Source organism: Ursus maritimus, unplaced genomic scaffold (assembly GCF_017311325.1).
Source record: "Ursus maritimus isolate PB19 unplaced genomic scaffold, ASM1731132v1 scaffold_11, whole genome shotgun sequence".
Classification (NCBI taxonomy): domain Eukaryota; kingdom Metazoa; phylum Chordata; class Mammalia; order Carnivora; family Ursidae; genus Ursus; species Ursus maritimus.
Window position 1 is genome coordinate 66,793,437 of NW_024423453.1, and position 72,089 is coordinate 66,865,525.

A 72,089-nucleotide genomic window follows, 5' to 3' on the forward strand; every position below is an offset into this window, starting at 1 on the left:
CAAGAAGTAACCCTTTTCACCTTGGGGTGGCATGCCCCATCATTCACCACAACCTGTTGATTTTACTTCCTGGATATCTCTCAAATCTATTTTTTGCCCCATTTCCACAACCACAAATTTAGTTTTAAGCCACTATAATCTCTTCATCCTCACCAGTCATTCCACATCCATTCTTGTTTTTCTCAAGTTCCTTCTCTAAACTTAAAAGAATGGTTTTGTTCTGTTTTGTTTTTTTAAGATTTTATTTATCTGAGAGAAAGAGCTAGAGAGAGCACGAGCTGGGAAAGAGGCAGATGGAGAGGGAGAGGCAGACTCCTCGCTGAGCAGGGAGCCGAAGTGGAACTCGATCCCAGGACCCTGGGATCATGACCTGAGCTGACGACGGCAGAAAGGCAGACACTTAACAGTTGAGCCACCCAGACGCCCCAAAAGAGTGGTCTATTAATAATGCAAATCTATGCCGTTGTTCCACTGCTTGAAATCCTTCAATGACTTCCTCGAGCTTTTGGAACGACATCTGTCATCGTGAGCTTGGCCTCCGAGGCCTGCCTATTTTGTTTGTTGTCTGTCTCTCTGACTGCTTGGTCAGTCTCATCACGGACCTTCTCCTGGTTCCTCGCACATGTTCTTCTTCCCTTAACAGCACATGCTGCTCCCTCTGCCTACGATGTTCCTTGCCTTTTCCCCCAGCGGTTGCAGCTCAGTGTCCAGGGCGTGGTCTGGGGCGACCTCCTCTCCTCCCTTATATTTTTTCAAGTCCCCATGTCACAGGCTCTCAAAGTGTTCTTCACGTCTTCCTAACACTTATAATTTATGTAGTTTTTTGTCCGTTTACTTTTCCTGCTAGACGGAAAGTTCCATTATCTGTTCCGTTCAGTTGTAGATGACATTTGTCTTTCCTCATGGTGACTCTGCACCTGCACTTCTTTCTATGCCGGAACAATCAACCACTTTATGAGTCTTGGTGGAAGAGGGAAGGAGCACAAAAGACCATCCCCAGCTCTGCTTACTTTCCCAGCCCCTCCTGTAGGTAGGACACAGACAATCCACACACACCCCTCCCCCGCCCCTTGACACATCCTTAAAGGATTTGGGCTCAGGAACTGGTAACATAGAAGGAAAGGGGAAATTCACTCGTCTCGTTTAGGCGGAAGCAGTGGTGTGGTGGCTTCTGGGACAGAAGCTGCTTTGGTGGTGGTGGCAGTAGTGGCTGCCAATGAGGTCCTGGGAACAGAACGAAAAAACACTGCCCTTTGTGTTCAGCAGTTGCCCTCAGTTCTGTGGGCTGGCTCGCCAGTCCTCTCAATGATTCTGTCACTTGTAATCAACTTTTTAATAGACACTACAGCACCAGAGTGAGACTATACCAGAATCTACTAGTCCGAGTTGACTAATCCAACGGCTGTAAATCTGGTGTCCCAGCGGAGTCCTGGCACAGAGCACGTACACAGTGAACGCCGGCTGCCTTAAAGAATGCATGAAACAAAGGGTCTTATGTGCCCTTGTGGACTGAGGATTCCTTATTCTTTCACAGAATCATTTTTAAAACTCCTGTCCTCCTTACATTTAAATGGCAAAAATCACAAATATTAAACCAGTTTGGAAAATACGGCATTGGTTGATATTGAAAAGTCCTTAAAGACTGCACCCACAGCATTACTGTATGATTTCTCCCCCCACTAGAAAAAGGTCACATCCACCAAAGACTAGAGTTGGCCCAGCAACCAGGGAGCGTGTACTGTGTGAAGGACAGTTCACTTGGAGGTAAGTGTCACCTAGCTATAGACTAAAACCCAAAGGGATTCGGGAGCTGTTCTATGACAAAGAATGCAGGGCAGAGACCTCACTCATTTACTGGACCTAGATTTTCTCTTCTGTAAAACACAGAAAACAACCTCACATAGATTTTTACGAGTTTTAAATTAAAGAATGTTAAGATCTCCAAAGTCCATGTCTAGTGCGTGCTTAGCGCTCCCTCGATGTTTCCCTAGTTCCCCCTCCCTTGCCCCTCTCTCCTCACCCAAAACAGCGATCTGTTTATTAAATCACATGGCAAGTGTGGCAATGTGGAAAAAGCCAGCGATACCGACAGTTTGTCATGCTATTCTCACCCTGAATTCCATCCCCCCAAACATGGATTGTTTGGCAGGAACATGGTAGCATTTCTAAGAGCACAGATGATATGAAGATTAACTTTCAGAAATGGTTAAATGTGTATGAATTTCCTTTTTCAGATTTATTCATGATGCTGAATCTAGTGATGCCCAAATGGATAGCTTGAAGCTCAAAAATCTGCCTCCACCTAAGGCTCATTAGCGTTGCCAAACGGAACGAAACGCGCCACGCTGCCAACACTGCCCAGCGCTTGATCCCTTCTGTTTATTTCCCACATCTACTGGCAACACCGTTGACAAGCATTTTCAAGAATATTAATGATTGCATAACGTTTGGTGAGAAGCTGTGATTTCTCAGGATATAAATTGATATTGCAGAATTATTTTGAGAAAACCAAGACACCCCAGATGCTTGATTTAAAAAGAGACTGGGGCCCTGGAAAGTGCTTTTGCTTCGAATTGGCATCCTGACTCTGTCATTTATTAATGGTGGGAGGCGGGCTAATTATTGAACACCTCTGAGCCTTGGTTCCTTCGGCAATAAAATTACGTATTGGACTCTATTAACTGACAGCCACCACAATGCTCGGCAAAAAAAATCCCCAACAGATGCAGTTTTTCTCAACAGGCAGCAGAGATTAAGTTGTAGGAAACTCGCCCCACCTCTCTCTGTAGGCTGAATTTTAGTCCAGACACCTCCCACGTGCAGTCATCTCATTGCAAGACCTCTAATTCAATCTCACTCCATAAACAAGGTTACATGGCAAAAATGAATCAGTCCCATGTTTAATGTCATGCTAGCTAACCCTGCAGTACCCCCTAATCCCATTATTAAAACAAATGGCCATGCAGAGCTGCTTTTGCATGTGACAATTCTAATACAAAACTCACAGGGCACCCACTCAGCTTGGGCAAAGAGAAGATTCTGGGTTTAGCCAGAATCTCAAGTAATCAATCAATTTGACTTTTGTCACTTTGGGAGATTTCGGGTGTCCGTGAGCTCTATTTTTTTTTTTTTTAAGATTTTATTTATATATTTGTGAGAGTGAGAGCATGAGAAGGGGGAGGGTCACAGGAAGCAGACTCCCTGCTGAGCAGGGAGCCCCGACGTGGGTCTCGATTCTGGGACTCGAAGATCATGACTTGAGTCCAAGGCAGACGCTTAACCAACTGAGCCACCCAGGCGCCCCCCGTGAGCTCTATTCTTTTCCTTAGTGTTTCTTAACATTTTCTTCTTCTGTCTCAAAAATAAAACTTCAGAAATCTGGTGCCATTGTATGCAACTTTTCTCAAGAGTTTAATCCTTCCTGATTCCCGGGTTATTTCAAAATACTCTGTATCTTGCTGTTCCACTTCAGGTAAATTAAATAAAACTAGCCCAAAACTAGGCTGGTTTTTCTTTCTTTTTTTGGTGTCAAAAATAAAATTCAGTCATTTTCAATATTTTTAGCACGCACCATATGACAAGCATTGTGTCAGTTCTGGGGTGGTGGGAAACAAGATATGGCGCTTGCCTAGAGGACCTCATGGCCTATCAAGGAAAACAGACAAGTGGAAAAGAATCATAATTCAGGGCAAATGGGGGTAAATGCCAGATGTTCTGGGGGATTACTGGAGAGGCAGGTAACCCAGCTGGCTGTGGGGGTGTGTGTGATGGTTGTCAAGGTTTCCCAGAGGAAGTGAACTGTGAGCAGCTGCTGTGAAAAATGGAGGATGAGGGGTGGGGGAAGGGAGATCCCCCGCAGAGGAAAGAGCACTTACAAAAGCGACCGGGGCTGGCAGAGCATGAAGGTATGGTCACCGGTGGGGGAGGGGTGGCGGGCAAACACGGGGAGGTAAGGCTGGAGATGAGCAGGGCCGGGCAGTAACTTTAGAACTTTATCTTTAGGACAATGAGAAAGCATTTAATGGTTCCAAGTGACAGTAGTATGATCAGATTTTATTTTACTTGAGGGGCAAGGAGTGGGAGAGAGAATCCCAAGCAGACTCCCCACTGAGCGCAGACCCTGGACCTGGGAGTTCGATCCCACGACCCCGAGATCATGACCTGAGCCAAAACCAAGAGTCAGATGCTCAACCATCTGTGCCACCCAGGTGCCCCTTGATTTGAATTTTGGAACAGTTCCTGTGGCTGCTTGAAAGTACAGAGCCATAGAGACCAGCTGGGAAGCTCTTGCAGTGACCCAAGAAGGCTCGGGGCAGTGGCCTGGATTAAGGCAGCGGAAGGTGGGGAGCAGCAGCTGGAGCGGAGATATTTTAAAGGTGGAATTCAATGGTGACTAGATGCATGGGTGGAGGATTGGCACTTTCTGCTTTGGGCCATTGAGGGGATACTTACGCTCTTTACAAGCGACAAGAAGAGGGGTATGTGGAAGGAAAGAGGAAGAGAGATGGGGAGGACTAGTTCAGGACATGCTAAGTGTGAAATGGCCATGTCTAACGGGTAGACAGAAAGGTCTGGAGCCCAGCGCACACCTGGCTGGATTACGGCTGTGGGCATCACTCGAATTTACCTGTGGGTCAGTGAGACACATCCCTGGTTGTGCAGCACAATCACTTTGGAAGCACTTAAAAAAAAAAAAGTCCGTTGTTTATTAAATATATCCAGTTTTTCTGTACTCATGCTGGGAGTGGGAGTGGAGGACAGGACATTGTTGAGGTAGAGCACAGGTAAAATTCACTGAGGTTGGGGAAATAAAGCTTTGAGTTTTTGTTCCGTGAGCATTTCAAAACATACACGAACTGCAGCGGAGGGAGGTGAATCTTTTACTAAGTGGTAACCAAATAATTTTAATATGATTTGTACTCCTTCCCTCACCCCAAGTTTCCAACCCCATTCCACTTAAGCAAACTTCAAATTTGCATCTCAAAGTCTAAGAATTGATCAGCAGCTTTACCACCCATTAGCATTTACTCAAAACCCCTTGAAACACACCAAATGCTCTTTTCAGTTATTTATAAAACTTGCTATAGTCTATTAACTTCTGATAAGCTGTCTAATCAGCTGCAGAAATAAAACTTTTGTCAAAACTTTTCCCCTTCATTTTGAATTCATACACTAATTTCGTGACCTTTATATTTTTAGTTCTACCATTCCAAAGTAAGAATAGCAATAAATGAAGCAGAGGACATGGTCTTCTTTACACACTGTTCTCCACATTCTAAACAAAGCTTTCACTCAACTTTATAATTAGTCTACAAAAGTGCTTAATACTTTGAACCTCTACCCCTCATGGAGCAGAAGAGGTACAATAAATCAGCCCAGGGCTAAAACACATAAAAGTTAAAATGTCACGAATGGGGCCTACTAGTTTATCGAAGATTAATCATTTGTGATTTGGAATGTTAGCTCACCTAAACCTAGAATTTATAGCTTTTTCCCTAAATTCTGGTTATCTTGGTCTGTTTACCAAGAGGCATAAAGGAGACATTTAGAATAAACACATACATTCTTGTACCACTACCAAATATAAAGTGTTATTTCTAGGACTCCATAATGTCTATACCTAAAATTCAGCCATTCTCAATCCTGCTTTTTAGATTGAACTGTAATTTACTAATAGCAATGAGAGAATTAAAGGCCTCAAGAGATCATTTAGTCCAATCTCAGGCAGCTGAAGCTCAAAAGCAACAAGTCGACTAGGCTGAAAAGTGGAAGCCTAGTCTGGGTCTACTGGACTGATGCTTTTAGCTACACTGGAGAATAATGGCAGGAGCAATTATAAGGCTTCAGGAATCTTTAGCTTTCATTCCAGTCCTCCTCTCAGATCAGGAGTCACGGATGGAGAACAACCCTATCTTCCTTCAGCACCTACCCCATCTTTGTCTTCGAAGACCTAGTCTTTATGGAGAGAACAGTCGATCAGACTTGGATTTCCTCAACTTCTCCCTCCTTCGCTCCTAACAGACCTCTCTTGACCCTTGCTCGCCTACCTCTCCACTTCCTATCACGAATGCTTAGGTTTGTGTAATGGCTCCGAAAGTCCTTCTCCCCCTTTCCAAAGTCTATCTCCCTTCTGAGTCCTTAATATATTCCTCCTACTCCTTTCAGGGTCCTACTCCATTATTTTTCTGCTCCCTTGTGTTGTATTTCCTTTTGTGCTCTTTTGTTAGACTACTCCTACCTCTATATCCGACTTAAGTAAACAATTCCACCACCCTGTCTCCCATGAGAAATCTTCCCTTCCTTTTCATCTCCAGATTAACTGAGAAAAGCCAGCACTTTCTTGCTAGTCTTTCACTGACCCAACACAATCTTACCTGGGTCCCTCTTTTGCTCCTACAGAAAATGTTCTTGCAAGAATCCGTGGTGATTCAACCACCAAAATCAAAAGGTTCTCTTCAATTCACCTCCTTAACCACTAAGTCTGACAGGGTTGGCCACCTCCTCCCCTTTTACGGGGGTTGGCTCTCCTACCATACTATTTACATCACTCACCTTTTTGAGTTTCTCTTCTGCTCAATCTTCAAATGTTGGACTTCACTGCTTTCTCCTTTCCTCCTGTTCAAATCTTCAAGTAGTATATAACACACATGCATGTCTGTCTCCATGTATCTCCATTCCAGACCTTTCTCCTGAGTTCTAGTGCTCTTTAAGAAGTGTCTACTTGTTAGGTTCCAACCAGGTTCAGTGTATTCAAAATTGAAGTCATCTTTCTTTCCCCCCGCCACTTCATTTCTCCTCCTGTCCTTTCTTGGTAACGGCATCAATAGAAACTCAAAGCAAAAAAAAGGGGGGGCAGGACAGACACACATGCCTCTTCCTCTCTAAGTCATCTTCTCACCACTGACTTCAGTTTTCCCTCAGATCTTCGTATCTACCCTGGCCCACCTGGCCCAGCCCTGGGGTTATTCCTTGGGCAAGCCCTGTTCCTTACCCACCGAATCAGCTGATCGCCTTATCTCTGGTATTCTTTCTCCTCACTCTTTCAGGACCATCCACAACTGCAGTCTTCAGTCATTTCCCTGCATTTAACCCCTCAAATGCATCCCACTAACTGGAGAAGTGAGTTCAACTCCCAGAAGAGCATATAAATCTTAACTTGGTTCAACACTAAACTATACTTTCAATTTCCTCTCTACCCATCCTGTTTTCCAGCCACAATGACCTTCCTGTTCTTTCTAGAATATATTTTTCACATGTCAGTTTCTGCCATTCCGTTACAGGCACGCTCTCGATTTCCTTTGTTTACACTTAGTCATCTTTCAATATATCACCTCTTCTGTAAAAAATACCCTGATGGCACCTGGCTGAACAAAAGTTCTGAATGCTCTGGCCCCATCACACTTCATACACACTTCTCCGAAAAATAATTAACATCTTGTGGTAATGGTCTCCCTGAAAGTTGGGAACTCAGGAGGACACACATAGCATTTGTTCCCATGCACCTGGCACACTGTTAGGCCCTCGAGTATTTGAGGAACTTAGTGATGGAAAACTTCGAGATAGATAAGTGAGGCCTCATCTCTAAACTCCCACACAACACACATGACATAAAATGATATGCTGACAGAGGAGGTTTTGTGAGAGCTTTAATGGCACAAAATGTTTATAGCTACAAGTTATACATGTCTTGTAAACTGTATATAATGATACAAAGTGCTAACTAAATAGATGAAGAACGCATAATCACTTTGGCTCAGTTAATTCCAATAATTTCAACAACTGGTTCACTTAAAAATTCATCCGACTGGCTAAGTCTTCAATTTTCACTTTTTAGAATAGTAAATATTTTTACTGCAAAGTAACTTGTTGCACTTTTCAATGTGCAAGTTTGTGCAGTTATGCTCATGATTCTATTTACAAGTATTTTTAGCCAGTTTTCATCAATCAAGAAAAATGAAACCTGCCTTTTCGTCCCCAAATTGTAAACAGGTATAAAGCTTTTTAAACATTAATCTTAAAATGTCAACTGTTAATTGTCCAAGTCTCCTTTCCGATCATGCAATCTGTTTCTGTTCAACACAGATCTGGGTAGGAGCATAAGCAAGTATTCTATATGTTAGGGCTATCAATAAATACTGCATGATTTCATCTTAGGAGAAGTTTTACTGTGACCATGTATTCATGTTTTAAGTAATAGTCCAATATTTCACAGATATTTTAAGAAAAAGGGCAGAATTAAATTTATTTCCAATGTTGAAAAAAAATCATAAATATACCCAAGTTCAACCACACTACTGATAGAATTGCTACTGAGTTTCAAAAGAGGGCAATGTGTTACCTGTAAAAAAGTGGCTCTTATTTTAAGGTTGGATTTTACTTTTCCCTCCCAGGATACCAACTGTAATACGAGTTGCATATTGTAGCAGTTCAACGGTTTAGTTCTTTCAACTTTATTAGCCTTTCCAATTTTACTCAGGCTTTTCAAAATCAGCGGGCCGTCAGATTCACTCTCTTTCCAAAGAAATCCAAATATGAACACTTGAAATAAATAGGTTACAGAAGGCAAATCAAGTGTCACCAGTTATGAGAGTAAGAGAGAAACAAGGTATAATAAAAAGATAATCCAAAATTATTTAGGTATCAAGTGCTAGAAAGAAAACATAAAATGATTCAGAAAACTATTTTGGATATATCGTCTTTCTTAGAGATAACCAGCTATATTCTTGAAAAAAGACAATCAGAAATTAACTTTTTTTGCTTAATCTGTAGGTTTTTCACTATAACACGTCCATTTTCAAAACTTGATGTGAAAGACAAGAGAGTTAGTTTCTGCAAACTGGCAAATCCGGTTGCCAGCGTTCTTATCCAAGGCAAACCTGAAGCACTTTATTTAATGAATAGATGGCCAGTTTTAAAATTAACAATGGTTCTCTAAATAGTCAATAGTAATGTCCATATCATAAACAGTAATTATTTATATATAAAACATATAATAGTATCCCCTTCAGAGTCATGCTAGGTGTTCCGAAATCCAATAAATCTACTTGGAATAACTGGTAATCCCGCTGCTTTCTAACAGTTTGGTCCTAAAGCTTCACATTTTAGAAACGAACAAACTAAACAGAAACAGTCTATCACTGAAGGAAGCTGCCGAGTGCTCTGGAACTGCAGGAGTCGAGCATGACTGAAGAGATGGCCCCGGGAGAACATGACCGGTGCCTGCACAGTCTCAGGCACCACTGTGGGAAGCTTGTGCAGGTAAACATTAAAAAAGGGAGAGATCCAAAGAAAACAAATGGGCTCTTTTCAGAACTTTGTCAACTGTTCCCACAACCCAAGTCTGGTTTTCAAAGTTGCACGAGTGCTTGGAATCACTCTGAAACAATTATCTTCAGAGTTTAAAGGCTTCAGAGTATAAGTGGTGCTTCCTAAAACAAGAAGCCTGTATTTATACCACAAATTGGAACTTATTCCAAAGCCCCTTCTTAGAAAAAAATTAAAAAAACAAAAAACAAAAACAAAACTTAAAGTCATGAAAAATTCACACGCAGCTAAAGCTAATAAACGTAAAAATACACCGAACACACACAAATCCCCAAAGCAATTTCATATATTTCTCGGCCTGAGACGTTCCTTAGGAGAAAGAAAGATTCCACACCATAGAAAAGACAGCACTACGACATACTGGTATTAAAATCTGCTGATGTAGTTTAGTTCTTAGTCTACTTCATACCCGTCACTTACGTAGCCGGCCTCCTATAAATTAAAAGGCGCCATTAGGAGGCTGTTTAGACAAAACGTGGCTCCAAAGCTTGTTTAAAATAATTTTTTATTGCCCAGGATATTTTTTTCTTGTGTCTTATTTTTTTTGTTTGTTTTCTTTTTTAATAACTATAAATTCAAGCTTAGGGAAGCTTGCTTTGTCTTGAAAAAACAAAACAAAACAAAACAAAACAAAACAAAGCTGTTCTATCATTTGCTAACCTGATCTCATTTGAAGAGAGAGATGGTAATTATCTTGCAAGAGTAAAATTTATACCATGAATGATACAGGTCTAAGTCTGGTGGCACTAAAAGGAGACGATAGCGTTGTTGACAAAATTATAATCTGCTGGTGGCATTTGCGGAAAAAGAAGCCCTTGCAAATTTCTAAATAACAGTAAACTCTGTTAGGAAATTCTAAAGTGTCTTACAGGCCAAAAAGGGAATGAGGTTAGTAAAATGCCTCAACAGAGTTTGAATAAAATACTGGATTTGAGTGTTACTGGAACTTGGATATGTAAAAATAGGGCGGTAGGTTGGGTCATGCTTACAATGGTCTCAAGTTCAAATAAACTACTGTGACAATACACCACTTCACAGGTCACACGCTTTTCCGGGGCTGTTCTTTCCTTCAGTAGGTGCTGGCGGAAGGTGTGCTCAGTCGCTTTCCAATATAGATGCTGAAAGGAAACAGAGTACATCGTGTCTCATCGGTGTCAACGGCTGCATACCAACCAGCTGCCCACAGGCCGAACTGTACCTAACAACTCCATGCTGTAAAAGACTCTAAAGGTGTATGCGCACAGTCCCCCGACACCCTAAAATCACTGCTGACTTACTTAAAACTAGTCACCAGCCAGCCAAACTGGTTTTCTGTAATTATGTTTACTCATTAGGCAGGACTGGACAGCACAGGGGCAGTGATCAGACAAAGTAAAACCAGAGAGAACAGATCCCTCCAAAGAACAAAGCATAGCCAGCTTCCTTTGACATGTTTCCATAAAGTGGGCAGAAGGTCCTACTGATCGTTCACATACAAAATACAGTAACACGCCAAATTACAAAGCTGCCAGTGCTTCACAGTGGGCTCGTAACTAATCATTTAACTCTTCAGGATTAAGGCCTAATATTACTTTCCTGTGCCAAGTAAGTATTTTACCATTAAATAACATAAGCAGAAGGGAAGTTAAGGAAAATAGGAAGCCAGTCCCACCCCCCAGTGTAATAAAACCAACTTTCTCAAATCCTTTTTTGCTACACTCATCTATAACAACCAGTTACAGTCATACCAGCAAGTGAGACAATCTGAAGACTAAGAAGGGGAAAGCAATCAGAAGGTATAAAAACCTTGAGGGCAAATGAACTACCGTGCAGTCAATACTGGAGGGGAATTTAAACTCCTCCCCCTGCCTGCCCTCACACCAACCCCGTTCAACACTCACACACTCCCTTACTCCACGAACCCCTTCATCTTTTCTGCTTTGTGATCATGGCCTTTGCCATCACAAAAACAGATCAAGCACCCAGGAAGACAAAAGGAGTCTATGGGAAAGTCATCTGTATGTTTCCATGTTTATGATGATAAGTAACCCTCTCCCATATGCCGAGCTCCTTACAGGGGAGGTAAGGGATCACATAGCTTTTGCATATTATATAGAGAAAATGACTCTTTGCACATGCTTAAAGAGAATAACAGATATGTCTTTAAAAAAATAACGACTAGTGTTTAACTCTTATAGTCTTTCAAAAACAGATTTCCTCAACTGTTCCATCAAGACCAAAAAAAAAAAAAAAAAGAATTTAAAAGACATTCCTGAAAAATTCATCAGTTATAGGTAAATGTGGGGTCAACTTTAGAAGAATAAATGAAAATGCTACAAAAAGAAAAAACAGGATCCTGAACCAACCTACCAAGTTTCACTCAAGAACTACTCAATAAAATGGTGTATTTTCCCACCTGGGGAAAAAAAATGTTCAAAACAACCCCAAATTCATACACTTAGAGGTTAGTTTACTTTAAAACTTAGCTGATCTTGATGAATCCCTAAATTCTATCCCTGAAACTAATAAACACTGTATGTTAACTAAATTGAACTTAAATAAAAAATAAAAATAAAACTTAGCTAATCTTGAGTAATTTATAAACAAGAACAAAATGCAAAAGGAAAAATCAAGCACAGAAGAGCCCCCTTAAAGATGACCATGGAGAGGATTAACATGAACAACTTATTTTCAAATAAGAAAAATAAAACCCCACTACTAAAAATGCTTACCAATAGTATCTCAGCTTCAATAATTCTTTTATGCTCTCCCTATTTGCACTGAAACATTAAAAGCAAAACAAATACAAACCATTTCATGCCTATTTCTTATGTCTGGAAATACAAAAAAGGAATGAAGGGAAAACCCATTAGGAGTCCACCAGTACTTACCCTAGGCCCAAAGCCAAAACATGAGAGAGGAAGAGAGACGGAATGAACACCTTAAGGAATTCTGCGGAGAAAATACCCCCTTTCTTCATGGCCCCACTTTTCCTCATGCTTAAAGAGACGGAGCGTTTGGGGTGTCTGAAGTGGAACTCCCTGGGGGACGAAAGGCAGAGGCAGGGGTCAGAAATGTACTTGCTGAGAACTGCCCAGGAGTGGGAGCGGCATCCGCCGTGTCCCCTGAAAAGACATGTGCAGGGACTTACTTAGGTGGAATGTTTTCAGGTCTACTGGACCAGTCGGACACCCAGTCGACGCTTTTCTTCAAAGCATCAACTTCTTTCTCTCCTTCTGCAACTTCTTCTTCTGACTGTGAAGAAGAATTACAACTTTAAAAAAGAAAAAAGGAAGCCCAATTGTTCCTACGACGAAAGATAAATCTAGACAGAAAATACATGAAAACTCTATGGTTGTGCATCAGCAATTTTTATTAAGAAACAAGCCAGTTTTCTAAAAACACTGACCCAACGATCTGAGATCAGGGCATTTAATATCTTAAAAAGAACCTGAGTGGGTCTCACTGTGGTTCTATCTAAGCATAGGATGTGAACCTGAAAAAAGTGCACTTCAGGCTGTAATGCTCACTAAAATGTGGAGAGTATTAATAACTGTTGCATCTGGGTGATTCTATACAGAGGCCCACAGCAACATTCTCTTTACTTCTGTTCACACTTAAAATTTTTCATTATTAAAAATAAAAAAAAATCTCCAAAAGTTTATGCTAACCAATATAAAGTGAACAGAAAACGAGTAGGAGATGCGATGAGGAAATAAATAATAATAGTATTTACTAATCATTTATCAAGAGACAAGCATCATTCTAAGCACGTTACACGCATTAGTAATTTTTACCTGGCAACAACCCCATAGAACAGGAATTATTAATATTCCATTTTACAGACGAGGAAATGAAGACATAAATTTAGTAAGTGCCTGAGGTTCCATAAGTAATAAGAGACAGGGCCAGTATTTAAACTGGGTAAACTGTTTCTCGAGTCCCCAACTCCTTAGCATTAGGTTTTTACTTCCTGGAAGGAGATTCTATTTTTTTTAGACAAATCACTATCTAAACACTTCCCAAGGTTTATTCAAAACTACTTAAGCCAAAAGTTTTTTGGAATCATTTATTTTATACTGACTTAGAATTTGACATTTTTCGCATCAGACAAATGAAAAAGAAGTCCTTTTTCTTGCTAATGATAACCTACAGTTTCAGGCCGAGAACAAGCAAAATTCCCAAAGCTTCTCTTTCATGAGAACCCACAGGAATGAGGCAGTCCTAAAAATGAACAGCAATATTCACTCAGCTTAAAGGAATGTGATGCTAGGACCTCAAAGCCAAGGGTCTCAAAGCTAAGAACTGTTTTGATTTGTTACTTTGTTTGAATAGGATTCTCTCTTTGACCAAAGCTTTCATTCTTTTCGATAGATAGCTCTGAAATACAGAGCTTGATATATTCATGTGATTCTTTTTGACAGGGCTAGTTCTCTATGAACTAGGTGCCCCAGGAAGGTATAATTCAGAGTGAAAGGGGCTATCCTATCTCTAGAGACCATCAAATCGAAAGTGAAATCCCTGTACATTTTGCTACCCTGGTAGTATCATTCTTATTTAGTTCTGCTGGACTTGGCAAATTCCACTGAATGACACACTGTAGCCTTTAGGATCAAGCTTTTTCCATTGGGTACTGAGATTACTCAGAATCATGAGCTGGCTCTTTGTGGAATAAATCTGAAAACAGCCTAAATCAAAAACATTAAGTTGTTACGATTTACTTATAGATCAGTTTGTGTACACACAAGAGCTGACTGTATTCAACACACTGCAGTCACTCCTGCTTAGAGTTTCCAGCCTGGTCTCACATGGCTCTCCTTGAAACTGCTCACAGGCGGAGGTTTAAATCTGTGAACAAGTTAATATTTCCTACTTTCCAAGAGAATGTTAATGTAATAAGATTTCAGGGCCTAATTTACTTTAAGATGATGTCATTTTCTCTCAGTTGAGCGAAGCAAAGTTATCTTTGGAATACTAGCAAAAACAAACAGATTCCCCAAATCAGTTTAGGATGCTCACCTCAAGAACCAAGAATCCTACGCTATCCTCATTTACTACTGCTGTGTGCTTCCCGTTATTAATCTTAAATTTGCCAGTTTCAGGTTTTAAATTACCTTCCAATCCTTGGAAAAATGCACTTAATATGGTAAAAATGCACTTAATCTAATGAAATAAGATTCATGCTTTTAACCTTCTCTACACCTACATTTAAAAAGATTCTGATTATTTTCGCCTGTTCTCATGTGCACGTCCTTTACCTTCAAAGCACTTACGTGGTCCATGCCAAGTTCTCTAAGTCTCTACGTGCGGGTATTAAACCGCACAGAATGGGGTCCATAAACCCCAGTTTTACACGAGGGGAAAGGGAGGACATTTTCAGTCTGTATCACTGATACCCAACACTGTGCTGGCCTCTTCAGTCCCAGAAACACACTGCAAAAATGACTTCAAGAGGCCTCCACAGTCTATTTGCTGCCATAAAACGGAGACTCTTGAGGGCTACGGTCATAAAAGTGTAGTCTGAATGATCCTTTTCCTAAATGCATTACACCTTAGGCTTCTTCATACCACAATCACTGGGCACATCTTCGTTCATTCTCATGACCTTGTGGACCCCCTGAGATCAACCCCGTGAGTGGACTTATTTGAGTAGAAGGCACAGGGCTGCAGGCTCCGAGAGCCCTGGTTTCCATCCTGGCTCTCTCACCCACTGGCTCTGTGATCTCAGAATAGTAATTTAATGAAGACAAAGCCCCACTTCTCCCATTTGTTCTCGGGGCTAATATCATCTCTTTCACTAGACTGAGAACATTGAAAGTGGGAAAAACCTTTTTTAAAAATAAATTTAGCACCTAGAACATATCTAATATATATTAGTGTCTTTCCTTCCTCCTCCTAGAAAAGGCTTAAAACGTTCTATATTCCTCATACAGACACGCATAAAAATGTTCGATAAGAGCAAGCCCCATAACGGTCCTGTGGTAAATACTTCTGTTTGCTAACCCTAAGCTCGCTTCTCATTCATGAAAAAAATCCACCCTCCCAAAACCTAAAACTATTAATTTTTAAATGATCATTTCTTCAATTTTAAAAAAGCAATGTAAAAGGATTTTGAAAGTTTAAATAAATCATACCTACTGATTTTTATTAAAAGTCTTACTCTAAAAAACATATTTTTCTTAAGGGACTTAAAACTGGTTTTCTGAAGATGTAACCATGTTTAAATGGACTGCTCTGATTGTTAATATGGCTTACCCAACAACGCTGACAATAACTAATGTTTGTTTAGGTACTGGTTTCTGAATCAGGACCATACTAGCAATACTACCATAATCTGACACAGAAGCCAAAAATGTTACATTTTCTCTCCTGAATTTCACAAATTCCTCTGGAATTCTAGGATGGACGTAGTCAGCTCTACAATTCCACTTAAATTTAATCATCAGTTAAGGCTAATTGTATACTGCCACTCCATGAATCAAGACAGCACTTATCAGAGTGTTTCATTTGGTTGTTAGGTAGATTATTATGGGGCAAAAGTATGTGTGAAGGGGTAGGGAGGTCTAAGATCAAATAAGCTTGGGAAACACTTGGTTTAAACAGATTCTTCTACTGCAAGAATTGTCAGAGCCTTTAATGTGCTATACTATGTGCTGTGACTACTGCAGGGGGAGGGGAAGGGAGCCCAGGGACTATATTATTTCCACTTAACTTGACTTCAGAACTACGTTGTAGAGCTTCCCATTGAGCAAATGTTCCTCAAAGCACATTCTGTAAAATGCTAATCTAGATCTTCAAATTATCCGCAGAAAAGACAATGTGAATTGAGGACATCTTCCTCAGGAAAGACAACAAAGAATTAATTTCATTTCTCTTCCTTGGGATTCCTTAGTACACTTTTGCCATGGAAATTATATATTTTCTTCTTCATTAGTTATAGCTTATGCACATGGCAAAACCAACATACATTAGCCAGCAGTTCAACAACTGCAGTCAGAACATCTCCGTACACGAGAGCCTTCTCTATAATATAAAGCTCATCATAAAATAAATTCATATTCAATCTGTAGATTTTCTAGGTTTCAGAGAACAGCACAGAGTATGGAAAAAGCAGGGGAAAACTGTGCAGCCTTCTGAAAGAGAAAGAATACTGGGTGGACCCAACATATTATGCACAGAATTTCTAGTGCAAAAGGGGAATAGGACATTATACAGGGAGAACCCCACAAAGCAAAGTTTCTGTCTGACTGCACTTAAACATTCCTTCCACAAATACTCTGCCAGCCCATGAACACCATAGAAAAAGGCAATGGTTCTGGTCCTCACAAATTTGCACTCTGGCACTTCTAGGCGAGTCCACACATCAATACTATAGTCAAGGGCCAGCTATGAGCATTTTAAATCGTTAGTAACAATTACTTACTTATTGTAAATTTCAGAATATTAACTGTTGTACGCTTTCAATACTATAGCCATCTATTTTACTGACAATGTCAACTGCTAATGAACTACATTTACCTTCTTTAATTTAAGGAACCCTGCAAAATTTAGATGAATTTTATCTCTAGCTGTTGAAATTTGTCTGAAAGTCCGGATGCAGAAAAAGTTTTCACGCCCGGTTCTACAACTTTCCTTGTCATTTATTATTTTGTGACCTTAAATAAAACATCCATCTCAGCTTTCTATTTACAAATTCAAGAAACTAGCCCGGAATACTGGAATGATACATTACACAAGAATTTTCCAATTCTTTTAGGGTGAGAGGACCCCAAATTCTCAGTTGCAAAGGCTGGTACAACGAGGGCCGTATCATCCTAAGTAAATTCCAAAATCAGAAACTGAAGAATTTAAAACAGCTTCAAACTACTTTTTAAAGTCTATTCTTATTCCTTAATATATTTTAGCAAAACATTTAGAGGTTCGCATTCCTATTTACTGTACATCAGAAAAATGAGCACACACGCGTGCGCGCGCGCGCGCACACACACACACACACCTGAGAGCTATGGTCCCTGCTGGTGTGCATCTCCACATCAAACATAATCTGTCCATCTTCTTGTGGGGAAGGGCTAGAAGAGAAAGAATTTATTTAGCTATTAGTTTTAATACTCATTTTGTCAAGTAGTTAACCTCCACTGGAAATTAGAAGTTACAGTGGTATGGCTTTGAAAAAGCAGGAAATCAAAAAGTATTATCTTGAACCCAAAGAACAAATGAAATTGAGCACTCTTATTCCCAAGTGTTCTGGAATTCTGTGCTGGTGATGAATTCCTTTGCAAGGATAAATTTTCCCATTTTTATTCTTTTTCCAATAAAGGTACAAAGATCTTCAAATTCAGAAACCTTCAAATTCAGAAACCTTCAAATTGGCGTTCTTTTTCTCAGAGTTCTTTCATCATTAAATAATTCATCACCAGTGATTTTCAAAGTGTGAAAGCAGTTTTCAGAGTCTAGTTGGTTTCCAGCCTCCCGAGGAGCTTCCCAGGTGTAACCTGAAACCGGCCCCCACACAGGAAGGCAAGGAGAGGGAAAGAGGCAGACCACTTCAGGGTGAGAGGTGGCAGCTTTAAACAGCAAGGGAATTTACAGACAGGCTTGTCTTGGAGTGACAGTAAGGTGAGCAGATCGCACCTACCTGCCAACTCTTAAAACTTTATGCAGAGACCTTAACTGGGTTTAGTCACGTATACCACTCAGTCTCAACACCACATTTCTGTCTCAAAGCTGTATTCTTGAGGAGGCTTCTGGGAGCCAGGAAGGCAAGCAGAACGCACATTCCAAGGACAGGGGAGGGAATGGGAAGCCTCCGATTGCCCAAATCCAGCTCCTGGGTCAACCTGCGGTCACGTCTTCTCGAACACCTCCCCCAACACTGTTTCAAAGGGTCTTCAAGGTTAAAATTGTTTTCATGATACTATTATGATTTGCCTTTCTTATTCTTATTCTCTCATTCTTATTCCATGTATCGTTAAATTTTCCAAAGGCTACGTGATGTGTTTTATCACAACAGCCCGAATGCAAAAGCAAATGAGAATCCAGCTGTTTTCTATTAAGCCAGATAATAAAGAAATTTGCAAAAATGTAAAACAATGCCACCAGTCCTTACTAAATTTTTTTTGGGTTATGAAAAAGTTATTTTTCATTTAAAAAGTATACTCATCCTGAAATGCAATGGGTTTATTATTGTTGAATGAATACATATTTTTAAATCTGTTTTAATTTCTAATATAGTTAAATATCAAAATATATAACCCACATCAACAAAAGACCTCTGGGGATCCTAGCAATTTTTAGGAATGTCAAGGAGTACGGAGACCAGAACCACCATTCTACTTACTTCAGAAATATTTGCTTTGAGATTATTTCAGAGTGAATTATATAGGTTTATATATGAATATAGAACCTTCAATGAAAGTACAAGATATATTCCCAGAAACAAAAATTTACAGATAAACTTTTAGACAAAAACACATGATCATGAACTATACTTGATATGACAGATGAAAACAACACAGTAAGTTCTATTCTTAATCTTATCAATGATTCCTTGTGTAACCCCAGCAGGCCACTAGACTTTACACACTCCACCCCGCCAAATCTAAACCGAAGGAGGGATGAAAACGCTCCAGGCTTAACCTGTTCAAAGGAGTAGATGTTATCTGTTAAAGCTACCAAGAGCGCACGTACAATGTTATTAACATACAGAGATGACAGTGAGACAGACTCAAAAATAAATAAGATCACCTGAAATGTGTCAGACTGATTCGGCCTCGGAGCCTCAGACTATTCTAATTGACATAAAAGAGCCTTAAATGGGGACAGCAAAAGAGAAAAGCTGGTTCTGCATCACACAAATATGTTAGCATATTTAGAAATTTTTTTTTTGAACTAGAAATCTTAGGCTCGATGGGGCGCCTGGGTAGCGCAGTCGTTAAGCGTCTGCCTTCGGCTCAGGGCGTGATCCCGGCGTTCCGGGATCGAGTCCCACATCGGGCTCCTCGGCTGGAAGCCTGCTTCTTCCTCTCCCTCTCCCCTGCTGTGTTCCCTCTCTCGCTGGCTGTCTCTCTGTCGCATAAATAAATAAAATCTTTAAAAAAAAAAAAAAAAGAAATCTTAGGCTCGAGCACAAGAACCAGGTGGAAGGAGGCACTCCTGTTGTCCTCAGTTTACTGTCATTATGCTCATATAACACCCTTGCATTCACAGCCAGAGATCAAATTAAGAGCCAGTCTCACATAGACAGGAGCAGGTCAAGGCAGCAGAATGACATAGCCAGGAACCCTACAGAACCTCTGCTCTACTTCCACACTCTTATCACTGCACCAATCTCACTTAGAAAAATACTAAACATTTCACTGGTAAACGGTTTACTAATTCTAACAATTTGGAATGCATTAGAGCTTCAACCCTGGCTCATATCAGAATTAGCTGGGGAGCTTTTAAAATATCCTCATGTCTCTACTCCATTCCTGACGACAGAATATGAACCTCTAGGGATGTGGCCTGTACACTGGTATTTTTAAAAGCTCCCTGGGTGAATCTAGTGTGTAGGTTGAGAACTCCTGCAACAGGGTAAAACGCAATACAAAACACATAGGGGTTATCTTCTAATAACCACTACAGTGACAAAAATGTATCTCTGGAATAATTTTTAAAGTGAAAATATAGTTGACCCATGAACAATGCAGGGTGCTAAACCCACCCTGCAGTTAAAAATCTGTGTATAACTTCTGACTCCCCCAAACTTAATTACTAATAACCTACTTTTGACAAGAACCCTTACGGATAACATAGTCAATTTACACATATCTTGTATGTTATAGGTCTTATGTAGTGTATTCTCATAATACAGTAGGCTAGAGAAAAAACTGTTAAACTCGTAAGGAAGAGAAACTACACTTACAGTGCTGTACTGGATTTATGGGGAAAAAATCCACATGGCTGTACAGTTCAGACCCATGTTGTTCAAGGGTCACTGTATATACAAATTAGGTTCGGAACGAATATCCAACAATCCTAAAATGTTTCCACCTACAAAAAACACTCCTCAATGACTTCAAATATAGAGATGCGTGGCAATTCAAACGACATGAATTCTGAAGACATTTTGAAATGTTAAGGTGTGTTAGCACAGGACAGTATTACTGAGCTAGAGTCGGAGGCCTTCTCTGAAGATGACTAGGAACCCCAGAGCCTAAAGATACAGAAGCTGAGGGATAGGAAGTGTTCAGAAGCACGTGCCACGCCTTGCTTCACATGTTTAGAAACCTAACTTAAACGTGATCACAGGAAGGTAAATTCGTATTCCATCACAAGTGTAACTACAACCACAAATGAAATAAGATGACCAGAAAAGCAAGCAGGAGACTTTTTCTCTGCTCAATGACAACAGCAAGTGAACAACAGTTGAAGAGACACACTGATACCAATGATCAAGGGTCATGGACTTGAACGCATAGTAAAAGTCTTATAAACAGGCCCAGAACAAGCAGAAAACTTCAGAAACCCATTATGAGTCCCGTAATATAAATGCAATATACTATAAACTTCATTCTGAAAGACAGACGAGCGCTGTTGCAACTGGAATCAATGGCAAGCTGCTCAGCAAAGAGCCATCTGCTCTGCTTCTGCTTATAACAAGAGCCATCCCAGGCTCCTAAGAAGCACAGGGACAAAGGCAGAGATGAGACGGGGTGGCGGGGGCGCACGGTGTGCCAGAGCCAGCAAACCAATCCTCTGCTACCTTGGTAACATCAGTGGATTATAAGACATGCAGGAACTTCAAACATGACTGAACTCCTATTTCTCCTTTTAAACTTTTCTTGACAAATAAAATATGCTATATATACAATTTTTACAAAGTACAAAAATATTCAGAAGAAAAATATCCATAATTTCATCTCTTAGAGATAATCACTTTTCTTTTCAGTATACATTTTTAAGTGTTTCCTCAGTCTCTGCCTTGTGCATCTGCATTTTCTATAGACTAATGTCAGTTAACTCTTGATTAACCAGAGGATCATCCAGTATCCCATAATGCTCATAGTATGGCTGCCACCAGTCTAAGAAGTGTCAGGTATACCACCCATCCCTCTGGAAAAAAACAAAGCTTACACTGCAAAATAAACGAACAACTCAGTTTCATCTTACTCATACATATCGCTATATCCTTACTCTTTCACCAGAAGCAGCCCTTCATCAGTGGAATTACTTTCCCCAAGGCAAATGTAGAAAAATGAGGTCTGAAATAAAAGTTCCTCTGAAGAAACAGAATGGCCTTCCAAATATCTGCAGACCTTGGTTGGTGTTTCCAACCATGCAAATGCCGCTATAACTTGAATCAACCTGCGGTTTCCAGGACCCACACGTTTACTGAGTGTCTACTACGCACCAGCACCATGACTATCAAGGGTACAAAAGAGATGAAACATGACCCCTGACTTTTGGAGCCTCACAGTCTAGAAGGGGAGACAGATCCATAACTGGCAGAATGCGATCTGTGAAACAGGACACAAAGGAAAACGGAAGAAAGTTTAATACTACAAGTAAACATTTATGCCACTGACTTTTAAACTGATAAACATCAAAACATGATACAATCTGAACAAGGAAAGTCATTTAATCTAGGGATAAACACCAGGCACTCAAATATTTGTCAATTAGCTATGTGATTTAAATACACATGCTGTAGTAAATCAGGAGTCATATTTTGTAAAATGAAAATGAAAGCAGATTTATTTTTTCTAATGGTAAATTAACCTTGTAACCCATCTGTATGGGTCTCACTTACCTGTCACAGTGAGAACTGGCTCTTGAACTACTCTGTCCTGATTCGTGTTGTGCATCCAAAAGAATCTTCTCCATGTCTCCATTGTGGATAGAGGATGAGGAAGGTACATGTTCTAGCCCCCCATTTTTCCCATTGCCATTATCATTGCCATTGCTGCTGTTCATGGGTAGCTCCACCCAGGAACCTGTTGGACAAGTCAGATAGCTTAAGTTAACCACAGCAGAACCAAACTCTGTCATGTGCACATAGATGCGAATGTGGTGAATTCTGATAAGAATTCGGTCTCGCCTCAAAGCAAATGCAAGAGTATTCAGAAGAAAATAAATAAGGAGAAACAGAAGTCTAAAATATATATAGTTCCTGTTCTTGAAGTAGGTCACACAATCAACCAATTTAGAAGAAGCTGGAACTCTACAACTAGTATCTTAGAAAATGGGTCTTTCAGCCAATTTTTCTCTCTAGTTAAAGCTTAGTTTAGATATGATAAGCACTTCACTGAAAACTTTGAGATTGCTTTTCAAAAAATAAATGGCTACTTTATTACTACTTATCTTTAATATTTTAATTATATATGTTTAATATAATGTATATATACATTTTTCCCATAGTCCACTTCAGCTATTTAGTTGTATCGTCCCCACAGATGAAATAAACCTATGGCTCAGAAACTTCATAAAAGTCATCTAAATAGCACAATTAGAAGCTCCTACAGAACTTTAATCCAATCATAAAATTTTCAATTTGTGTACAAATGTGCAGCATAAAATTAATGCATCTAGCTCTTAATTAAATCCGGAGATAATACTAAAAAAATTCTGAAAAAAGCTTTCTCTCTACCCCACAAATTAGTTCCTTCCTTTCCTTTACACCTCACCTCTTTCCATCCTCTCCCCTATGCACTAACCATACCTTGTGGACTTGTCCTTTCTTCTCTCCCACGACTTCCTATTTCCTAGGGTTTCACTAAGCCTTGTTGGTTTTGGGGGAGAAACTGCACATCTGTACAGGAGACACTGAGGTTTTTCTCAGGTCAACAGTCAAAGAGGGTGGAGCCACAGAAAAGGGGACGTGGCCCTGGTAATCTGGATAGCTCTTGAAAATATTTATTTATTGGCTCAATGAGTTTGCTGAACACATTAAGGTGCTTTCATTTTAGTAAGAACTGGTAACAGTAGCCAATAGACCAATTTCACAACAAAAAGAAACACTGGTGAATTTTCTTCATAATTTCCATTCTGTACAACAGATTTTGCTTTAGAAAATATAACCAAGCAGGTTGACAGGACCATTCCTCCAAACTCTCAGCAGAAGCCTTAGAGTTCTGTGGCTGAACAATCTTCCATCAGTAAATCAGAAAAACCACTGAAAGAGGCTCAAACCCTAAAATGCACTTTCAGTGAGGTGAGGACTATTCTAGATCCAAAGTGAACTCAACATCATCCTTATATGAAGGAAAAGCTCACAGGCAGGCCTGGCTGGAAATCTGACTCCACCACCTACTCTCTGCCTGTCTTTGAGCTTCAGTATTCTCATTTGTAAAACAGAGATATAAAAATACAGAACCCTACCTCCCAGAGCTGCTCTGAGGATTAAACACAGGACACAGGTAAAGTACCCAGTAGGTGGGAGACAGTCAGCTATCTACTAGTAAAAAGACCTTATATTTGTTAAGTACTTAGAACAGTGCTTGCTAAATAAAAACGAAGTCACCCCTTCTTTCCTTTCCCTCTAAGGCAGTCCCAGTGGGTGTCAGAATCCCATTACCAGCACCAAATCTTTGGGACTGTACTGCCAAACAACACAGTTGTAGGACATCTCTGTGACCTCATTCTGTACACAAAAATGGACACAGACTAGACAGAACTCAAAACTGATTAACAAATTCAACTAGCAAAGCTAAAGCAGATTTAACACTAAAGATAATTTAACTAAATACTTTGAGTGCCTCTGGAGTATATAAGAAATACGCCAAAATCCGTAAATTTAGAGTTCTGCAAAGTATTTTAACAGGAAAGAAACAAAAAAGAAAGAGGTATATGATAAATTTTTTTCTACTTGTACTGTTTTCTAGGATTGTCAAGCTTATTTTATTTTTTTTTATTTTTTAATTTTTTTTAAAGAGCTGAAGGCAGACGCTTAATGACTGAGCAACCCAGGCACCCCCCCTTTTTTAAAAAGATTTTATTTATTTGACAGAGAGAGACACAGCGAGAGAGGAAACACCAGCAGGGGGAGTGGGAGAGGGAGAAGCAGGCTCATTGGGCTCCATCCCAGGACCCTGGGATCATGCCCTGAGCCGAAGGCAGACACTTAAGGACTGAGCCACCCAGGTGCCCCTGTCAAACTTATTTTAAACCAACAGAATTAGTTCTTCTTGTATAGAACCCCAAGGATAAAATAAAACAAACAAAAGACCTGAGCTGCTCTGGTAGAAGAACAAGGAACCAGGAGTTCCTGATGGGTCTCTGTAGAAGCCAGTCTTCCCTAAAATAGTTAATGTTCACTTCAAGTAGCTGATCAGAGAAAACTGGCTGTAACAGTATCAGCTTTTCCAGACCTTACTTTTTTGAAGGACCTCCAAACCAATATCTAAATTCTATTTTCTACATTAAAAATATATGAGCAATCATAACCTAGGAACTTGAGAAGACATACCTGGAAAGCCTTAGTAAAACTGATCTCTTGTGACTGGCATCACACCCAGCATAACTGAAGTCACTTCTACTTAAGGCAGACAATATTTATCTGGCATATTATTAATATGGTGGTTAAGAGCACAGACTGAAGGCAGACTCCCACTCTACCACTTACAGCTGTTACACCCTAGACAGGTTACTTAATCCCGTAACAGTTTTCTCAACTGTAAATTGGGGAGAATAATTATATCCACCTCATAGGGTTGTCAGCAGGCTGAAATGAATAAAGCATGGAACAAAATAATGAAGGTCGCTAGTACATGGTAAGTGCTATGTATTAGCCACTTTTATAACTATACTCTGTACCTTTTAAAAAAATTTCTTACTGCAAAAATGTGTTTGTTGTTTTTTTAAAGATTTTATTTATTCATTTGAGACAGAGAGAGAGAGAGAGCATGAGCAGGGGGAAAGGCAGAGGGAGAGGGATAAGCAGACTCCCCGCTGCACCAGGAGCCTGATGCAGGACCTGATCCCAGGACCCTGGGACCATGAACCCAGCCGAAGGCAAATTTCCAACCATCTGAGCCACCCAGGTGCCCCTAAAAATGTGTTTTTTGAAAATAAACATAAAGCAAAAATACATTTCCTCCCAATCTCCCATTCCTATTCCCAAAGACCACTTTTTTAAAGATTTTATTTATTTATTTGAGAGAGAGAGAGTGTGTGTGTGCGCACACACAAGCAAGGGGGAGTGGCAGGCAAAGGGAAAGGGAGAAGTAGGCTCCCAGCCTGATGCGGGGCTCGATCCCAGGACCCCGGGACCAGACCCAAGCCCAGGGCAGGTGCTTAACCAACTGAGCCACCCAGGCGTCCCAACAAAGACCAATTTTAAAAGGTTTGTATGTCAACTTCCAGAGTTTTTTCAATTAAATACAGTTCTGTTTCTTGCTTTTACAAAAAAAATTTAATTGTACTACACGGATTTTTCTGTAAGAAGCATTTTTTTTTAAGACTTTATCTATTTATTTGAGAGACAGAGTGTGGGAGCACAAGCAGGGGGAAGGGCAGAGGGAGAAGCAAACTCCCCACTGTGCAAACGGCCTGATGCAGGGCTCGATCCCAGGACCCTGAGATCATGACCAGAGCTGAACACACATGCCTAACCAACTGAGCGATCCAGGCACCCCTGTAAGAAGCGTTTCTTACCTAACAACTTCTGGATGTTCTTTCAATGTCAATGTATATTGCCTTACTTCATTCTTTTTAAACAACTGCTTTTGAATCTCATCATAAGGATATACCATACTTTAACCATTATCCAAATGTCAAGGCTAACCACTACCCCAATTGTCTCTAATATTGCTATTACAATCAGGTCTTCAATAGATGATAATTTGACAATGTGCATTAAGACACCTAAAAAGGTAGATTTCCCTTAAATCATAGATCCCATAGACCATCTATGGAAATAAACAGTATTGCAGAAAAAGTTATACACACAGATATTAAAAGCTTCATCTTTTGACTAAGATGGGAAAAAAATAAACTTGTCTTTCTCAATAGATGGACTACACATGCTTTTCATTACCTAGTTCATTCCTGATTCACAGTCTCAGAATTTCTTATGTTCTAACTCTACCAATTCTCACAAAGTCCCCTTCTACTTGGAAAGTAAACAAGACAAGATATGAGGATTGTGCTGTCCAAGCAATACAAAGTAGAAAAAAATCTGAGTGAATTCTCTTCCTAATAATCAAGCTTTAAAATTAAAAACTGCAGGCTCTCTGTTATATTAAAAGACTACTTATAAACTGAAAAGTGTTCTCTTATGCCAGACTCTACATATACACAATACATGAGACATTTTCTAGTTTAAGTCTTTGAGAATTGCTAAACGATTCAGAATTGCTAAGAGATTCACACTTCTACGTTTTGTAATATGGTACATCGTGAAGGTTGGTCTGTAATTGTGATTACATTCATGACTGTATGCTGTATATACTCTTTATAGATTTATAATCACTACTTCAATCCTTTTGCAAGAAGGGGAGTGGGAGAGCTGAGGCGGAGGAAGGGAGAGAAGGAAGAAGAGTAGTTCTCATCTTTTTCCACAACTTTCCAAGGTCCCATGTATAACTCTTATCCTAACCAGGGGTAACACATTTCATTACATCTTATGTTCTTTCCTCAAAGCCTTTATTTTATTTCAAGTACTTGATGCTGTAATCCAGACCAAGAACAGTAACCAAAATTCTTCTAAAAAAAAAAAAAAAAAGTTGGTCATTTTGCACAAGTGGGTACTCACACACCAGCTACTTATGTATTCAAAACGGTATCATGAAGTAGTGAAGTTTCACATGCTATAGCCTTAAAAGCCTTCTCACCATACTAGGGAAGCAAGTATATCATGGTTGAAAATGTTTAAAAAAGAAAAAAGGAAAAAAAAAAAAAAAGGCTGTACTTCCTACTTTAAATACTAACAAGAATTTTACTACTACCTTGATTTTCCTTACATTACCTACCGAATTATACAGCATAAATGTCCTATACAAATATTAAATAACTTGTTAGTTTTCTTAAGAATAAAACCGACTGGAAACTGGAAAAACGTCATTTTTACTTTGCCAGTAGTTTAGACATTTATCCACTGATTTGTAAGGAAAATGAACAGTTCCCCTACAATGGTTAAAAAAAAAAAAAAAAAAAGGGAGAGAGAGAGAGAGGGAAAGGTTTCATTATTCCAAATTATTTCAGTAATTTGCTGTTAAAACTCTGTCTTGACCCCTGAGCGGAAGAAAAATCCCAAACCACAGATAATCTGTACAATGAGTTCATCTCCTGTGTTTCATAGTTGTGCAATTTTACCCAACAACGAACTTCAACTTATCAGCAATTTGGGTAGTATTAGATGTCTGAGTAAGTTGTTTTGCCTAGTACCCAAAAATCACTTGAAGGAATCAGTAAGGATTCTTGTTTTGTTTAAACCACTGTTGTATAATGAACTGAAAACACAAACAGAATAAAAGGCAAAAGGGGAGAAATTAATACGGCACTAGCTAAAAGCTTTTCAGTAACTTTTCAAAGCTCACCCTATTCAAAATAAAATATTCTATCTAGCAGATTTCCCAAAGCCAACATTTTGATATCACACACAGACTGAGTGTTCTTCCACTTCTGTTAAGAGCTAATACAAACGTAGCAGCAACTGATTGGCCAACAACATCAAATACCTCATAGGTCTATCTAACACCGAGATAAACAATCAGACAGCTCAACCCCATTTGTTGTTGTTTTTGTTAAATGGTCAAAGGAAACTAAAATTCCTTTTTTCCTGTGAAATCATGTATGCATACTAACCAAACAGCTAACTTGTAAGTATTGCAGGAAAACGGTGAGTACAATTAAGAAACAGTACCCTAGAAAGAGCTAGATAGGCAGGTCACCTCTGTACTTTAGGTAGAAAAACATACTGAGAGAATAGGAAACACACATCACCAGGGGATTCTGGGCTACTAACATGTCCTGAAAGGAACACTAGATCATTTGAAATCTCAGCTCTAGGTCCTAGCCTGCTGTGAACTTGGACAACACACTTATACTCTTGCTCTCTTTACCAGTAAATAACAGAGACAGTTACCTCTAAAGTCTCTTCCCATTCTAAAATTCCATGCTTCCAAAAGAGTATGCTAAAAACGGGTAAGTAGTGTTTTAAGTACACATTAATATATGAAGCAAATAACGTTTAAAGATACATAAATTAATCCTTTCTGTGGGAAATAACATATACTTAAATTCCAGAACATAAGACACTTGAGTTTCAAAAACTCAACATTTAAGAAATTTATCCATCAAAAGATGGAACAGCAGCAATAAGCAATGAAAATATCTTCAAATACTCAAATTCTATTCCCATCTTGTAGCGAGGGGACAGGAACTCTTTTCCCTAAGATAATTTTTAGGCTATGTTGGAACACCTCCCTCTTATGAAAGATTGCAATGCCTCGGAATGTCATTTAAGCATCCAAATGATTTTTAAACGATTTCATCTGGCCATATGCTAACTGTCCCAACTGCCTCTTTCATGAGATCAATTACAGAAAGGTTAGGCAAGAACCTTTCCAAGAAGACCGAGCTTTCAAGACAACTGGAAAAAACCTTAGGACAAGATGTCTGAGCACCAGAATGTTATGATAAGCAACTGTAGCTGGTCGTAACTCAAATACTGCACATTAACTTCCAAGCGCCTCTATCAGTGTGATTTTAATCCCGCTTCTGCACACTTATTGCCCCCAGATTCTATGATTTATACAATCCTAGATGGTTCAAGAGGCTGTTCACAAAAGGTTTTCAGGCCACACAACTCCATCGTTTGAAAAACAAAACCAAAAAACTCACTTGGGCCAACTCTCAAAAAACAAACAATAAAAAAAGTAGCATAGCCTCCTTACCCCCCACCCCCAACGTGAAACAAGTAACCACTAAATTGCCAAATGATTTTCCTGACCAGCCTGTGGTAACAAAGGAAGGGAACTGGAGGGCTCACATTCTGAGCCCTAAGGGAAGGCCGACCCAGAGAGGTGGGGTCAGCGAGGCCAGGCCGGAGCCCCGCTGCACACCTGACCTCCCGCGCGTCCCCCGGCCGCCCCCTCCCCTCGGCCCGCCACCCGCGTCCATCCCCCAGCGTCCCCGCTGCACGTCCCCATCCCTGCCCACGTCCCCTCCGCCGCCCGCTCCGCCCACCCCGCTCCCCGCGCCCCAAGGCCCGCCCCCCCCGCGACCCGATTGGCTCCGATCAGAGGCCCACCACAGGTGGGATCGGCTCGCCCCCCTTCTCCTTCCACCCACCTGCCCTCCTCAACTGCGAACTCAAGCAGCCCCCAACCAAGACCCCAGGGAGGGGAGGGAGACAGGGCTAGAGGAAGACAGGAGCAACTCCTCCTGACAGGTGATGGGAACTGTCAGTTACCCGGACATCCTCAGCCTTGGCCAATGGGCTGCCTTCTCCTCCCGCCCCCCCGCGCGGAGCTGGCGGCGGCGGCCGGAGCAGCTCCTCCTCCCCCCATCTTCTTCACCGAGCCCACCGGCCCAGCACTCACTATTGAGGCCGGCTGGCGGGGGCAAAGGCTGTTCACCTTCCTCGCAGTTGTTGTTGTTGTTGTGCGGGGGCGGCGGCTGCTCTACTAAATGAGACGACATTGTCGGGTGGCTGCAAGAGCTGTGGCCGCAGCAAGACCGTCTCTGGTTCTCGGGCAGTAACACAACAAGCCGAGTCCCCCGCCCCCTTTTCTGCGCCTGCGCAGTCCCTCCCCCGCCCCTGACGTCAGGGTGCGCTCCGGCCACGTGATGACAACACAACATGCGACGGGGCGGGGAGGGGGAGTTCCCAGGAGAGCTTCAGACCTGGAGACGCGGGAGTCACGCTGACACGCGCACCTGGAATGAATTCTTGCGTGTCATTTGTACTGGCCTGATGGAGTGACTTACGCGGGTGGAACTGAGATAGAGGTTAGGGAGAAATGTGTAATGAGGAAGTGTTAAGGTGCTCATGTGTTGGCACCCAAATCTTCTACACCAACATCGCTTAAGCCAATCCCTGAGCATTTCTTTTTCAATATCTGTAAGGATTCATTTCTGTGATAGGTATCATGGTGACACAAAGGAAGCAAAAACCCCGGCGCCTCCCTGTCATAAACCTAAAACAAAGCTGGCAATACGTTAATACTCCAAACAGGAAACAATGTAAGGCAGACCAGAAATTTTAGTTAAGATTTCTTTAATTTTAAATTACAAATGTAACACGTGATCATTGTAAGAAATGGAAAATTCCAGGAAAACATACGGAAGAAAACAACCACCCAAATTCCATCATCTAACCTATTTTTGGGACTTGACATGGGAAGTCATGTTCCGTATATGTGGGTGACAGCAAACTTTATATTTCTAAACGCTCCACCTATTTCATCTAAACATGTCTTTGTCCATTACTTGGTCTGTGTGGCATATATTTCTCTCATTCTGTCAATTGTCTTTTAAGTTTGTTTCACTCTGCAAAAGTTCAAAATTTTCATGCAGTCAAATCTATTATTTTCATATGATTTGGGAACACCCTTACACCAAGATTTAAAATCTATTCCTTATAAATTTTTCTAATCTTCTTATAGGCTTAATTTTTATATTTAGGGCCTTGATCTATCTGAAATTTATTTTTGATGTGTTGTAAATTAATTAACTTCCATTTTTCCCAATTGGGTAGTCAACTGACCAAACAATATTTATTATTTTTTAAGTCATCTTTCCACACTGATTTGAAACTGTACCTTTATCATGTTCTAAATTTCCTCAAAAACATGAGTCCATATAAGGCCTCTACAATAGCTCTATCAGGTAAAAGTAAGAGAAAGTTTGTCCTCCTTTGTCTTTTCAAAACTTTTCATGACTACTTAATCACTCTCTAAATGAGCTTAAAAGTTGACTGTCCAAGATTGACCATGTGTTCGTAATTATTGAAGGTGGTGATGGTTACATTAAGCTATTATTCTAGTCTTGAATACACTTGAAATGTTCCATGCTAAAAATGTTTTTTAAGGATTAATTTGTCAAACATTGCAAATTTTTTTAAGATTTACAACAGAAATGTATTCAATTAATAGATTAATTGGGAGGATAATTGACATATTTACAAAATTAACTTCCCATTCAGGACTATTGTCACTCATTAAAAGAAAAAGGTAAGCAGTATAGCCAGCAAAATTGAGTTTATTCAGGAATAGCAGAGGAGTTGAAACTATGATGAACCATAGGCAAGTGTGAAGAAGAAAGAAGAAAACAATTTTGAAGAAGAAAGGAAGAGGTTGGGAGGGGTTATTTTGAATAAAAGTTCATTAAGGAGAGCAAGAATTTGAGGTTGTGGCAGTGTCTCATTGGCTGAGCTGTTGCCAAGCAAGAGGAATATCTTCCTTCTTGCTGGGGTATGTAAAGTAAGCTTCTTCCTGCTGACGTATTAAGGTAAGCTGCCAAGAGTGGTACCTGAGTGAGAACCCTCCCTTCCTTGATTCCCTTTTCCATTTTGAATTAGGTTTCCTTTATTCATTTTCACATTTCCCTCTTTTGATCAAGATCTTTCCTTGAAAGCACTGCTACTCAAGCATTTGGTTGGTTATTTATTAATTAAACATTTTTGTCTGTGTCACTCAGTGGCAGAAAGGACCTTTCCTGGTTATTCCTGTCCCAGGTTGCAGGGAGACCTCATGGTGATGGAAATCACAGGAACCACATTTGCACAACAAATAAAGTAGAAGAAGGAGCTCTCAGGTATTTTCCACCCTTAAGGTGGTATCATGTCTAGATAGTAAGCTTTGGAAATCAGCTCAAAGTGTTGAGCTAGCATTATTCTATTTGGTGCATCACTTCTTCTTCTTTTTTTTTTATTATATTATGTTAGTCACTGTACAGTACATCCCTGGGTTTTGATGTAAAGTTCGATGATTCATTAGTTGCGTATAACACCCAGTGCACCATGCAGTACGTGCCCTCCTTACTACCCATCACCAACCAGCCTATCCCATTCCCCCAACCTCCTCCCCTCTGTAGCCCTCAGTTTGTTTCTCAGAGTCCATAGTCTCTCATGCTTCATTCCCCCTTCTGATGCATCACTTCTGTAGAGATTTGACAAGCGCCAAGTTTAAAAATAATCATGCAAAACAGAATTAAAAGTAACATGACAAATCCAATTTGTATAATGGTTCTAAACCATGACCCAAATCTGAAGGTAGCCAAATGAACAAATCAAAGGACCAGGGAGATCAGGTGAAATTTGTTGTAACCAGTGTACTTGTTCCCTGATCTTGTGTAATTGAGTTTCTATCTCTCCAGAGGCACTTATCCAAGTGCAACAGGTGGTGTTTGCTATTGCACAAATGCCTCTTGTTCAGCAATTAGTCAAGGGCTATGCAATTGTCCAAAATGATCTTAGCCAATGAGTCAAGTGATCATTGTTAGGCTGTTACTGCTTTGGTGTGGAATTGGGTAGCTCTCCTAATATTAGGGAGAGATTTCTGATCATATGCTCATTAGTATTTACTCTAACCCAAGGAAGAAAAGCTTTCCCTACAGATTCATTTATGCCTCTTGAAAGTTCCCATTTAGGGCAGCCATGGAGGCTCAATGGGTGGACCAACGAGAGGCTTCTGGTTTATTATGCATTTTACCAGGGATGGTTAAATGTCCCAATAAGCACTGGTCTCCAATTCACCAGCTAACTAAACATTCATATGCCCATGAAAATGCCATCCACTGCAGATAAAAATGAAAACAGGTGGAGCACAGAGGACTTCAGCTAAGGTCTGGTTATTGATAGATTCATTAGCTGGAATTTCCTGATTGAAATTTTCAAGCCAGTGGTCAGAGAAATTAGGATGACATTCTGTGAGATGCCATCCCATCCTAAAGCTGTCTTTTCTAAAAGCCTTGCAAAGAAGAGTTAGCCCATTTTTATTTCCCTTGGGTCCAGGGGGCAGATCATATTTAAGTAAAGAAAAGACGTGGGTTGGGAGGAAACAAAGGTTGTATGATTGGCAAAGGTGGAGGTGTCTAGTTGAGCTAGCATAGTTATGACTGGGGAAAGTATGGGAACACCTGGCCAAAATAGCCTAGCCCCCTAGGTAACATTCAAAGGCTTGTGGACTTAATCAGTAGTGGCATTTGAGACTAAGGAGAAATTGATGACAGGTGAGACCAAGGAGTCTCTGACATTGTGAATAGATTGGAGTTTCTGTTGTTAGATCCAGTGGTCAGGAAGATTTGCCCCTTTCGCGATAGATTGGGAAATATGAATAAGAGCTTTGTCTTTCCAAGAAAGAGAGAAAGAAAATAAGATGAGATGCAATAGAAGAAAAAGTATACAGGCCTAGTCCAATCATTTTGGGAAAGTTTTCTGCCTCCACTGTCATTTGCTTCAATTCCTGGTAAGGTCCCTCCGGCCAGCAAGGTTGGAGGAAATCTTTCCAAAAGGGTCTTTTCTAGGGGGTGAAACCTCTAGGCTGCAGATCATGATGATGTCTAGCGTTTTGTCTCCTGGGAGCACTGTGGAAAGATTGTTCTACTAAGTATTATCATTCTCTTAGGCTTTTATTAGACCTTAGCAAAATTGAAGTATATCCCCTTTTATCAGCTGTGGATCAAAGGAAGAAGGAGCTAACTAGGTACATTAGGCATACTGTGATTATCTCAAAAAGGGAGTTCACCAGTTTCAAAAGGAGTGGATCTGAGATTCAGAAGAACCAATGGCAGTGATTTTGGCCAGGGTATTTCAAGGGTTCCTCCAAATTTTGCAAATTCAGTCTTAATGATGAATTAGTAATTCAACTGGTTCTGAAAATCGAGGGTGGTGGGCACGGTGAAAAGGTTGTAAAAGTGGTCAAACAGCACAAATTTGTTGAAGCACCTGACCAGTAAAGTGGGTTCCTCAATCACTAGGAAGTTCAAACGTGAGAGGAAGAGGGGATTCCCCAAATAGGAATGATCCTTTCTAATAGGATCTTAGCCAAGGAGGAAGCAGCGGCCTGTTTACAGAACAGATTCTTATTGAACTCATGCAAGTAATTATACTGCGATGAGAAAAAATACTCAAGTTTCTGAATTCTGGAGGGATCACTTAGGAAGAAAAAAAATCACTTCATCTTTATTCGCAAAGATTTTACCAATTTGTTGTAAGCCATAGATCACTTAAGAGAAAAAGTTTTCTTCAACTCAGTTCAGTTATATGATCCTAAAGCTATCGGAGACCTGTATTCTACAGTACTTGTCAGAGTCCTTTTCATGAATTTCTCCTTAGATGAAATACATTTGCAAAAGCATCAGAGTAAAACAATAACTGTCTATAAATGACAAAAGACTTTAAAATGCCCATTATTAAAGATCTGATGACAGTTCATTACAATGGAATTGACAAGAAATTTGCTTATTTCTGTGACATATATTTTCAAATTACAACTGATAACATTATATCAGGACACACCAGAATTTTAGGAATTTCATATAAATTTTAGAACACATAATTACATATACATATACAAATATAAGGTAAAAAAGTTTTAGTGTTACTTCTTATTTGACAAGCTTCTCATGTAATATAAGCCTAATTGGTTTAACATTTCCCTTTTGGTAGGGAGAGAGAACAAATCCTTTGAGATGTTCTAGGTACCCTCTGGAAAAACTCAAGATAGTTCAAGGTCAAAAAGATTTTACCCAGAATTTGAATTTTGGCAAGTCTGTCAAAAATATAAAAAGATTTTGAACATTTGACCAAATAGGATCACAGAAAATTATGAAACAAGACTTAATTGTCCATTTAACTAAAGTGACAAAAACATTTTAAAGGCAAATTCAAAAGGTTCTGTAGTTGCAAAAAGCTTTAGCTCCTCTTAATAAAGAAGTCTCCCATTTTTCTAAGTAATCAAAGACCTGATAAAGATAAAACAGAATCTTTGTTTCCTAGGCAGATTACATTTAAGGTGAAGAAAGTTTGTTTACAATTTCTTATTAAGAGCAAAGCAATAATCTAAGAAAACTCTGTCCTTTTAATAGAAAAAAAATAGATTTTAATTCTGTACCAGTATACTTTTGATACTAAAATTCTTTCTCTTTTTTTAAACTTAAATAAACCTATTTCAATTTTAGCTGGACCACACAAAAAATTTCTTTCTGAAGAGTCCTTTTTCACAAACCTTTTACAACTTACTGTATCTATTCAGCTTTTATTCTTTTTCCTTTCTTATTCTGGTAATTGTTTTACTTTAGGATAAAATTACTGTCCTTTTCCTCAACAAGAAGATGCATGCCCATTCCTAATACTTTATGTTACTGAAAACACACATCCTACTTTTCTTGCCTACCTTTCATATACAATCATTTTCTTTACCCTTATTGTTTCTAGTAGCTTTATTTTTACCTATATTAACTAGAATACTTACTCCTAGAATCTTCAATTACTAATGAAAGCTAAGAAGTAAGCAATGATGGACTGGCAAATTTATTTATAAATACGTTTTGTAATTCTAGAAGCATATGCCCTTTTAACTAGTGTGGTACAAGACCTTGTGGCCCACAGACCCAAATTTATCTTCAGTTTTTCTGAAATAGAAACCCGGAAGTAGATAAACCTATGTTCAGGAATTAATGTTTTAGTATTTGATCATGGTAGAAAATGATCTAGATATTCAATGACATTCCATCATTTCAAGTTACCAAAAAGATTTGGGGAACATATGTTTTAAGCACACATACCATAAAACATAATTATTGCAGCTTAAAAGATTCTCATCCCATTTTCATCTATCTAAATAATTTGCTCCCCAAAATTATGCTTAGATTACTCACAAAAGCTAATGAGACCCTAGAGAAAATCAGCCATCATCTCAAGTGAATTTTCTTGCTGACAAATTTTGCAACAGAAATAACATGAACTTTTATTTGATTACATTTAATGCTGATAACTCTGAAGACATGCTTTTTTTTTTATGAAACCAACAAACTTAAACTAGTTTTTACTTTATCTCAGACCATGTGAACTCAAAAAATATTTGAGTCAGTCTACTTAATTTATAGAAGCACCTTTTTTTAAAGCCAATTAAATAGAGTTCTTTTTTTTTATTGTTGTTTAAAGATTTTATTTATTTGACAGAGAGAGAGCAGGAGAGCACAAGCAGGAGGAGTGGCAGAGGGAGAGGGAGAAACAGGCTCCCCGCTGAGCAGGGAGCCCTTGGGGGGCTGGATCCCAGGACCCTGGGATCATGACTTGAGCCGAAGGCAGTTGCTTAACCAACTGAGCCACCCAGGCACCTCTCAAATAGAGTTCTTTACAAATTAATTTTGGTAATATCATCCAGAAGTAGAAAAATATCACATATCTATAACATACATACATAGACCAACGTAATATATAGATAGACACAGATATCTTAACAACTTTTGTTTAAAAAATTTTAGTTATGTGTCAGGTACAAGACTCAAAAGAATAGTTGGATCCAAATTATATTTCTGGCAGATGGCCTAAGTTAAGGTTACCTCCTCAGATGGCCAAAGTTTCTTACCAATGAGTTTTTTATTTGTATGCTGTAATGATCCTTTTAGAGCTGTTTTTGGAGTCATTTTGTCTTTCAGATCTTCTGCATTCCAATCTAAAAATGCATTCCATTGTCACTGAGACATTTGGAATCTTCTCTTTTAAGGGATCCCCTTCAGGTGGATTTATCCAAAACAAAGTTTCCCCAGAATGACCATTACAATTCCAAAGTATCCAAAAGTTGACCCAGTTTTCAGAAAGGCACAAGAACCTGATCCAAGGATTAGATGGAACCTATCTTGCCTTTGGATTTTTTAAAAGATACCATGAGTGGCCCTGTTTTCCAACAGCTGTTTTAAAACACTGGGAGTCACATGTATTCCTGTTTTGAACAGGATGGGAGACTTACCAAGAAGCTTCAACAAGTAGAAACAAACAGAAAGGAGTAAACAGAAATAGAGACCAAGTATGCACAGTAAAGGTGGAGAGCTGAGAACACAAACAAAACAAGTAGAAATTTAGAAAACAAAAGAATATTCACCAGAGTGAGTGACTTTCATAAAGGGTGACTTTCAAAAACAGATCCCAAGTCAAGTCCAAAAGCTTGACCAAAAGGGGAGAGCTTGAATCAGAGAGGAGACTTACCCGAATCAAAATGGAAGAAGACAATGCACCTTGTGAAGAGTACAAGGAGCTCAAGTGGGTACTGTGCATAATTCTGGGCGTTGGTAGTTCCTCAGGGGGTTGTCTCCTTTGATCCCACTTCTAACACCAAGAAACGTCAACCATCAAAAGAAGAAGTTTAGCCAACAAAATCGACCTTATCTGGGAACAGCAGAGGAACTCAGGACAAGCAAGCCTTGGCTATCCCTAGGCAAGTCCAAACAAGGGAGGAGAGCATACTTTTATAAGGAAAGGAGAAAGTTTGGAGGGGTTGTTTTGAACAAAAATTCATGTTTTGAGCAAGGGTTCAGGACTGTGACGTCTTCTCATTGGCTGGGTTGTTCCTGGACAAGGAGAAAATCTTCCTTCTTCTCACTGACATATGTAAAGGTAAGCTATGACTAGTGACACAGAAGTGAGAACCCTTCCTTCATGGCTTCCTGACTCCATTTTGAATTACGTTTTCTTTATTTGTTCTCATACCAAGATACCCCTCCTGTTCTATTTTTATTAATTTTTTTTTAAAAGGTGTTTCTTCAGGGGTTCCTGGGTAGCTCAGTTGGTTAAGTGTCTGTCTTCAGCTCAGGTCATGATCCCTGGCCCTTGGGATAGAGCCCCTGCTCTGTGGGGAGCCTACTTCTCCCCCTCCCTCTGCCCCCCCCCCCACTCCCTTGTATACTCTTTTCCTCTCTCTCTCTCTCAATAAATAAATAAAATCTTTTCTTTTTTTTTAAAGGTGCTCCTTCAAAAAGTCTTAAACACTTCTTAATCTGTTTTGAGTTTTGGCACAATAACTTTATAAAAATTAATTAGAAAGTTTGCCTTTCTATGGTCTAAAGTAGGTAAAACTGAAATTACTTTTCTTTAAGGGTTTGGTACAATTCCCCTAAGGAAACATCCAGACCTACTGTTTTAGGGAGGTTAGCTTTATTTCTGTAGGATGTTGCCTTTATTTCTAATTTTGTGTTAAATGTCCTCTGTTTTTTCTTGATTATATTACCCAATGGTTTATCTACTTCATTGACTTTCAAATCTCATTTCTTCTTCCTAGTTGTATTATTCTTAATTCCTTCTTTTAACAGCTTAATTGAAATATAATTCACATAGTCTACAATTAATCCATTTAAAGTTCATAATTCAGTGTTTTTATTATATTCACAGTTATGCAACCATCACCACAATCTAATTTTAGACTCTTGTCAACCTATACTCAGCTTCCCCTCCTCATCTTTTCCTAACTTCTTACATTTGATACCTATTTTATTCTTTTTTTTCACTTGGGTATTTAAGACTGTTTCCTGATCAGAGTATGTTTTTATATTATTTATAGTTTGGAGATTTTTTTTTTTATGCTGTCTTTGAAAACTAATTTATGGTTTCTTTTGGAAAATGTCCCATGAGTACTTGAAAAGGAGGCATAGTTTCTGTGTTCAGAACACTAGGGTTGATGTATCCATTGGAATTACCTTAATAATAATAATGTCATTTAGGGGCACCTGGTTGGCTCAGGCGGTGGAGCATGTGACTCTTGATCTTGGGGTTGAGTTCAAGCCCTGAGTTGGGCGTGGAGTCTACTTAAAAAAAAATAATAATGTCATTTAAGTTTTTCTATTTCCCCCCTTCTTGTGTGTCATGGATTTCAAGAGGTCATTTCCCATTCCTAATATGATTATATTTTTCCTATCTCCTTTTTTATACTTGATGCTTCAGTAATTGATTCACAGATATTCATAACTGTCTCTTTATCATAATGAAGTGATCACAATTTTGTCCTCAGTTCAAATTGTTTCTGATACTAACATCATGATTCTGATTTTTGCTATTGTTGTGGCTTCTGTTTAGTTGCAACGTCAGAGTGTACATTTACCTACACTTTTAATTTTCCACCTTTCTGAATCACATTCTTTTAAGTGTGTCACATAACAGTAAAAAGTCTTTGCTTTAGGATCTAATCAGAATTTTTTTAATACAGTAGGTTAACACATTTATATCCATTAATAATGTAAAAGTATTTGGGGTTAATATTGTTATTTTATATCATGCTTTCTGTTTGATATCTAAAAATATTTTTCACCATAGGTCTCTTTGTTTCACAGTATATTTCATCCTATAATTTTATTTTTGTTCAGTTAGTTCCTTTTACAACTATATATTTATATATTTTCTTTAATCCTCCATTTTCTCGGGTTTTTTTCATGTCCAGAAAAGAACAGTAATGAAATTAATTAAATTCTCTTCTTCCACCTTTCCCTCTACCCATTTTAAATCATATTAATATTTATCTTTGTAGTTTTAGGTATAGTTGTACCTCTGTCACTTGATTTATCAACGTAATCTAATAAATTTTGATGAGTAGAAATAAAGTAGCATACCTGCCTTATCTCTTAATTTTCTCCCTTTTCTCTGCACTACCACCATTTGTTAATTACTCATTTCAATATTATTAGTTTATACATCATAGTATATGTATGTATCCAATAGCTATTCCCACAATCATGCTGAATAATGAGCCAGCCCAAACTCACCGGCTTGCAGAAGAAACATTTCATGCACCTGAAGGATAATTAGTATAGACTTAGCTCATGTAGATTTGGTTTCAAGGTGAAAGTTGATCCAGCTCTGCTCCCCTGTCTGTCATCTTCCTTGGACCATAGGTTGGCTAGGTCATGTTCCTCTCATAATGATGAAAGAAATTCAAGAATAATGAGCAGATGCGGGGCGCCTGGGTGGCTCAGTCGTTAAGCGTCTGCCTTAGGCTCAGGGCGTGATCCCTGGGATCCAGCCCTGCATCGGTCTCCCTGCTTGGTGGGAAGCCTGCTTCTCCCTCTTCCACTCCCCCTACTGGTGTTTCTTCTTTCGCTGTGTCTCTCTCTGTCCAATAAATAAATAAAATCTTAAAAACAAAAAAAAGAATAATGAGCAGATGCAACTCTGAGCTATCGTTCTGTTCACATTCCATCGGCCAAAGCAAGTCAGAGAGCCAACTGCAAAGTCACATTGCAAAGGGAATGGAGTCTTAAAAAAGGCTAAAAAAAAAAACACAAAAACTGGAAACAGTAGTATAATCTACAAAAATATGCTAGCATAATTCCCACATTTGTTTTAGCTCAATTCTATAGTTACAGATTCACTGCTCATTATGGATCCTATTGCTACAATTTATGCAATTATCTCCAGCTTGCTGAAGTTTTCTTCCTGAGAATAGTATCCCCTAAGATAACGCATGTTCTTAAAATGTTGACCGGTTGGCTGTGAATTTTTTTTCTTGAAAACTTTTTTTTGCACAATAATTGAAATACAACAAATCACATGTTTGTAAGTACACAATTTGATAACTATGGACTTATGTATACACTGTGAAACCATTACCACAGTCAAGATAGTGGACATATCCCTCATCCTCAGCATTTCCCTAGTGCCCCTTTTGTTCTGTCCCTCCTGTCCCTCCCCTCCTTTCACTCCCAAGTGATCAGTGATCTGCTGTCACTATAATTTGCATTGTCCAGAGTTTTTAAAAAATGAAATCATACATTACATACTTTTTTTGCCAGGTTTCTTTCTCTCAGTATAATTATATTGAGATTCATTTATGTACTTTGTATATTAATGGTTTGTTGCTTTTTATTGCTACATAGCATTACTTTGAATGGATATACCTAACTTGTTTCTCCATTCATGCACTGATGGCACGTTTAGGTTGTTCTAGTTTGGGGCTATTACAAATATGGCCACTATGAACATTTATGTACATATATGTATGTATGGACATATATTCCTTTTCTCTTTAGTAAATACCTAGGAGGTAAATGAATGGATCATATGGTAAGAGTATGTTTAACATTTTGAGAAACTGCTTAAATATTTTGAAGAGCAGCTTTATATTTCCACCAGCAGTGTTTGAAAGTTGTTTCCTCAATAACCTTGTTAACACCTGGCATTGTACTAATTTTAATTTAACTTTAGTTATTCTCATAAGGGTGTAGTGTTGTTTCATTGTGAATTTAATTTGCATTTTCTCTAATGATAAAGCTATTGAGCAGCTTTTCATATGCTTGTTATCCATATATCTTATTTGATGAAATGTCTGTTCAAATAATTTACCCGTGTTTTAAATTGAGTTGCTTTCTTATTTTTGAATTATGAGAGTTCTTTATATATTCACAATACACATCTTTTCTTAGGCATATGATTTGCAAAGATTTTTCCCCCAGTACACATACTTGTCGTTTGTTTCTTTTAACAGTGTCTTTTGAAGAGCAGAAGTTTTCAATTTTGATGAAGTCCAGTTTATCAATCTGTTTTTTTATGTATTGTGTTTTAATGCCATTATCTTACCCAACTCAAGATCACAAAAATTTTCTACTAGGTTTTCTTCTAGGATTTTGATACAATTGCACTGAAGATGTAGATTGTCTTGGGTAGTATTTGCATTTAACAATAATATTGTCTTCCAATCCATGAACATAGGATGTCTTTCCATTTCATTAAATATCCTTTCATTGCTTTCAGCAATGTTTTATATTTTTCAGTGTACACATTTCTCACTTCCTTGATTATATTTATTCCTAGTTATTTTATTCTTTTGTGTGCCATTGTAAATTAATTATTTTGTAAATTTTCTTTTTAGGTTGTTCATTGCTTATATATAGAAAGACAATCGATTTTTGTATGTTGATATTGTACCCTACAAACTTGGCTGAAGTCATTTATTAGCTCTAGTAGTTTTCTTTTAATTCTTTTGGATTTCCTATGTATAAAATTATGTCATGTGACAGTATAGATAGTTTTATGTCTTCCTTTCTAATTGAATGCCTTTTTTTCCCCTTGCCTAATTGCTCTAGTCAGAACCTCCAGTACAATGTTGAATAGCTTTGGTGGAAGTAGGCATCCTTGTTTTGTGACTGATCTTAGAAAATCTTCAGTCTTTCACCTTTGAATATGATGTTAGCTATAGGTTTTTCATTAATGCCCTTTTATCATGTTGAGGAATTTCACTTCTATTTCTGGTTTTCCAAGTGTTTTTATCATGAAAAGATAAATTTTGTCAAATTAATTTTTGTGTCAATTGAGATTATAATGTGGATTTTCCCCTTCATTCTATTAATGTGATGTATTACAATTATTGATTTTCTTACATTGAACTGCCCTTGCTTTCCTGAGATAAATCCCACTTGGTTATGGTATATAATCCTGTTAATATGCTATTGGATTCAGTTTGCTGGTATTTTGTTAAGAATTTTTGCATCTACATTCATAAAGGATATTGGTCTATAGGTTTTTTATGGTATCTTTGTCAGCCTTTTGTGTTGGGGTAATACTTGCTTCATAAAATGAGTTAGGAAGTCTTCCTTCTTCTATTTTTTGGAAGAGGTTGAGAGGGTTTGTTGTTAATTCTTCTTTAAATGTTTGGGAAAATTCACCAGTGAGGCTATCTGGTCCTGGGTTTTCATGTTTAGAGGTTTATGATTACTTATTCAATCTGTATACTTGCTATAATATACTATACGTCTACTCGGACTTTCTGTTTCTTCTTGAGTGGGTTTTGGTAATTTGTATCTTTCTAGGAATGTGTCCATTTCATGTACATTTTATAATTTGTTGGCATATAATTGTTCTTAGTATTCTCTTATTATTCTTCTTATTTCTGTAAAGCCAGTAGTAATATCCTCACTTTTATTTCTGATTTTAGTTATTTGGGTTTTTTTTTTTCTTAGTCTAGCTAAAAGTTTGTCAATTTTGTTGATCTTTTCAAAGAACCAACTTTTGGTTTCATTGATTCTCTCTTGTTTTACTAGTTGTCTATCACGTTTATCTCTAATCTTTAAGATTTTATATATTTATTTATTTTAGAGAGGGTGTGTGTGTGAGTTGGGGGGGAGGGGCAGAGGGAGAGAGAGAATCTCAAGCAGTCTGTGTGCTGAGTGCAGAGCCTGACATAGGGCTCAATCTCACAACCCTGAGATCATGACTTGAGCCAAAATCAAGAGTTGGACACTTAATCAGCTAAGCCACCCAGGTACCCCTTTCTCTAATTTTATTATTTATTTCCTTCTGCTAGCTTTTGGTTTAGTTTGGTCTTCTTTTTCCTATTCCTTGATTCATAAAGCTAAATTATGGGCTTCTAGTCTTTCTTCTTTTTTAGTGTTGGCATCTACAGTAGTAAATTTTCCTCTGAGCACTGTTTTTGCTGCATCCCATAAATATGTTATCCTACTATCCTCTAGCCTCTGTGGTTTTTGATGAGAAATGACTTTTGTCTAGATTTCCTAGATTTTCTTTGTGTCTGGCTCTTGACAATTTGAATATAATGTGTTGTTGTGTGGATTTCTTTGCATTTGTCACTTTGGAGTTTATTGAGCTTCTTGGGTGTTTAATTTATCAAATTTATTTCCAAATTTATCAAATTTGGAAAGTTTTTGGCCATTATTTCTGCAAATATTCTCTATGACTTGCATTATGCATAAGATGGTATGCTTGATAGCATCCTATAGGTATCTTATGCTCTGTTCATTTTTCTTATTCTTTTTTTTTTTTAATAGACTTTAATTCTCAGAGCAGTTTTAGGTTCACAGCAATATCTAGCAGAGGCAGAGATTTTTCCATATAACCCATGTCCTCACACATGCATAGCCTCCCCCATTATCAGCATTCCCCATGGAAGTAGTACATTTGCTGCAACTGATAAACCTATACTGGTGCATCATTACCACCAAAGCCCATAGTTTACATTAGGAATGACTCTTTGTGTACATTCTATGGGTTTTGGCAAATGTAAAATGAATGTATCCATCATTATGTTATCATTGAGTACTTTTACTGTCCTAAAAATCCTCTGTGCTCCTCTTATTCGTCTGCTCACCCCAACCCCTGGCATCCACTGATTTTTTTTTTTTTTTACTGTGTTACAGTTTTGCCTTTCTTGAAATGGCATATAATTGGAATTGTACAGTATGTAGCCTTTCAGATTGACTTTTTTCACTTACTAATATGCATTTAGGGTTTTTCCATGTCATTTTTTGGCTACATAACTCACTTTTTTAAATCACGGAATAATATTTCACTGTCTGGATATACCACAGTTTATCCACTCACCTACCAAAGGACATTTTAGATGCTTCCAAGTCTTGGCAGATATGAATAAAGCTGCTATAAACATCTGTGTGGATTTTGTGTGGACATAAGTTTTCGACTCCTTTGATTAAATGCCAAGGAGTGCAATTGCTAGACCATATGCTACAAGTATTTAGTTTTGTAAGAAACTGCCAAACTTCCAGTGCAAAGTGGTTGTACCATTTTGCATTCCCACCAGCAATAAATGAGAATTCCTGTTGCTTCACATCATTGACAGTATCTGTCAGTGTTTTGGATTTGGGCCATTCTGATGAGTATGTGGTGGTGTCTCATTGTTTTAATTTGCATTGTCCTGATGACAGATGATATGGGGCACCTTTTCATATGTTTATTTGCCATCTGTGTATCTCTTTTCGTGAGGTGTCTGTTAAGGTCTCTGGCTAATTTTTTAAAAATCAGATTGTTTGTTTTCTTAGTTGGGTTTTCAAAATTCTTTTTTATATTTTGCTGAGCCATTCTTTATTAGATATATCTTTTGAAATATCTTTCCCCAATCTGTGAATTGTCTTTTCATTTTCTTGACTATATTTCAAAGAACAGTTTATCAACTATTTCTTTCATGGATTACACCTTTGGTATCATAGCTAAAACGTCATTGCCAAATGCAAGGTCATTTATATTTTTTTCCTATGTCATCTTCTAGTTTTATAATTTTGTATTTTACATTTAGGTCTGTGATCATTTTGAGTTCATTTTTGTGGAGGATGTAAAGTCTGTGTCTAGAATCAATTTTGCCCCATGAATATACAGTTGTTCTGGCACCATTTGTTGGAAAGACTATCCTTTCTCCGTTGTATTGTCTTTATTTTCACATGTCTATTTGTAGGCTTTCTATTGTGTTCTGCTGATCTGTTATCTATTCTTTCACCAATACCACACTGTTTTGATTATTTTTGACTCTTAGTAAATCTTGAAGTCTGATAGTAACAGTCTTCCAGGTTTGTACTTTTCATTTTTTAAAAGATTTATTTACTTATTTTAGAGAGAGAGAGAACAAGCAGGGAGAGGGACAGAAGGAGAGGGAGAGAATCTAAACCTGACTCCATACGGAGTGCAGAGCTTGACATGGGGCTTGATCATGACCCATGAGATCATGACCTGAGCCAAAGCCAAGAGTCACACACTCAACTGACTGAGCCACCCAGGTGCCCCTCCAGTTTTTTTCTTATTCTTTTTTTTTAAGGATTGAATTTATTTATTTGACAGAGAGAGAGAGAGACAGTGAGAGAGGGAACACAAGCAGGGGGAGTGGGAGAGGGAGAAGCAGGCATCCCCCTGAGCAGGGATCCTAATGTGGGGCTTGATCCCAGGACCCTGGGATCATGACCCAAGCCGAAGGCAGGCGCTTAACAACTGAGCCACCCAGGCGCCCAATCCCCCCAGTTTTTTTCTTATGTTCAATATTGTGTTGCCTATTCTGGGTTTTGCATCTCCATATAAACATTAAAGATCAGTTTGTGGATATCACAAAATAACTTGCTGGGATTTTGATTGGGATTGCACTGAATCTATAGATCAAGTTGGGAAGCACTGTAGTCTGGACAATATTGAGTGTTCCCATCCATCAACATAGAGTATCTATTTAGTTCTTTAATTTCTTTTATCAGATTTTTATAGTTTTTCTCAGATAGATCTTGTACATATTTTGTTAGATTTATACCTAACTACTTCATTATTTTGAGGTGCTAAGAAATAGTATTGTGTTTTTTAATTTCAAATTCCACTTACTCGTTTCTGGTATATAGAAAGTGATGGACTTTTATATATAAATCTTGAAACCTTGCAATCTTGCTATAACTGCTTCTTAGTTCTAGGAGTTTTTGTTGGTTATTTTGGATTTTCTATATAGATGATTATATCATCTGTGAACAAAGACAATTTTTTTTCCTTCCCAATTTGTATACCTATTATTTCCTTTTCTTGCTCTATTTCATTAGCTAGAACTTTCAGTACAAAGTTGAAAAGAAGTGGTGAGAGGGGACATTCTTAACCGGATCTTAGAGGGAAAGCTGCAAATTTCTCACCATTAACTATGATATTAGCTGTAGGGTTTTCGTAGCTATTCTTTATGAAGTCGAGGATGTTCCCCTCTTTTCTTAGTTTACCAAGTTTTTATCAGGAATGGATGTTAGACTTTGTCAAATGATTTTTCTACATCTATTGATATGATTATGTTATTTTTCTTCTTTAGCCTGTTGATCTGATGGATTACATTGATTTTCTTTTCTTTTCTTTTTACTTTTTTATTGTTTTTGTTATGTACTACATTAATACACTGCAAAACCTTCTAGAAGGGGTGATGAACATAACCAAGTTATATTTCATTAATCAGGAAAATGCTTCTCTGGTGCAGCCCCTCTGGAAAACAGTATGAAACTTCCTCAAAAGTTTAAAATAGAGCTACCCTACCACCCAGCCATTGCACTATTTACCCCAAAGATACAAATGTAGTGATCTGAAGGGGCACATGTACCCCAATGTTTATAGCAGCAATGTCCACAATAGCCAAACTATGGAAACAGCCCAGATGTCCATCAACAGATGAATGGATAAAGATGTGGTATATATATACAATGAAATATTACTCAGCCATCAAAAAATGAAATCTTGCCATTTGCAACAACGTGGATGCAACTAGAGGGTATTATGCTAAGCAAAATAAGTCAATCAGAGAAAGGCAATTATCATATAATCTCACTGATATGTGGAATTTAAGAAACAAAACAGAGAATCATGGGGGAAGAGAGGAAAAAATAAAACAAGATGAAACCAGAAAGGGAGACAAAGCATAAGAGACTCTTAATCATAGGAAATAAACTGAGGGTTGCTGGAGGGGAGGGAGGTGGAAGGATGGGGTAACTGAGTGATGGACATTATGGAAGGCATGTGATGTAATGAGCACTGGGTATTATATAAGATTGATGAATCACTGACCTCTACCTCTGAAACCAATAATACATTATATGTTGATTAATTGAATTTAAATTAAAAAATAAATTTAAAAAAGGAAAATTCTTCTTTAATCAATATTTTCCAAACCCTTTGACACATAGTAACGATTCACTCCAGAGATGCACCTATGTCTTTCCATCATACTCCACTGATAGGAATAATAGGCAACCTTTTCCTTGGCCCTGTTAGTGAACCTGTGGATGTGCGCAGTGGCTATGTCAGGTCAGGGATGAACAAACACATGACCATGACCCCAATCCCAGGCAGAATCTCAAACCAAATCACGCCTTGGTTGCCAAAGCTAAACCCTTCCTTCATGGGCCCTTAAAGGAGACCCAGTCTCATTCATTGATTTTCTAATGTGAATAGCCTTGCATACCTGGGATAAATCCCACTTGTTTGTGGTATAAAACCCTTTTTATACATTGTTGGATATGATTTGCCAATTTTATCTTGAGGATTCTGGTGTCTCTGTTTATGAGAGATATTGATTTGCAATTTTCTTATGTTTTTGTCCGCTTTCAGTATTTGGTATTTGGTATTAGGGTATGCTGGGCTTGTAGAATGAATTAGGAAGAATTCTCTCTGCTTTTATCTTTTGAAAGAGATTCTAGAAAATTGATATGATTGAAATGTTTCATATATTTTACCAGCGAACCCATCTTGGCCTGGTACTTTCTGTTTTGGAAGGTTATCAATTTTAGATTCAATTTCTTTCATATATATAGCTCTATCTTTTCTTGTGTGGGTTTTGCAGATTGCATCTTTCAAGAAGTTTATCCATTTCATCTAGGTTATCAAATGTGGGCAGAAAGTTGTTCATAGTATTCCTTTATTGTCCTTTTAATGTCCATGAGATCTGTATTAATGTTCTCTCTTTCATTTCTGATATTAGTAATTTGTGCGTTCTCTTTTTTTCCCTTGATTATCCTGGCTAGAGGCTTGTTGATTTTATTGATTTTTTTCAAAGACCCAGCTATTTCTTTCATGATTTCCTCCATTAATTTCTTATTTTTGATTTCATATTTTTATTATTTATTCTGTTTGGTGTAGCTTGGGTTTAATTTGCTCTTCTTGTTTTAATTTCCTAGGGTAGAAGCTGAGATTTTTTAAATCTTTAAATCTTTCTTCTTTATTAATATGTACATTCAAAACTATAGATTTCCCTCTAAGCACTGTTTTCACTGTATCCCACAGATTTTAAGAACTTGTGTTTTCATTTTCATTTAAGTCAAATATTTTAAATTTTCTCTTGAGATTTCCTCTTTGACCCTTGTGTCACTTAGAAGTGTACTGTTTAGGGGCACCTGGGTGGCTGAGTAGGTTAAGCATCTGCCTTCAGCTCGGGTCATGATCCCAGGGTCCTGGGATCAAGTGCCCCATCAGGCTTCTTGCTCAGCGGGGAACCTGCTTCTCCCTCTGCCTGCCGCTCTCCCTGCTTGTACTCTCTCACCCTCTCTCTCTCATTGACAAATAAAAAATAAATTAAAATAAATAAATAAATAATATAAAATCTTTTTTTAAAATGTGTTGTTTAATTTCTGAGTATTTTGGGATTTTCTAGCTATCTAGCTATCTAGCTATCTAAATTCTAGTTTAATTCCACTATTGTCCAAGAGAAGTCATTATATGATTTCTATTCTTTGAAATTTGTTAAGGTATGTTTTATGGCCTAAAATGTGGTCTATCTTGGTGAATGTTCCATAGGAACTTGAGAAGAATGCGTATTCTGTTGTTGGATGTGCATTATATCCAGTTGATCAATGGTGGTGTTGATTTCTAGTATGTATTCAGTGATTTTCTGCAAGCTGGATGTGTTCATTTCTGATACAGGTGTATTAAAAGTCTCCAACTATAATAATGGATACAGCTATTTCTCCTTGCAATTCTGCTTTTGCCTGATGTTGTTTGATGCTCTGTTGTTTGGTGCATACATGTTAAGGCATGCTATGTCTTCTTGGAGAATTGATCCCTTTAAAAATTTTTTTTAAAAATATTTTATTTATTTATTTGACAGAGAGAGAGATAGCAAGAGAGAGAACACAAGCAGGGGGAGTGGGAGAGGGAGAAGGAGAAGCAGGCTTCCCGCTGAGCAGGGAACCTGATGCAGGGCTCGATCCCAGGACCCTGGGATCATGACCTGAGCTGAAGGCAGACACTTAATGACTGAGCCACCCAGGCGCCCCAGAATTGATCCCTTTAATACTATGTAATGCCCCTCTTTATCCCTAAAACTTTTCTTTTTATGAAGTCTTCTCTGTTTGAAATTAATATTGCAATTCCCCCTTTGTTTAGTTTAGAGGTAGCATGTTATCTCCTTCTCCATCCCTTTATTTTTCATCTATATCTGTTTTTGTATTTAAAGTAAGTTTTTTTTTGTAGATAACAGATAGCTGGGTCTTGTTTTCTTTCTTAAGGGTTTTATTTATTCATTTATTTGAGAGCAAAAGTGAGAGAGAGAGAGCTCGAGTGGGCGAAGGGACATAGGGAGAGAACCTCAAGCAGACTCTGCGCTGAGTGCCAAGTCTGACTCAGGGTTCAATCTCATGACCTTGAGATCATGACCTCAGCCGAAATCAGAGTTGGATGCTTACCTGAGCCATCCAGGTGCCGCTGGGTCTTGTTTTTTGATTCACTCTGACGAGTGGCACATTTAGACCATTTATATTCAAAGTCATTATTGATATAGTTGGATTAATATTTACCATATCTGTTACCTTTTTGCATTTGTTGCCGTTGTTCTTATTTTTGTCTTCCAATCTTTTCTCTGCCTTATGTCATTTTAATTAAGCATTTTATATAATTCCATTTTCTCTCCTTTTTTAGCATATCATTTATACTTTTTCCCCCTTTATTCGGTGATTGCCTTAGAGTTTGTAATATACATTTACACCTAATCCAAGCCTACTTTCTTTCCTTTTTTTAAAAAAAGACTTTATTTATTTATTTACAGAGAGAGAGAGAGCACATGCAGGGAGAGTGGGGGAGGGAGAAGCAGGCTCCCAGCTGAGCAGGAAACCTGATGCGGGACTCAATCCTAGGACCCTGAGATCATGACTTGAGCCAGAGGCAGACGCTTAAACAACTGAACAACCCAGGTGCCCCTCAAGCCTACTATCAAACAACACTGTGCTATTTCCCATAATGCTAATTCCTCCATTTCCTACCTAATACCATTGTTATCATTCATTTCATTTATACATAAGCACATATACACATTGTAGGTCTAATTATTATTTTGAACAAACTGTTATCTGTTAGATCAATTAAACATAAGAACAGTAACTTTTTATTTTACCTTCAGTTATTCCTTCTCCAGTGCTTTTCCTTTCTTTTAGTAGATCTGAGTTTTTGACTTAAATCATTTTCCTTCTCTCTAAAGAGAGACATTTTTTGCAAGGTAGGTCTATTGGGAAAAAATGCCCTCAATTTTTGTTTGAGGAAGTCTTTATTTCCTTTTCACTTTTGAAGGATATTTTCCCAGGTTACAGAATTTTAGATTGGTGGGGTTTTTTTTCTCTGAACCTTTCAAATACTCCACTTCACTCTTTTTATGCTTGCATGGTTCGTGAGAAGTCTTGTGCTTAGATGTATCTTTGTTCCTCTATAAGTAAGGTGTTTTGGTTTTTTTTTTTTTCCCTCTAGCTTCCTTCAGGATTTTCTCTTTATCTCTTATTTTCTGGTTTTTTGAAAATGATGTGCCTAGGTATAGTTTTTTTTTTTTTTTTTGGTATTTATCATATTTGGTGTGTTCTTTGAGCTTCCTATATCAGCAGATTGGTATTCAGCATTAATTTAGGGAAACTCTTAGTCCTTGTTGTTTCAAATATTTCTTCTCCTTTTTTCTCTTTCTTCTCATTCTGTTATAATCTTCTGTTTTTTAAATTAAGTTAGTCACCATACAGTACATCATTAGTTTTTGATGTAGTGCTCCATGATTCATTAGTTGTGTATAACACCCTGTGCTCATCACAACATATGCCCTCCTTCTTTTTTTATAAATTTTAAAAAAGATTTTATTTATTTATTTGACACAGAGAGAGGCAGCAAGAGAGGGAACACAAACAGGGGGAGTTGGAGAGGGAGAAACAGGCTTCCTGCTGAGCAGGGAGCCCGATGCGGGACTCGATCCCAGAACCCTGGGATCATGACCTGAGCTGAAGGCAGACGCTTAACGACTGAGCCACCCAGGCACCCCCACATGTGCCCTCCTTAATTCCCATCCCCCACTACCCCATTCCCCACCCCCTCCCCTATAATCTTCTGTTTTAAGCTGTATGTGTTATACGTTTTGTAGTTGTCCCACAGTTCTTGGGCATTGTGTTCTGCTTTTTTCAGTCTTTTATCTGTTGGCTTTGCAGTTTTGGAGGTTTCTATTAAGATACTGTCAAGTTCAGAGATTTTTCCCTTCAGCTGTGTCCTATCTATTAATAAAGCCCTCAAAGGCATTCTTCATTTCAGTTATAGTGTTTTTAGTCTCTAGCATTTCTTTTTGGTTCTTTATTAGAATTTCCATCTCTCTGCTTACATTGCTTGTATGTCTACTTTATCTATTAGAGCCTTTAGCATATTAATCATAGTTGTTTTAAATTCCCAGCCTGAAAATTCCAACATCCTTGCCATATTTGAGTCTGGTTTTGATGCTCGTATTACTCTTCAAATTGTGTTTTTTGCCTTTCAGTATGTTTTGTAATTTTTTTTTTTAATAACTGAGCATGATGAACTCGGTAAAAGGATCTGCTGTAAATAAGCCTTTAGTAATGTACTGCTAAGGTGTAGACAAGAGGAAATGTTCTATACTCCTATGATTAGGTCTCAGTCTTTTAGTGAGCCTATGCTTCTAGACCATGCATTTCACACCTTATTTTCAGTCCCCACTCCCCTTAGGTTAGACAGGATGGCTAAAGTGGGGTGAAATTAGGTACTTTCCTTCTCACATGTGTAAATCTAGAAGAGGCTTGAGTGGTTCCTTTCCCCCCTCCCTCCCTCTAGCCTTTCTGTGGAAGGCTAGAGTCATCTGGGCTTGGGTATTTCCCTTCCTTGAGGTCAATTAGGCTCTGATAGAAACAAAACAAAACAAAACAAAACGCCCAGCAGGTATGGGTCTGGTTAAAGAGTTTCTCCTGAAGGTAGACCTTGTTAAGAAGGACAGAATTGTCAGGCATATTCCAAAAAGGTTCTTTTCCCCCTTCTGCTAAGCACAAGTGGATTTTCCTCCAATATTCACTGTGAGAAGCCGGTAGAAATCTAGGAGGTAAAACTCACAAGAGCGAGGACCTGCCATTGCTTTGGTTTCCTTGGAGTTCTAACTCTCAGTGTGGTCCTCTGGAGCCTTCAGCAATTCATCAGGTGTGTTTAGGCTTTCCTACCCCCAGCACTAGCACCTGAGAAAGTGTCAGCTCAGTTTCTACTATGGAAAACCAATTCTCTGCGGTTGCCTGTCAGTCTCTCCAATTTTGGGGGCAGTGGTTTGCTCTGTGTCCTCACTTCTCTTATGGATCTAAGAAGAATTGTTGATTTTTCAGTTTGTTTAGCTTTTTACTTTACATTTTACTTTATAAGATGGAGTAGTGACTTCCAAGCTTCTTATGTACTGACCACAAACCAGAAAATTTGGGGTTATTTCTTTCTGCTCCTCAGACTGGATTTCAGTTGACCTATTTTCAAGTGTGCTGATTTTTTCTTCCACCTGCTCAAATCTGTTAATTTATTTTTTTCATTTCAATTATTGTACTCTGTAGTTCCAGAATTTTTATTTGGTTCGTTTTTATAATTTGTGTTTCTTTATTGATATTCCCTATTCATTGAGATATTATTCTCCCTGTTCCCTTTAGGTTTTCATCTCTGGTTTCCTTTAGCTCTTTAAGCATATTTTGAACAGTTTATTTAAAGTCTTCATCTAGTAAGTTCAATGTCTGTGCCTCCTCAGACACAGTTTTTGTTGATTTCTTCTGTGAATGGGCTATATTTTTTGTTACTTTATATGCTTCCTAATTTTTTGAAAACTGAGCAATTTGAATATAATATGGCAACTCTGGAAATCAGATTTTCGTCCATTTTAGGATTTATTTTGTTGTTAGTCGTGGACTATAGCTGTTTAGTTTTTTAGTGGCCTTAAAAACTATTTTTGTAAAGTCTATATTCTTTGTCATGTGAGATTTCTGGAGACTCTGTCCCTTTAGCTTGTGATTAGTTGGTGTTTTGACAGGTTTCTTTGAATATCTGGAACCAAAGGAAAAAGACAAGAAAAGAAGGAAATGGGAAAAACACTCTCAGTTTGTGTTGGGGTACTCCTTCAGGGCTTTGACAGGCCATTTACAACACTGAGCCTCTACTTCTTGCTTGTGCTGAGCCTAGAGATAGCCAGGGGTGAAAGGTTAGTGTCTTTGCAAGTCTTTTCTAAGTACACATCTTACTTTGGGTATATGCATGGCTTTCTTGGCTCCTCAGTATACATATTCACTTTTGAATGCTGTAATTAAAAAAAAGAAAAAAAGAAGCCTTCTTCCCAACTTTTCTTTCCAGGCTTTAGGCACGCCTGTTGCTTGTCTCAGCTATAATCTTTTGCCAAGGCAAGAGCAGTAGTTCATTTGCCTTGCAAGGATTACAAGGCATTCTGCCCTGATGACTTCCAAGTTAGGGGAAAGAAAGGCAAGCACTTTCAGGTAGCCCCCACACAGGTTAGAACAGACAAACATATTTCTTTGAAAATACAGTGTACTCTTCTCTCTCTGAAACCGAGGACCAGGGTCACACAGTGGTAATGCAGGCTGCCAGCGTCAGGACCATCCCTGAGCCAGGGATGCATGGGGCCAGGGTAAGTAGAAATGCCACAGATCATTACTACCATTTTTTGGTTGCCTTTTTCATAATTTAGCATCCCTTTTATTATTATCCAGAGTCCTGAAAATTTCGATTCTGACAGTTTTTACTTTGTTTTCCAAAGTTTCTGAAAGATATTTTTGCTGGGTATAGAATTCAAAGCTTACAAGTTTTTTTCTTTCAGTACTTTATTTATTTTTGAGAGAGAGGAAGAAAGGGAGAGAGAGTGCATGCCCTCGCCTGCACATTTGGGGGCAGGGGAGGGGCAGAGGGAGAGGGAGAGAGAGAATCTTAAGCAGGCTCCACGCCCAGCACAGAGCCTGACATTGGGCTTGATCGCAAAACCCTGAGGTCATGACTTGAGCCAAAATCAAGAGTCTCTTGCTTAACTGACTGAACCACCCAGGTGCCCCTCTTTCCATACTTTAAAAATGTTGCTCTGGTGGCTTCTTGTTTGCATTATCTCCAATGAGAAATCTGATCTCCTTTTCTTTGTTCCCCTGTAAAATACTGTTGCTGGTTTTTCTTCACTGCCTTTAATATTTTCTCTTTATTACTGATTTTCAGGCATTTGATGATGTGTTACCTTGATTTAGCTTCCTTTATGTTTCATATGCCTGAGATTTATTAAATATTTTGGATCTCAGTTTATAATTTTGATCAAATTTGGAAATATTTCAGTCATGATTTCTTAAAAAAATTTTTTTTTGGGGGGGTCTCTTGCTCTCTCTCCTCTCCTTGTGGATGATATTTATCCACATATTAGGTTGCTTAATGTTTCTTATAGCTCACTGGTGCTCTTTTCATTATTTTTTTCCCTTTATGTTTCATTTAGAATAGTTTCTATTGGTATTGCTTCAAGTTCATTAATCTTTTCTTCTGCAATATTTAATCTACCATTAATCTCACCTGGTGTATTTTTCATGTTAGACCTTGTAGTTTTTAATCCCTAGAAGTATGATTTGAGTCTGTTTTATATCTTCCATGTCTCTAATTTTTTTTAACACATAAAGTACAGATTTACAGGTTCCTGGCTGGCTCAGCTGAAAGAACATGTGAGGGGCGCCTGGGTGGCTCAGTCATTTAAACATCTGCCTTCAGCTCAGGTCATGATCTCAGGGTCCTGGGATTGAGCCCTGCATCAGGCTCCCCGCTCAGCACAGAGCCTCCTTCTCTCTCTCCCTCTGCCACTCCCCCTGCTTGTGCTCTGTCTGTCAAATAAATAAATAAACTCTTACATAAAAAAAAAAAAGAACACGTGACTCTTGATCTCAGGGTCATGAGTTCGAGCCCCATGTTGGGTGTAGAAATTACTAAAATAAATAAATAAACAAACTTAAAATAAATAAAATACAGCTTTAAAAATTATTTTAATTTGCTTTTCTTCTAACTCCTGTCACTGTTCTTCGTTGATATCAGTTAGTTGATTATTCTCCTCATTATGGGTTGTGTTTTTACAACTTCTTTGCATTCTTGTCTCCTTTGATTGGCTTTCAGACATTGCGATTTTTCCCATAGTGAGTGCTGGATATTTTTGCGTTCCTATAAATCTTGAGCTTTGTTCTGTGATGCCATTAAGTTACTTGGGAACAGTTTGATTTGGGGTGGTCTTGCTTTTCTGATTTTTTAGGTGGATCCATAGCAGTGCTTAGTCTAGGATTACCTAGTCTCTGTTGTTCAGGTGAGACGTTTCTGAGTTCTCTGCTCGAAACCACGTGAACGACGAGTCTAGTTGATAGGAGTAGACACTATTCCCAGACTTTTGTCCTCCTGTCCCTCTAATCTTTACTGGTGAGTCTTTCACAGGCCTCTATTAATTTCCTTACTGACCATGGCCTGTTAGTACTCTGATGAATACTCAAGGTGGTCCTTCTGCAGATTTCTGGGGTTTTTTCTTTGTGCAGCTGTCATCACTGTGGTACTTTGTCCTGTGAATATAGCCACCTTGGTCTCAGAAGCATCACCTTGCCCCAGAGAGTTTTCCAGGTTCCACTTGAGTTCCCTTTCTTTTTGCCATAGCCTGGAAACTCACAAAGCAGTAAGTTATAGCACTCATAGGCCTCACCTTGTTTGATTTCTCTCTTTCAGAGATAGCTGTCCTTGTTGCCTAATGTCTGGTGTCTTCGAAACCATTGTTTATGTGTTTTGTCTGTATTGTTTTTTAAACTTTTTGCAGGAGGGTAAATCTAGTTTTCTTTACCCTACCTTGCCTGGAAATGGCTGTTCCCTTTAGGTGGTAATACAATTTGTCTAGTGTGCCAATTATTGGTCTATTGTTTCTCAGCTTTATTCACAGGCTTCCATGTTCTCTCCTGAGCACTGGGAGCTAGAGGTCTGAACATTACCTTTCCACATCTCTTTGCAGTCTGGCTTCCACTTAGGTTCTGCCTATGTGGCATTTTGGCAGGAAATTGGAAGGTGGGAGAATGGTGGAAGCATGTCTTTTTTTTATTATTCAAGTACAATTAACATGCAGTGTTATATTAGTTTCAGGGGTACAATATAATGATTCAGCAATTCTATATATTACTCAGTGCTCATTATGATAAGTGTACTCTTAATCCCCTTCACCTATTTCATCCATCCCTCCATCATTTCCCCTCTGGCAACGATCAGTTTGTTCTCTATATTTAAGAGTTTTTGTTTGTTTGTTCATTCATTTGTTTTGTTTCTTAAATTCCACATGTAAGTGAAATCATATGGTATTGTCTTTCTCTGACTAATTTCACTTAGCATTATACCCTCTAGGTCCATCCATGTTGTTGAAAATGGCAAGATTTCATTCTTTTTTATGGCTGAGTAATATTCTTGGGTGTGTGTGTGTGTGTGTGTGTGTGTGTGTGTGTGACATCTACTTTATCCATTCATCTATTGATAGACACTTTGGTTGCTTCTATATCTTGGCTATTGTAAATAATGGTGCAATAAACATAAGGGTGTACATGTCTTTTCAAATTAGTGTTTTCATTGTCTTTGGGTAAATACCCAGTAGTGGAATTGCTGGATCATACAGTAGTTCTATTTTTAATTTTTTGAGGAACCTCCATACTGTCTTCCACAGCAACTGCACCAATTTACATTCCTACTAACAGTGCATTAGGGTTTCTTTTTCTCCACATTCTCACCAACACTCGTTATTTAGTAGAAGCATTTCTTTATTGTGCTTTTAGGAAGTGTGTCTGGCAGAGGTAGCTGAAGCAAAGGCAGGTGAATCTTGGCCACTGACTTCCTGCTCAGATATCATGCTTCCCACAGTAGCAGCCACATAAATGCAATCTTGACAGCATAGCATCTGTGGGCTCTCAGCCTGGGAGCAGCAGGCACTTTGAACTCATGGTCTTCTGCAGCATCAGAAGGAATATGCATTCCTAGGTATAAGGTAGTGTTGGCAGTTCCAAGAGCTGCCCCATTGTTACAGAAATAACTGTGGGCTCTGGATAACACCATCTCTCACTTTGATTCTTCAGCTTCAGGGCTGGTAGTGGCTTCTTGAAGTAACTAGTCTATATATAACTCTTTTCGTATAATCAATACCTTGTATCAAATTTTCTCTACAATCTATGATATTTCTTCAAAACACCCACAATACTTTCTTCTTCCTAATTGAATGCTAAGTGTTATAGGAAGATATAAAACAATTGGATTATACTTTATTTAAAGATTTTGTCAGCATTACTCCACTGTCTTCTAGCACTCAATATTGTTTGGGGGAAATTTGAGGTCAACTTGATTCCCCCCCTCTGCTTTATAATTTGTTTTAATATTTTTTACTGGATACTTGTGATTTTTTTCTTCATTTTTGACGTTCATTAGCTTTATTCATTTGTCTGGATATGGATTGCTCTGTATCAGGTTTTCCCAACAACTGATGTCTTTTTTTTTTTTTTTTTTTAAAGACTTGGGTCTTGTTTCTGGAAAATTTCCTTGAATCATGGAGGGTATTTATTCCATTATTTTTCTCCAGATACACAAATGAGGTATATGATAGAACTCATTTTCCTGTCTTTAGTATCTATCATTTTTTGATCATTTTCCTCTTTTTTCCTAAATATTATACTTCTTTTCCTCTGAATATTTTATGTTATAGGCAGAATAACTGCCCATCCCCCCAAGATGTCCAGGTCCTAATCACTAGAACCTGTGCCTGTGTTACATTACATGGCAAAAGGGACTTTGTGAATGCAATTAAGGTTATACACTCACAAACAGGGATGTTATCCTGGATTAGCGGGGTGGGCTCAATCTGATCACATGAGCACTTAGAAGTAGAGATTTATCTCGCTAAAAAGGGATGAATCAAAAAAGGAAGTTAGAGTGCTTACAAACACGAAAAGGATTCAATTTGCTATTTTTGGTTCTAAGATATCGGGATCCATGTAGGGCAAGTCCTCTAGGAGCTAAGAAAGGCTCAAGTTGCACAAGCAAGCAGAGACCTCAGTCCTAACCTACAAGGACCTACATTCTCCCAGCAATCTGAATGTATTTCAAAGTGGAGTCTTCCTAGAACCTCCTGATAAGACTCCAGCTAGGGAACAGAGTGATTTCATTCTTGCAAGATTTGGAACAGAAAAATTAGCCAAGACCACATGTATTTCTGACCTGCAGAATTGTGAGATAAATAAGTTTGTGTTGTTTTAACCCTCTCAGTTTGTGGTGATTTGCTTGGAAGCTATAGAAAACGAATTTATTATACATCATGCTTTAATACAATTTATTTTAAAATGAAGAGATCAAAGTGATACATTAAAATAAGAAATGAGTGAGTTTGAAATTTTGAACTAATATCTCTGACTATATATCTTTTCCTTTACATTCCAGTGTTAACATATTACAAATTTTATTGTTATTGTTCAGAATTTCCACTAAAATATGTGGTCATCCACATTGATTTTCTTTATGAACAAGACTTTATATTCAAGTATCTAAATATAAAAGAAATATACAGCAAAAGTTGTGTAAATATGGGAGAAACAAGTAAAAAAGTAAAAAATGTGTCACTGAAGAGGTGTATAAAAAATTTCTAGATGAAGTAAGTTAGAACATGAATAGAAAACTATTTAAGTAGAATAAGTTACCAAAATTATGCTCCAGTGTATAATTTCATCATTCTGTGCAATAGTGGTAGAAACATGAATTAATTTGGCTTATTCAATTAATCAATTAATTGAACTCCAATTTTGGAGTACTCTCTAGGACAGCAAATAAAATTTCTAAAGTTTTTATGAATCAAGGACTTCCACTTCTAGCTATCATAAAATAACAGGGACTAGATTTATCTTCTGACAAAATAAAACTAATAAACTGGATTGAATATACAGAACAATAGTTTTTAGACATTGCACAAAGTCCTAATGCACAATTGCATTAGGACTTTGATACACGAGAGAAAGGAAACAAGTAAGTCCTATGATTACCTTGGCTTCCTACCTGAAGGGAGAATGGCAGCAGGAAAGAGAATGAGAGGCAGAACATAGAAGACTTGATGAGGCGATGATGACATTGAGACAGAGTTCTGAGTCCAGGGATATAAGACGACTGGCAGAGTTGGGCAGAGTTCTGGAGAGAAAGAACCAAAGCATGAAAAAGAAATCTGTGCAGAAATCTGTGCCTAATACTAAGCATGCAAGCATAGAGTGAAACTCTATAAGCAAAGAAGGCATGGGAAATTGTAAGCTGAACAATTTCCAGGGATGTATATTACTTAGGAATAAGATATATTTAGGTTCTGTTAAGGCAGACTGGAGAGTTCCATTGAACATTCAGTAAAGACTGCAGAAAGATCGTGCCTTAGGAGTAGGTCTAAATTATCTCTAGAGTAAAAATATTCCAGACATCCAATACAGTTGCTACTAGTTATATGTGGCTGTTGAATACTTGAAATGTGTCTATGAGGGCTATGGAACTGAATTTTTTTAACTCATTTAAAAATTTATATTGAAACTAAAATAGTCAAATTGTCTAGAGGCTACCATACTGGACAGTGAAGTTCCATGGCCAACCTCATGCACCTTAATAAAGATAAGTCTTGAGGAGATGAAATTGAACTACAAATAACTGCTTGCCATAACAAATCCCAATATTCTTTAACAGAAGAATGCAAAATCTAGATGTTCAACTATGATTCAAAATGTCCAGAAACAAAAATACAAAATTACTAGATATGCCAAGAAGTGGAAAGTAGAAATTTATGTGAGCCATAACTAGGAGGAAAATCAATCAATAGAAACAGACCCACAGATGACAAAGATGATGGAATAAGTAGACAAAGATGTCAAAATAGTGTAAATATATTCAAAGATTTTAAGGAATGCCATTAACATACTGAGGAGAAAAATGAAAGATTTTTAAAAACCAATAGAACCCTTAGGGATGAAAAAATAAAATATCTGAAATAACAAATTCACTGGATAGGTATTACGGACAATTATATATTGCAGAAGAAAAGACTTGTAAATGTGAAGAAAGCAATAGAACCTTTTTTTTTTTTTTAAGCCAGAGAATAAGGATGGGAAAGAAAATGAACAGTGACCTAAGGGATATTATCAAAAAATCTAACATACAGGGGCGCCTGGGTGGCACAGCGGTTAAGCGTCTACCTTCGGCTCAGGGCATGATCCCGGCGTGATGGGATCGAGCCCCACATCAGGCTCCTCCGCTATGAGCCTGCTTCTTCCTCTCCCACTCCCCCTGCTTGTGTTCCCTCTTTCGCTGGCTGTCTCTCTCTGTGTCCAATAAATAAATAAAATTGTAAAAAAAAAAAAAAATCTATAAAAAAAAATCTAACATACAATTCTAACATATAATTGGAGTCCTAGAAGGAGAGCAGAGGGAAAGACAGAAAAAAACATTAAAGAAATAATTTCTTTGAAGAAAAATTTCCCAAATTGATGTAAACTATGGTCCCACGCTTACAAAATACTCAACAAACCCCAAGCAGGAAAAACATGAAGAAAACCATACCAAAACACATCATAATCCCATGGCAAAGAAAAAAAAGTCAGAGAGAAAATCTTAAGAGCAGTAACAAAAGACAACACTAACTTAGAGACAAAGATGAGAATATAACAGACTTCTCATTGGAAACCACGGAAAGCAGAAAATACTGCAATCTCTTTAAAGTGTTTGAGGGTATAAAAGTTAACCTAGAATATATAACCTAGAAAATTTCCCTCAATAAATACATTACAAAATACCACCTCATCATTAAAAATGCCAATATCATAATAGCTACTGTTTAGTGCCATGGCCTATGCTAGGTGCTTATATACATTTACCTCGACTGATCCTCATTATTAGCATCACTTAACCAATGACGAATCTAAAACTTACATCCAGCGGCGCCTGGGTGGCTCGGTCAGCTGGGTGTCTGCCTTCAGCTCAGGTCATGATCCTGGAGTCCCAGGATCGAGCCCCATGTTGGGCTCTCTGCTCAGCGGAGAGCCTGCTTCCCTCTCTGCCTTTCACCCCTCTCGTGCTCTCTCTTTCTCTCTCAACTGAACAATAAAATCTTTAAAAAAAAAAAAAAAGGGATGAAACTTACATCCATGGGGTAGCTTGGGCAAGGTTATGGAGGACAAATAATAAAGCAAGGATGTATTCATTCAGTCATTCAATAAATATTCTTTGTTTATTAAGTGCCAGACATGTTTTAGGGTCCAGGTTACTACAGTTAGGGAGTCAGGCAAGGTGTCTCTTTTGTAGCTTCCTGTCTCATTAGTGAGACAGGTAATTATCAAGTGAATGACTGACACAATTTTGGATAGGAAAAAAAATTGGAGGCCTGGAGATTGGTGACCGAGGCTCACTGAAGGGGAGCTGATGAGGCATTAGTCCGGAGAAAACGATCTAAGGAGTGGACATCTGAACTAGGACATGTGGGAGGCAACCTAGGACAATAGAACCTTGGCATGCCCTTGAATGGAAACAGAGGGCCCAAGAAGAGTTGTGGAGCTGGAGACAATGACCTATATTAGTTAGGAGTCTATAAACTACAGCAGGGTTTCCTTGGTGTAGAGAAGCAGGTTTCAGTTAAGGCAAACTGAGTTACTGAGTAAAGCCTGAACTGACCTGGTAAAGGTTCTTTCCCAGGTTTATTATAATGACATAAGCCACATGCAGGTGCGATCCTAATGAGGGGCAAAACACGTGGTCTGGCCAGCTCCACTTTGGAGGAGGGCCTGAGCATTAGTCTGTAAAGTATGTTATTGTAAGGGGAAATTTGTGCTTTACATATTAAACTGGGTCTGGGTGCTAGAGAATTTGTACATACCACATTGCATTTGACTTCCCCCACTGCCTTTATTCAAAACCAGTTAGATAAGAAGTCAGGTAGAAGAGGGGGTCAATAGCAGCTAAGTTATTGTGCCCTTCATATACGCTAGACTCGGTGAGGACTTCACATAGTTAGTGTCCTATTTAATTCTCTCAACAATCTCACGAGTTAGGTATTACTACTATTTTATAGATAGGAAAACTGACACACTTGCAAAGTATCATCCACAAGACGGCAGTGGTAGAGCTAGGTCTTGAATCCAGAACCATTTGACTCCAAAGCACAGACTCACAGCTACTATGATCCCTTTGTATTTTAACACAAAAGTGGGAGAACTGACTACTGTGTTCTAATTATAGTCTAGTTCATCAGCCTTCAAGGCACTATCTAGAAAAATGGCTCTGGTTGGGCCAGATTCTTCCTTACCCAGATTTACAGAGATGCCACCTGGATCCATGTTGGGTTATCCCACGCCATCTGCACTGCCATGTTCACTTCCTTCAGAATCTCACATTATCGGAGCTCCTACTTTCTATTCAGGGGCTTATGCAAAGTTCAGTCTATGAGGTTCACTGATTTAGCACTTCTTTCGTAGGAAAGAATTTGTTTTCTTTCAAATGCTCAAAAAAACAAAAACAAAAACAAAAAACAACTGCTGGCTGCCTGTGCCTTAATCCAAGGAATGCTCTTTTTCAAATTTCTTGTTAGGAAAAAGAGCCACAATTATATTGTGCAGAAAATGTTTTACCTTGATATCTGAAATTTCACCCAGTTCTAGAACCTTGCAATTTTATTGCCTGTGGAAAAATAAGGGCCAAATTTAATATAATATAAATCAGTAAGGAAATGGACATTTTGATCCACTCCTTTGGCACCTGTCACATTGATATCTAAATTTGGACCTTAAGCTTTTCTTTCCTTCCTTCCTTCCTTCCTTCCTTCCTTCCTTCCTTCCTTCCTTCCTTCCTTTTTTTCTCTTTCTTTTTCTTTCTTTCTTTCTCTTTCTTTCTTCTTTTTCTTTCTCTTTCTTTTTCCTCTTTCTTCTTTCTTTCCTCCCTTCCTTCCCTTTTTTCTTTCTTTCTTTCTTTTTTTTTCTTTCTTTCTTTCTTTCTTTCTTTCTTTCTTTCTTTCTTTCTTTTCCTTCCTTCCTTCCTTCCTTCCTTCCTTCCTTCCTTTTTTCTTTCCTCCCTTCCTTCCCTTTTTCTTTCTTTCTTTCCTCCTTTCCTTCCTTTTATTTCCTTCCTTCCTTCCTTCCTTCCTTCCTTTTTTTTCTTTCCTCCCTTCCTTCCCTTTTTCTTTCTTTCTTTCCTCCTTTCCTTCCTTTTATTTCCTTCCTTCCTTTCCTTCCTTCCTTCCTTTTTTTCTTTCCTCCCTTCCTTCCCTTTTTCTTTCTTCCTTTCCTCCTTTCCTTCCTTTTTTTTTCTTTCTTTCCTTCCTTCCTTCCTTCCTTCCTTTTGCTTGTTTTACTTTCTAACAAAGCTTTGTCTACAAACATTTTGGTGGACAGTTATAACACTGTATCCAGATTTAAAATGTAGATGATTGATCTAGAACTTTCATTTTCAGGAAATTGGTCTAAGAGTACTAGATGTCTGTACATGGATAGCCATTGCAGAATTACTTGCAACAACAACAACAACAAACTTAGAAAAAAATCTAGGTGTGACCAACAGGAAGTCAATTTAATACACTGTGGTATATCTTTGTAATGCAGCCATCAAAAATGAAAATGTTTCTCACTGGTGGGAAAATGTGGGCCATCATGTGAAAATAGTTTATAAAACAGTGTGAGTAGAACTCCAGTTTTTGTACATGTGAAAGCAAAACGAATGACCTCTGAGAGGTGGCATTATTGATAAACCTTTTTTTTTTTTTTTTTTTCTGGCAACCTAACGTAGTGGTTAAGACTATGGGCTCTAGAGCGGCACCTGGGTAGCCCAAATGTTGAGCATTGGACTTTTGGTTTGGCTGGGGTCGTGGGACTGAGCACTTCATGGAGCCCAAAGCTTCTTGCTCTGTTCCTCCCGCTCATGCTCTCTCTCTCAAATAAGTAAACCTTTAAAAAGAAAAAAAATTAATAAATAAAGCCGGTGGGCTCTGGAGATGGCCCAACTAGGTTTAAACCTTGGCTCTACTATTTGCTAGTTGTGTGGCTCTAGGCAAGTTACTTTTATGAAGATTAGATGAGTTAATTTATGTAAAATCTTTAATACAGTGAAACCACCATCATCATCATTATAAATGGAAACAAAATTAAAAATAAAAAGTGCCTTTAATAACAAAGAGGCAGCGTGTTTAATATTGTACAAAAGGACACATGGGAACGGTAGTAAGAAAAACTGGGTTTGAGCCCACGCTTACCAAGTGGTGAGATTTTGCACAAGTCACATCTTCTGAGCCCTGATTTCAAGGGTCAAACGAGGAGAGTAATACTCTTTCATCATCTCAGCAATGTAGTTGGGATCAAATGAGAGTTTATAAGAGGACTACATAAACCATGACACACTCTGCAAAATATTTTATTATTATACTGAGTGTTGACTTAATATCATATGCAATTACAAATAATTTTGTCCTAATTCCAAAGCAGGAGAGGTGCAAACTCAAATGGTCACAGAAGAAAGGGAAGTAATTAGATGTAGTGGAATAAGCTTGTGGGGAAGGTATGTCAGCACTTGGACACCAGTGGAGAGAGTGAAGAAAGGGTAAGAGGAGGAGAGAAAGAACTTCATAATATTTTCTTAGACTGGCAGCGTTCCTAGTGTGGCATTCCATCACATCCTCACCACCTGTTCTTTGCTTATTTAAGATGACAACTATATAATCTGACTAGTGGATCCTTTCAGGCATTACTGAGTAAACTGCTGGGCACAAGAGTTTGATCCAGATTTGGGCCAATAGATAAACATTTTCAAAGATACTGGGAAGAAGCAAACTGTCACCAGTAAAAGTTCAAATTATGGTGCTTCATTCTGCTGACTTTGCTGGGTGATTCAGAGAATAATAAAGTAATAATATATTTCAATTTCCACAAGGGACATATGTTACAGTTCTCTTTGTAGAGTGACTCACAGCTATGTGACTCTTGATGGAACAATTTTATATTTTGCCATTTTTCAACTGAGGAGCTTGGCTTAATGAGGTTTGAGGTCCCTTTAAGCAATAAAGTACTTCTTTATTGATGTATAGGTCATGATTGTGTTAATAGGACATATTATTTGGTAATTTGGAGTGGATTCTTTACCTATAATATTTTAACTAGTATAACCTTGATGCAGTTCAGAATTAAAATAAGAAGGATCTTTTGGAGAAGAGTGTGACTACCACAGAAATAAATATCACCTTACCTCTTGCCACCCCACCCCCACTCTGCATTGAGAGAGATTAGACCATTTCATTTAATTTTATGAAGCTGGCCCAATCCTGACAAAAACAGCTACACACAAAAACTAAAGATCAATGTCATCTAGTATACAGAAGTAAAATTCCAAAAACACTATTCATCAATTTAGTAGTTTCAAAGGGAATAAAAACAAACTCAACAGACAGCCACAGCATTTGATATTATTACATTTGATAAAAAGAAAAAAAATCTTAGTAAAAATAGGACCAGGGCGATTTTTCTTCTTAACGTAATAAAAAAGTATCTCAATCAACAGCCCCCGTTGTACTTGACAACAAACACCAAACGTATTCCCATGCAGTCATGAATAAAACAAACAACTTCATATCTGTCTTTTATTTAGCATTATTTTGGAAGTTACTGCAAGTAAAGCAGAAAAGTCAGAGGTTTGAAAATAAGAGATTCAATATTGGGAAATAAATGAAACTATGTGTAGACGATATAATTACACAAAACACCAAAGAATCAACTGACATACAAAGTAGAATTACTAAATGTTCTAGTTAATGGCTAAATTTAAAATATAGTGAAATTAATAGCTCTCCTGTCATCATTAATAGAAATGAAAATGTAATAAAGAAATAAAATGATTCATAATAAAAAGCATTAAGCGTAAAAAATGATTAAAGAACTTTTTCTCATTTTCTAACCATAGATGAAGGGAAGGACTTTCTAACCATAAATGAAATAAACTCTTTGGTTGAAATACAAAAGAAGAAGAACAAGAAGAAGAAGAAGGGGAGGGGGAGAAGGGAGAAAAGGAAGGAGGAGAAGGGGGAAGGGGAGGAAAAGAAAAGAAGAAAAAACAGTCTACAGTATTTGTTATAGTAGCCTGAGCAGAACAAGACAAAACAGAATGTTATGAATAACTATGCTCACAAATTTGATAACTTAGATGAAATGGACAATTTCCTTGAAAGTCAATGGCCAAAACTCAAGAAATAGTCAGTCTGCATAATTCTATTTAAAGAACTGAGTTCAGATAAAAATCTTTCAACAAAGAGGCCCAAATGGCATCCTTGGTGAATACTATCCAACATTTAGGGAAGAAATTATATGAATTCTACCCACATTCTTCCATAACTCATTTATGAGGGCAATATTATACTAACTGGACAATGACATTAAAAGGTAAGGGAACTACAGATCAATATCCCTTATGAACATTGATGCAAAAATACTCAACAAAATACTAGCAAAGGAATCGAACAATATTCTGGAAATTCAAGGCTGGTCCTACAAAGGAAAATGAATGTGATTCGCACACCAACATTATAAAGAAATAAAAAAAGACATGATCGTTTCAATAGATGCAGAAAAAACATCTGATGAAACCCAACATTCCATTCATGATTAACAAGTCTCAGGAAACCAGGAATAAAAGGGAATTTCCTCAGCCTGAAAAAGGCCATTTACAAAAATTCTACAACTAACCTACTTAATGGTAGAAGACTGAAAGCTCACCAACCAGGATTGTTGACAGGGCAAGGATGTGTCTGACCTCACCACTGCTTTCACCATCACCTGCAAGGTCTAACCAGTGCAGCAGGACAAGGAAAAGAAATACAAGGCATTTGAAAGGAAAATTAGAAAGACTGTAAAGAAAGAAAATATTTATTATAAATAAGCTGCAGACATGACTGAATAGAAAACGTCTAAAAATCTACGTAAGTGGATTTGTTAAGGTATCAGGATACAAGGTCAATATACAAAAATCAATTGTACTTCTCGATATTCACAACCAACAGTCAGAAATTGAAAATTTTGTATGTATACACACAAAGAACACGAACTAGTAACAATATATGTGCAAGATCTGTATGCTAAAAACTAAAAACACTGATAGAAGAAATCCATGACCCATATAAAACAGAGCAATTTGCTGCATTCCTGGATTGGAGGACAAACATAAGCTACCCATTCTCCCTGAACTGGTCTACGCATTCAGTGCAATTATCATCAAAATCCAAGAGGGTGTTTGTTTTTGTTCTCGTCAAGAGGCTGACTCTACAACGTGTAATGGAAAGGTAAAGGAACTAAAACTGTAAAACGTTTTTGAAAAAGAACAAAGTTGATTTACTGGCTTAGGGAAAGCTACAGCGACCAAGGCAATGTAGTATGGGCGAAAGCGCAGACACAGAAACTAATGGAAATTTAGAAATAGACTAACACTGTGTCAACTGATTTTCAACAGAGGAGCAAAGAAAACAAATTTCGATCTATCTTGGTGGATATATAATTTTTATATGTACCATATGTAAAAAGCAACTCAAATGGATCCCAGACCTAAATGTAAAAACTGAGAACTATTAAAGTCCTAAAAAATAAAAGATCTTTGCCACCTTAAGTTAGGCGGTTTCTCAGGACACCAAAAGCATAATATATTAAAGAAAAAGTTGCTCATGTGGACTTTGTGAAAATTAAGAACTGCTGCTCTTCAAAGAGCTCTGCCAAGAGAAGGAAGAAAAGACAAGCTCAGACTGGGAGAAAATATTTACAGAGCACACGTCTTGCATCAAGGTTATAGAAAACTAGTATCTGGCTAGAAATACAAGAACACAAATTGGTTTACCACTTTTCACTTTTTCGGATTAATAAAGATAAAACATGGGATCTTTGTCTACTACCGAGAGTGTGAGGATATGGGTAATCCCATGTACTTGTGACAGAACTTCCAGTTTTGGAAGGAAATCTGACAAGATCTATCAAATCTCAAATATACCCATATCCTTTAATACAGAAACTATATTTTTAGGAATGTATGCTTAAAAATCTTACACTCGGGTACTTCTATTTGTAAAAATGAAAACAAACATCAGCCCTCACAACAGGGACTGATGAAGTAAATAGCGGATCATCCACCAATGTGAGGCTATGCAGACAGGGAAATCTTGCTTAAGGAGTATTCCGATCTGGGTAACTGGTCAAGACACAACATTAAGTGGAGAAATAGGACATACAAACTGCATACAGGATTCCGTTTTCTATGAAAAAGAAAAGACAAGTATGTTTTCTCTGCATGATGAGATTACTGGTGGGGTATTTTTCCTTTTCGTACTTCCTGAAAAACATGTATTCAAGATATAGAAGTTACTTTGTAAAAGGAAATGGTGTCCCAGAGTTAACTTACTTAAAGTTTGACATAAACCAACATGTAATTCCTGGTCTCCTTGTAAAGGAAAAAGCGAGCATGGCACTTATGGATCGGATTTTGCAAATCAGTGGGCAGACTGTGATTGACAGCTCAAAACTCTCTTCTAACTTCCTTTTTGTTGCTTCCCCAGTAAGATATGACCATGACAGACATCATAACTGACATGTGGGATCCCCCTCTATCAGACTGGGCCCTAAGTTGACCACTCCTAGTACTCATGTTGAATACTGCTTTTATCTGGACATAAATACGCTTTGGACTTTCCCTTTATTTGGCTCCCAATTTAATTTTTAATAATTAAGCTCTTACAGTACAGGACTAGAATTCTGTTGATGCATTCTTAAATACCTGTTCAGGACTTAACCAATGCCCCCTAGTGGGAAAGCCCTCAAATAACTTGTCGCTGTTCACAGACTACTGAGCCTAACTGTAGCTAGAATATTAAAAGAAACAAGTACGAGCTTTACCCCTCATGCCAGTTTCTTTCTTTTGGAGGAATCTTTGTAGCACCTTCAGTATGATAGGTTCTGTGCTGAAGAGGAACTTTTCACACGTATTAACTTTAAGCCCATAAAGTGGGCACTCCTTTGTTTTTAGGTTTTGTTTTTATTGTTTAAGGTGGCCATTTCTTAATGCTTACACAGAGGCAGTCACAGTGCTAATACCATTGTACAATGAAATGCCAAGGACACAAAAAATTTATCATTATGCTTAAAAAAGTATCTTTGGCAGTTGAGAACATCCCAAAACCTTGTAAATTCAGTCATTTGATACTACTACTAGAGTTACAATGTTTTGGCCTCATACACATTTTTACAAAATGAAGCAGGTCAGGTTCCAAGGTTTTAGGGGAAAGAGGTGTGTGACACACACCCACAGCTTATCAACCAATTGGATAAAGAAGATACCCCATACAGTGGTGCTCTCAAATCCTAAATAAAATAAATTGACTTGGTTCTCGATTACCTAGCACTCATTTTTCTTTCCTTGGTTTGGTTTTGTTCTTCCAGAAGTGTACAGTACTATCGCCACTTGAACATATACGTGATAAAAAAAAAAAAAAGATGCGGAAGCAATGCTCCCTAAAAAGGTAAAGATTTACATTCCACTAAAAATACTTGTCAGTAGTGGTTGTTTCACATATATGTTTTCCAAGACTAAAAACCTATTACTTGAAATAAATCCTGTTACACACCAGAAGAACCTGTTTTTTTCGTATTTCTCATTTTCTTTAGGAATATCTGTGACCAGAATCCTCCTCACATTGAAGGTTTAAAAAGATCCTCACTTAAAAAAACAAAACAAAAAAACCCTCACAATTTGAAAGGAAAAAAGTGCATGAACGTAGTATTTATTCCAAAAGACTAAAGGCTTTACAGAAGAAAGCTTAATATCCAGTAGTTAGTTGTTATATAAACTTGTGTTTACATAGTGAGAGATTTATAAAATAACTATTGCCCAGCCACTAAATAGAGATCAAAGGAGATTAACAGAAAGAGTATTTTTCCTACTGTTAACTTAAAAAAAGAAAAAAAAAAAAGGTTAAGACAGAAAGGATAGGGTATGAATGTAGGTGTCAAGAGAATAGAATACAAGCAATTTGACAAGACTAAGTTTATTCTAAGCAAAATTTTTATTAATAAAAAGATTAACCATGACCATATGAGATGAGTGGCTGGGCTTAAGAGTTTGCTACATCAAATAAATTAAAAATTGATACTTCAGAATATCATTACAATTTATAATAGCATTCCTTTATAGAGGCATTTTAATTTTAGCAATGTTTCTCTTAAACATAAAAAACTAACCCTTAGTGTCATGGGTGAGAATCATTATAGCTACTGCTGAATCAAAAGAGAATTTCCAAGAGCTGTTTGGTGGTATTACCTCAAGACCTATACCCGAACTTTAGGGAAACAATCTTCCAAAAAGATCTGGAACACTGCCTGATCAGAGACGAGTATCAGTGTTTGATACTGTGGCAGGAGGATATCCCACTCCAAGTCAAATGTGAAGAATAAATAACACAAATGAATGCACCCAAGACCCCCAAATAAGTTAGTAAAAGTGCCATTACTTTAAGAATTATCAGACATATGTGTTTAAATACAAATTCAAATTTGTTAAGTCCAAAAGATACAGTAATTTTATTACATAAAATTTCTCCTGTGTGCTAAAAATGTTAACTTACAAGAACATAATATTTGTATAACTGTAGAGGGAGTTACGGTCGAATTGTCTAATCATTTTTCATTGATGAGAATAGAACAATAGGTAGTGGACAGAGAAGAAGCACTCAGAGTCCTTGAAAATTCAAGGTTGTCTATTACTGCTCAGCCAAAACACACTAACCATTCTCTAATAATATAAATGCCTACTCGATTTATATGTTTAAAAATAAAGTCCATTTGTTTCTCCATTAAAGCTTCTGCAAGACTGACAAAGGTACATTCTACCTATTAAAAATAGGAGTACTCTTCATCTTTGGATAGGGAAATGTAATCATATACAGATTACTGAATTTTTATTTGAGGCAGCTGTTGGGAGTCCATTAAGCACTTTTTCAACACTGTACCTTTAAAGTTTGTCTTTAATATTAATACTTTGGAAAACCAAAAATAGAGGAAAAACATCTATGGCAAAGTACATTTCATTCAGATTTGAAAGCAGTAAAATACAAAAAAAAAATAGTGCAGTGTCAATTTTATCTCTGTAAATCACTTGAGGATAGTTTTATGATTGAATGACAAAAAAAGTTTTAACCTGTTAAAAAAGTTTAAGTCTTTGACTTTAGTAAGGCAAAAATGAAATTAAGCACTGTAAAAAGACTTTAAAAATGAAGTTCTACAAATTTGGTTCCCATTTACAACAATTTCATTAACAGATGAGTTAAGTGTAGATA

General features: G+C 38.0%; 1 protein-coding gene and 1 pseudogene across 3 annotated transcripts; both read right to left on the bottom strand.

Moving 5' to 3' along the window:
* Positions 1-9,812: 9,812 nt before the first annotated feature.
* BNIP3L (BCL2 interacting protein 3 like) lies at positions 9,813-30,003 on the bottom strand. 3 transcript variants are annotated; one of them, XM_040626483.1, is made up of 6 exons: positions 29,826-30,003; positions 22,094-22,277; positions 17,300-17,372; positions 12,455-12,558; positions 12,195-12,344; positions 9,813-10,442 (listed from the first exon to the last, which is right to left on the bottom strand). In XM_040626483.1, the coding sequence occupies exons 1-6, from the start codon at positions 29,923-29,925 to the stop codon at positions 10,394-10,396; spliced, it is 660 nt and encodes a 219-aa protein (XP_040482417.1). In that variant the 5' UTR covers positions 29,926-30,003; the 3' UTR covers positions 9,813-10,393. The 3 variants fall into 3 exon arrangements, with proteins under 3 accessions (XP_040482417.1, XP_040482418.1, XP_008700272.1); XM_040626484.1 differs by having other exon boundaries at positions 29,862-29,999; XM_008702050.2 differs by lacking the exon at positions 29,826-30,003 and adding an exon at positions 23,003-23,156.
* A 17,598-nt stretch (positions 30,004-47,601) lies between these two features.
* Positions 47,602-47,854, bottom strand: LOC103673331 (annotated as a pseudogene).
* Positions 47,855-72,089: the final 24,235 nt, after the last annotated feature.

Bases quoted from the DNA above. Each gene is read 5' to 3' on its own strand.
- BNIP3L (XM_040626483.1), bottom strand. From the start codon at position 29,925: ATGTCGTCTCATTTAGTAGAGCAGCCGCCGCCCCCGCACAACAACAAC. The intron at 12,559-17,299 runs GTGTGTGTGTGT...TCTTCTTCACAG, and splicing joins GCAGGGACCATAGCTCTCAG to TCAGAAGAAGAAGTTGCAGA. The intron at 10,443-12,194 runs GTAAGTACTGGT...GTTTCCTTTCAG, and splicing joins GTTTTGGCTTTGGGCCTAGG to CATCTATATTGGAAAGCGAC.